Source organism: Tasmannia lanceolata, unplaced genomic scaffold, assembly GCF_043159265.1.
Source record: "Tasmannia lanceolata isolate RefF3 unplaced genomic scaffold, GAP_Taslan_0.1 ptg000023l, whole genome shotgun sequence".
Classification (NCBI taxonomy): domain Eukaryota; kingdom Viridiplantae; phylum Streptophyta; class Magnoliopsida; order Canellales; family Winteraceae; genus Tasmannia; species Tasmannia lanceolata.
Window position 1 is genome coordinate 35461608 of NW_027518700.1, and position 72089 is coordinate 35533696.

General features: G+C 38.9%; 1 long non-coding RNA gene across 1 annotated transcript; it reads left to right on the plus strand.

The window, feature by feature from the left end:
• The first annotated feature begins 2227 nt into the window (after window positions 1–2227).
• LOC143856501 (uncharacterized) lies at window positions 2228–57489 on the plus strand. The gene is made up of 2 exons (XR_013238246.1): window positions 2228–2810; window positions 57246–57489. It is a non-coding gene; the product is annotated as an uncharacterized LOC143856501 (long non-coding RNA).
• The last annotated feature ends 14600 nt before the right edge of the window (window positions 57490–72089 follow it).

Here is a 72089-nt window from a genome sequence, read left to right on the forward strand (position 1 = left end):
GTGTCCCATCAGCAGCTAGGTGCATCGTTCAATTATTAGCAGGTATTTCAAGTGGAATGGAAACCTGCTACTTTTTCTCTCTTGGATTTTTCTGAGGAAAAGCTATGCGTGTAGACTTTCTTATTTTAAGATGGATACCTTGGAAACCTGCTATTACAAAGAAAGTGACTGAATGTATAAGTGGCAATTTCTTTGTTTTTAGCAACTGCCCTCATCTCGTTGATATATGTTTGCGATTTTTTTTACCAAGAAGGAAAGAATGCTCATTGGTGATTCTTTAATTAGGAAGATGCTCATTTGAGAACTCTTTCTAACCAAGTTTTAAAACTTGTGGCCATCCAAGGAGAAGAGAACATTCGAGCATTTTTTTTCATCTCGCCCTCAAATTGGACTCCAAAAATTTATCTATTCAATCACAACCCTTGCTTCTCTTAGCTTAAATTTGGAAATTCTTTTCAACCTCTCATTCTTTTATATACCCCCTCTTACAGACTCTCTTTGGTTTTTTTTATATATACTCTCTTTCTCTCTCTCTATGCCCTCTTTTCTCTAAAAGTTCTTTTCTCTCCCATGCTCTCCTCTCTCTACACACTCTCTTTCTCTCTACTTCTCCACCACTATCAAGCTCTCTCTCTCTCTCTCTCTCTTAAGTTTTCTTGTTCTCTCTTGTTCTTTTTCTTTTTCTTTTTCTTTTCTACTCTCAACCAAGGATCATTCATCCACCGTTCAATCCAAGGTGACACTAAAGCTTGAAGAGGAGGATTTGGCCAAAGATTGGAGGAGAAAAAGAATAAGTTCTTTTTATTTTTGTTATTTATTTTCAAGTTCAAGTTGATGTATTTTTGTTTCAATTCAAATTAGTGGAGTAATTTGCTTTTGTTTCATTTCCTTTTGAAGTTCTATATGGCAATTCTTCTCTTTTCTGTCTCCTTTATTTTTGTTTTTTTTTCATTTTTCATGAATAACTAAATCCTAGTTACTTAGGGTTTAGTTGAAACCATGGGGGAGGAGAAAAATATTCAATTAATTCCATCCAAACTTTTTGTAAGAAATTATGTAGGGTTTTGCTTTTGTACAAATCCCAATCATTCATGCCATTGGCTTTCCCCTTTCGTATGGATGATTGTTGATTAACAAAGATTAAATTCTATATAATTAATATAAATTAGAGGGTTAATTCGATTAAATTCTCATAAATAATGACACATTTTTAGATCTTATTACTTATTGACTGTTTAGTTGGCTTTTTAACCTAATTCAATGGATTGTTTTAATTAATCAATTTTATCCAAACTCATGGTGGATTCTAACCCTAAATACTCTTTTATATTGAATTAATGATTTTACACTATTCCAAATTACATTTGCAATTTTTCAATTCACTTAAGCCCTTAGAATTTAGTTTTCTAATTAAATTAGATAAGTAGTTAATTGAGATCATTAAAATTTGGTATACTTTGCCTAAATTAGGATTTTAAATAAAAAATATCTTAGTTGAATTTGATTCTTAGATTGATAGAATATACACTTATATATAGTGTTGGCTCCGAGGTCTAAGTCCACGGAAATCCTGAGTCCATTCCAGGCAACATTATATCATAGCTAGTATTCTAATCGGTAAAAGAATAGGATTGACAACTAGATTTCTCTTCCCTGAGTTCGACCCGTATTTACACGATCCGTGCCGGTTACTTTAAATCACAAACACCATATTCTTTCCCAGACCACCTCCCTCTAGTGCAAAAAGACTAGCCACAATACACTTGAGTGGGCGGTCCTTGAAAAAAAGGGGATTGAAATATCACTTCCCTTCATTTAACCCCATCGAATTAGTGCATAAGGGGAATACTCATTTTCATCAAAAAATTATGGGAGACAAAGAGAGGAACTCAGCCCTAATCCCATCGCTCCTTCTCCTCTTCCATGGCCGCCACTACCTCCTTCGTTCGATTCTCTCCCCATTAGCCACAACTCACCCACTCACACCTATAAATAGAGGTGCCACTCTCATTTTGGGAGGAGGTCTTTCATTTTCTAAGTTTCAATGAACAGAGAAAGAGGGAAAGATCACTTAAACCCTAACCCTAGCCTTGTTCGTCTTCTCAGATCATCTCCCTCCGGCGAAATCACGGGAGCTTTGGTCAAATTTTCATTCCGATTATCTTGTTTTCTCCCTAACTTTAGTGGTTGTAATTTTCTTCATCATCTTAACTACAAACCCTAGCTTCAAGCTTGAGAAATCCTAATTCCTCATCATTTTCTGTTTTCTATTTTATAAACCCTAAATTTCCCCCTAAAACTTTAGATTTGTGTTATCCTCTTCACCAACCTTACATCAAAGCTCTAAAATTCTTAGATCTGAGGCTTTTGGATTAGAAACCCTCATATCTGTAGATTTTTCTCTTAAGATCCCATCTTCATCTCCACCTCCATCACTTCTATTTCCATTGATGCTTTCATATTCAACTTCTACAATCTCTAAATCTGAGATCTGAAAGAGGGAAAAAACTAGAAAAATTGCTAAGGAGAGAAAAGAAGCTCGAGCTCCATCTTCATTCTCAATCCACGACCATCATTTCATTTGATTTCGGCAATTTTGCCGGAATCCGCCCAAACCTTTTTGAAATTCGATCATCAAGAGAAGGAGATCTGAAGAGCTAGCTAGCATTAAATCGGACTATATTCTCTGTTGTGAAGCATCATCTCAAATTTTTGCTCCGATCATCTCTGGCAATTTAAGTCGAACCATCGGCCAATATCATCAATTCAAGTGATCTCACACTCATTACAACTAGCAGTTCCTCAATCAGGTAATATGCCTCATTTCTGTTCATTCTTTATGCCTGCTTGATTGCTCTCTTTAGTTGTATAATTTTCATCAGAAGGCTTGTGTCTTTTATTATACCTCTTTGACTGTTTCATGGATGTCAATAGTTGTTATTGTTGTGTAGTGTCTTGTCTTAATATGGTTTTCTATCATGAAATTTATCTCATGATTGCTGCTGCTCTATACAAGACTTGAGATGAAAGATTTTTGTGTTATCCCTTCCATGTTTTTTTAGTTAGTTATAGTGGTGCATGTTTAAACAAGGTAAAAAGAAGGTCAGAAGATGTTTCCCCTATCATTTATCTTTTATGTGTTTAATTTATACCCCAGGTTTGAATGCTCATATCATCCTACCGGGCAATTGAATAATTGGATTAATTCACCCCTGTTTCTGCCCCTGTTTTTGAATAGCAGCCCCTCCTCTGTTGCCTAGTTATGATAGTGCTCGTAGCAGTTCCCCTTTTATTACTGAGTTAAGGTAATGCATAGCAGCTCCTCTATTGTTAAGTTATGGTGATGCCTGTAGTAGTTTTGTAGTTGATAAGAGTACTGTTGTGTTTTAGAAGCTGTCCTTCAATGGTGGTAGTCTCATAATAAAAAAGATGGGCATTGTGTCCTCTGCTTTATGTCCTTTTGATGCTTCGTATTCCTTTTGGTGTAATTTTGTCTATAGTGTTAATGGACCTGTAATAATTTTTTGTTCATTTACTCTGTTGTTAACCTTATAAACAGTATAAATTCTCTCCTGATTTGAGATCCTAGCCATTACAGGCCTGTCAGTTAGTTATCTCCATTCTCTTGGATTTTTTTTATCAACATTGATTCTTATTCAGTTCATGACATGGTTCTTGTTATATATATATATATATATATATATATATATATATATATTTGTATTTAGATAGTTGGACGAGTCTTGATAACTTTGTTTCCTATTGTTTTGAAGCCATTAGAAATAAGAAGACTCTGAATTAATTTAAGTAGCATAATTTCCTCATTGGTGTCTTCATATTTCTTTCATGTGGCTGCCATGTGAAACTATGTTTTCATGTATAGGGACTACCTGTGTTGGGTAGTGCTGCCATACAGCAAGCTGCATAAATAATTTTAGTTCCTTTTAGTTTGATGTTATCACATACACGCACACATGTGTGGACCCCAATCCCGAGGAAGGTGGCTGTAAGCCCAAGGGTCTACTCTCCTATCTTATTTTGATGATTCTAAACACAATTGATTTTGTTTTTGAATACTAATCAATTTGCCTTGAAGTGTTGTGATAAGATAGGTTGATCATAGAAGGAATCATCATATCACTTGGCCGTGCTTGAAGATGTACCACACAAGAGTCAAAGGAGCTAGAGACCACATGGGACAGCTTACCTTGGAAGAACAATCAATGTGGAGCTCACCTCAACACACTCAAGCAAAGCAAGCACACAATAGAAGATCTATGAAGACCAAGACCAAAGAGGAGCGTAATTATATTTAGACTTGTACATCCTCTCTCTTTGATTTCTAAGTCAACGCAAACTTTTTAAATGTATTTTTCAAAAAACTAACACTCCCCATATTAAACTTAATTGGTTAAGTGAATGGTTATGTGGTGGACCAACATGTTGGGACCGTCATAACATTCCAAATTATCATAAGAATATGAGTTCCAAAAGCCCAAAATTAATTAGCAACAAAGACAGGTTAATTCTGCTGATTTTAGGCTTCTCAGAACTCCGAGATTTTTCTCGGAGCTCTGAGCTCGGAACTCCGAGAAATAGTCCAGGAAGTATATTTCATACTCTGGACACTTTCTTGGAACTCCGAGAAATGGTCCAGGAAGTATTTTTCCAACTTCTGGTCATTTTCTCGGAACTCCGAGAATTTTGTTCGGAACTCCGAGAATTTCTCGGAGCTCCGAGAACGTCGCGACAGCACAAAAAATAGCCGTTGGGTTTCAAATGAAAATTTTATTTTTGGGGTATTTTTGTTACCTCCACCCCCAAACGGTCATAAATCTATTGAGGGTTATAAATACACATTCAAGAGGTCTATCTATCTCTCTTGAATGATTAGAAAAACAACCTTAAGCATTCAAAGCATTTGCAAACCCTTTTAGCTGGAGCTTTTGTTTTCTTCTTCACCAAACTTGCCTTGTATTTGCAAATCATTAGTGTTTGGATTTAGGACCTTTACTTGCAACCCTTTCTTTGTGTGGAGAATATTCAAGGAGCAATCATTGTGCATCAAGCCTTCAAGAGAGGCCAAGCAATTTTCTTTCCATTTATTGTAAACGTGGCTAGGGCATCCTATTCTTAATACCCTAGGGACAAGCGCTTAGAACTCGGCGAAGAACGAGAGTCGGTGTAAAGGTTTAAGGGCACCCTCATTTAATACCCTTGGAAGTGTAATTGTCTCGGAGCCGGGCGTCGTGGAGGTCTCAGATAGTGGAAATCCTTGAGGACGATCTCAAGAAGAGTGAAATAGGGCTTTGCCCGAACCACTATACATCAGTGTGTTTTTCTTTTATTCTTGCACTTTCTTTTTTGTATTTGGTTTAGCACTTCCTTTGTATTTTGATATTACGTGAACTAACCAAAATTAAGCAAGAAAAAGAAAATTTGAATTAGGTTAAAATTGTGAATTCAAAAAGGGACAAATTTTTGTTAAAACCAATTCACCCCCCTCTTGGTCCCATAGACCCATATTTCAACTGGTATCAAAGCCTCGTCTCTACTTTGTTTAAAACCCTAACCGGTCTAGAGAAAAGATTCTAAAAATGGCAAACTACCCCCAACACCATGAAGGATACTCAAACACTAGGCCACCTTATTTTGATAGAACAAATTATGGATTTTGGAAAACCAAAATGAAAATCTTTTTAACCCAAGATTACCAAATTTGGAGAGCCATTCATAATGGATATACCTTGCCCACTAGAAATCTAAATGAATAGACCGAAGCCGAACAACAAGCCTCAAACTATAATGCCAAAGCCATGAATTCTTTAATTTGTGCTTTGTCACCCGGAGAATTCAATAGAGTTTCAAACTTAAATTCGGCTAAGAAAATTTGGGACACCTTAGAGGTTACCCATGAAGGAACTAACCAAGTTAAGGAATCTAAAATGAATCATCTATTTAGGCAATATGAACTCTTTCAAATGACACATGATGAAACCATTGCCGACATGTACACTAAATTCACTAACCTAGTAAATGGACTAAGGGGACTTGGGAAACAATTTTCAAATAGAGATTTAGTGACCAAAATTCTAATATCCCTACTTCTATCATGGGAATCCAAAACCTCCGCAATCACCGAAGCCAAGGACATGAACACATTAAATCTAGATGAAATAATAGGGTCCTTGATAACCCATGAGATGATTTTCAAAACAAAAGCACCCGAAATTGAAAATAAAATGAAAAAAGGAAAAGGTGTTACTTTTGCTTGCAATGTAGGTGATGATGAAGAGGCGAAGGGAGACATGGAAGATGAGGTAGCCCTCCTAACAAGAAGGATCAAGTTCTTGAAAAGGAATATGGGAGGCATGAGAAATAGAAGGGCCAATCCTCCATTCAAGAAGAAAGAAGAGCTCGGTGACGGATCATCTCAACCCCGATGCTACGGATGCAAGAAACTTGGACACATTCGCCCGGATTGTCTACTCAACAATGAGCCTACTCCAAACAATTGATTCAAGAGGAGAGAAGGCAAGAAAGTAATGACCGCCACATGGGATGAGAACAATGAAAGTGACTGTGAGCCGGATGATGGAGAAGATTGCATGATAGTAAAAAATGTGTGCTTCATGGCTTCAACAAATGACAATCAAGAGGTAAGCAAGTTAAATGATGTTATTATTTTAAAAGAAGTTCTTGATTCCTTGCAAAATGCACATGATTAACTTGAAATTAAACTTGATAAAAATGCATCTCTTGAAAATTCACTTTCTAGCATGACAAAAGAATTTGGTTGGTTAAAGAAAGATCATGATTTTTTAGAAGATGAAAATAAAAAATGTAAAGTTAAAATTCATAATTTAAATGCTACCATCAAGATTTTAAATGAAAATCGGCAAGAGCTATCCATTGAAAACAACAAACCAAAGCATGAAAATAGTAAACTATCTCATGAATATGATGAGTTAAAGAAACTTTTTGAAATGTTTGAAAATGGTTCACTAAAATTGGATAGGCTTGTTAATATTCAAAGATTGTCACATGATAAGAGTGGACTTGGACATAAATGGGATACTACAATTTCAAACTATAAGAACAAATTTGTGAAGGCTCCTTCTAGTGGTACTAAAACTTATTTTTATTGTGGTCTAGAAGGACATTATAAGGTTGCTTGCATGTGTGCTAAAAAAGATAAAATCAAATTGAATGCTAAAGTAAAAACAAATGGACTTAGCAAGATTTGGAAGATTTGGGTACTTAAGGAATCTCACTTGCCTATTCATATGTAGGTATGCCTTAGAAGCCACAACAAGAAGAACACATGGTACCTTGATAGTGGATGCTCTAGACACATGACCGGAGACCTCACTCAATTTTCATCCCTCTCACTCAAGGATGGTGGAGATGTTACCTTTGGAGATGATAAGAAAGGAAAAGTTAAAGGAGAAGGCACCATAGGTAACTCTACTTCTCCCATACATGATGTACTTTATGTTGATGGCTTATCTCATAATCTTATTAGCTTTAGTCAATTGTGTTACAACAGTTTTGAAGTAGTCTTCAACCCCGACAAATGCATTGTTAAGAATAAGATAGATGGAAAAGGGCAATTCATAGGTTCTAGAGACAATAACATTTACACTATTGGGCTAGATGATCTTAGACTCCAAAACGTAACTTGTCTTAATGCCATCAGTGAAGATTCTTGGTTATGGCATAGGAGGTTGGGTCATGCCGGAATGGATCTCATTTCAACCTTCTCCTCAAAAGACATTGTTAGAGGATTGCCTAAGTTCAAGTACACCAAAGATCACATTTGTAGAACTTGTCAATTAGGCAAACAATTGAAGAACTCTTTTGCCCCTAAAAATATGATCTCAACTACTTACCCCTTGCAACTACTTCATATGGATCTTTTTGGACCAATGAAGACAAGTAGCTTAGGTGGAAAGAAGTATGTGTTTGTTGTTGTGGATGACTACTCACGATTTACATGGGTTATATTTTTAGCACATAAAGATGAAACCTATGAAAATTTTCTTAAGTTATGTAATCAAGTCCAAAATAAAAAAGGTATTACCATATCTTACATTAGAAGTGACCATGGAACGAAATTTGAAAATATATACTTTGACACTTATTGTAATGATCATGGTATAAAACACAACTTCTCGGCACCTAGGACACCTCAACAAAATGAAGTTGTAGAAAGAAAGAACCGAACCCTTCAAGAAATGACTAGATCAATGTTACATGAGAATGGTCTCCCTAGATACTTTTGGGCGGAGGCAGTTAGCACCGCTTTCTATATCATAAATAAGGTGTATATGAGGCCAATTTCTAAGAAAATACCTTATGAGCTTTGGAAAAACTTCAAACCAAAAAGAAGCTATTTTATGGTGTTTGGTTGTAGATGCTACATCTTGAATATCAAAGATAACTTGTATAAATTTGATAAGAAGTCGGATGATGGCATATTCTTAGGGTATTCTACACATAGCAAGGCGTATAGAGTGTTTAATAGAAGAACCCTAGTTGTAGAAGAATCCATGCATGTTACATTTGATGAGAGAGAGCCAACACCTCAAGAAATGCTACATGATGAGGATGAACCTATTGAACACCTCTTACCTAAGACAAATGCTCCTCCCCATGCATCTACAAGTAATACATTACCTAGTGAGAAAGTTGAGAGTGTAGAGGATAACTCTTTACCTAGGGATAGAAGAATATTGGTAGATCATCCTGAATCCCAAATCTTAGGTGATGCCACATCGCCGGTAAGAACTAGATCATACTATCGAAGTGTGAGTAACAACTTGGCGTTCCTATCCGAATTAGAACCTAAGACCATCAAGGAAGCTGAAAAGGATGGATATTGGTTGATGGCTATGCAAGAAGAGTTGATGCAATTCGAAAGGAACAAGGTGTGGAGGCTAGTGCCTAGGCCTAGTGATCATCCAGTCATTGGCACAAGATGGGTGTATAGAAACAAAATGGATGAAAATGGAATAATCATTAGAAATAAAGCTAGGCTTGTAGCCCAAGGGTACAATCAGGAGGAAGGAATAGACTATGATGAGACATTTGCTCCTGTTGCCCGTATGGAAGCTATTAGGATACTTTTGGCAGATGCATCTCATAAAGGATTTAAATTATATCAAATGGATGTCAAAAGTGCCTTCCTAAATGGCTATATCTAAGAGGAAGTGTATGTTGAGCAACCTCAAGGTTTTTAGGACCACAAACATCCAAATCATGTCTTCAAGCTTGATAAGGCTATATATGGATTGAAGCAAGCTCCTAGAGCTTGGTATGAGAGGCTTTGCACATTCCTAGTAGAAAAAAATTTTGAGATGGGAAAGGTGGATAAAACATTATTTATCAAAAGAGAAAATCAAGATATCCTCCTTGTCCAGATCTATGTGGACGACACCATCTGTAGCTCGACTAATAAAAAATGTGATGAATTTGCAACTCTAATGAAAAATGAATTTAAAATGAGCATGATGGGTGAGTTAACCTACTTCTTAGGACTCCAAATCAAATAATACCAAAATGGGATATTTATAAATCAAGAAAAATATACAAATGAGTTATTAAAGAAGTATGGTACGGATAGCACTAAGACATCAAGAATTCCAATGAGTAGAACTGCTAAGTTAGAAAATGATGAATTTGGCAAATCTGTGGACCAAAAGATGTATAGGGGTATGATAGGTTGCCTACTCTATTTGACAGCCAGCAGACCAGACATTATGTTTACTGTCTGTCTCTGTGCTCAATTTCAATCGAATCCAAAGGAGTCTCACCTATCTGCAGTCAAGAAGATCTTCAAGTACTTAAGAGGAGCCCAAAGTCTGGGACTATGGTATGAAAGATCTACTGCCTTCACTCTCACTGGATATTCAGATGCAGAGTTTGCCGGCTGTAGAGTGGATAGGAAAAACACTAGTGGGACTTGTCATTTCTTGGGAAAATCACTTGTTTCATGGTTTAGTAAGAAACAAAATTCAGTGGCTCTATCCACAACAGAAGCAGAATATGTGGCAGCTGGAGCTTGCTGTGCACAACTCCTATTGATGAAAAGCACATTGATGGACTATGGAATTAAATTGGAAAATATTCCCATCCAATTTGACAATACTAGTGCTATAAACTTGACAAAGAACCCCATACAACACTCTAGAACCAAACATATTGAGATTAGGCACCACTTCATTACAGATCACTCACAAAAAGGGGACATTTGCTTAAAGTATATCAACACTGAGGAACAATTGGCTGATATCTTTACGAAACCCCTTAGTGATGAAGAATATGTTATATCCGAAGTGCCTTGAACATTTGGAGTGCGGATCAAGTCAAAGAAATTGCCAGATAAATACTTTGTGCCTTTCACCTGCCTATCTATATAGTATATATCTCATCCTTGTTTGGTAGTATCTGCATGAATGAGATGTCAAACCTTAATCTTAAAAATCACTCAATTGGTACTCTTAGCCTTCTTAGTTCTCTAAGATGGAGATGTACCTTCACCTTAATTAAAATACCTAACAATTTGGCATTATGCCAACATCTCGATCATGAACAGGTATATGTGCATTACTTGGCTATATATTTTATAGCATAAGCAATGATTTAGGGAAAGAACCTAACTCAATCATCATTTACTCCTGCTTATCATGCTATGGTTTCACACTTGTAATATCTCATGCTATGTTTTTCTTTTCAAAAAAATAAAAAAATAAAAAAAGGGGGAGTTTGAAGGCTAAATTTACTACCACATGCTTATACATCTTAGTTTTGCCTCATTCAAAAGCCTAAGGGGGAGTTTTATAACTAATCAACATGAATTACTTCTTGAATATATCCTTGTTCATGTATGTGCTTAAAACTTGATAAATTCGCCTTTTTGTCGATGATAAAAGGGGGAGAAGTTTGAAAATTGATTCCATATGCATTATATGCTTTTACTTGTTATCGTTTATCATTGTGCATATATTGAGGGGGAGTTCCTGCATTCACTTGCCTATTATGTCACTCCACACACACCTCATAATCAATTTTATTTGTCATCATAAAAAAGGGGGAGATTGTAAGCCCAATGGTCTACTCTCCTATCTTGTTCTGATGATTCTAAACACAATTGATTACGTTTTTAAATACTAATCAATTTTGCCTTGAAGTGTTGTGATAAGATAGGTTGATCATAGAAGGAATCATCACATCACTTGGCCGTGCTTGAAGATGTACCACACAAGAGTCAAAGGAGCTAGAGACCACATGGGACAGCTTACCTTGGAAGAACAATCAATGTGGAGCTCACTTCAACACACTCAAGCAAAGCAAGCACACAATAGAAGATCTATGAAGACCAACACCAAAGAGGAGTGTAATCATATTTAGACTTGTTGTACATCCCCTCTCTTTGATTTCTAGGTCAAGGTAAACTTTTCAAATGTATTTTTCAAAAAACTAACACTCCCCGTATTAAACTTAATTGGTTAAGTGAATGGTTATGTGGTGGACCAACATGTTGGGACCCTCATAACATTCCAAATTATAATAAGAATAAGAGTTCCAAAAGCCCAAAATTAATCAGCAACAAAAATAGGTTAATTCTGCTGATTTTAGGCTACTCGGAACTCCGAGAGTTCCCACGAATCTCCGAGAAATAGTCTAGGAAGTATATTTTATACTCTGGACAATTTCTCGGAACACCGAGAATTTTCTCGGAACTCTGAGAAATGGTGCAGGAAGTATTTTTCCAACTTCTGGTCATTTTCTCGGAACTCCGAGAAATGGTCTAGGAAGTATTTTTCCAACTTCTGGTCATTTTCTCGGAACTCTGAGAATTTTGCTCGGAACTCCGAGAACGTCGCGACAGCACAAAAAATAGCCGTTGGGTTTCAAATGGAAAATTAATTTTTGAGGTGTTTTTGTTACCTCCACCCCCAAACGGTCATAAATCTATTGGGGGTTATAAATACACATTCAAGAGGTCTATCTATCTCTCTTGAACGATTAGAAAAACAACCTTAAGCGCTATTTAAAAAAAAAAAACAACCTTAAGCATTCAAAGCATTTGCAAACCCTTTTAGCTTGAGCTTTTGTTTTCTTCTCCACCAAATTTGCCTTGTACTTGCAAATCATTAGTGTTTGGATTTAGGACATTCACTTGCAACCCTTTCTTTGTGTGAAGAATATTCAAGGAGCAATCATTGTACATCAAGCCTTCAAGAAAGGCCAAGCAATCTTCTTTCCATTTATTGTAAAGGTGGCTAAGGCATCCTATTCTTAATACCCTAGGGAGAAGTGCTTAGAACTCGGCGAAGAAGGAGAGTCGGTGCATAGGTTTAAGGGCACCCTCATTTAATACCCTTGGAAGTGTAATTGCCTCGGAGCCGGGCGTCGTGGAGCTCTCATATAGTAGAAATCCTTGAGGAGGATCTCAAGAAGAGTGGAGTAAGGCTTTGTCCGAACCACTATACATCGGTGTGTTTTTCTTTTATTCTTGCACTTTCTCTTTTGTATTTGGTTTAGCACTTCCTTTGTATTTTGATATTAGGTGAACTAACCAAAACTAAGCAAGAAAAAGAAAAATTGAATTAGGTTAAAATTGTGAATTAAAAAAGGGATAAATTTTTGTTAAAACTAATTCACCCCCTCTTGGTCACATAGACCCATATTTAAGTGGTGAGGACACCCCCCCGTCGATACTCTGAGACCTCCAGACGTGAAGGAGAGCTCTACCAAGGAACTCTCGAAAGAGTGCCCCTCACAGCATGAGTGGCGATGTAAAATGAGATACCTCTTGATTCGTGGACGAGCTCGGAACCGAGACGTACCTAAAATAACCGAGAGTCGCCATCCAAGGAAGTAAGCCTTGGAACCCATACTATACTCTGTCACAACAGATAACCAGAGTTAAGCGCTCCCAATTCGTCCGAGTGTAAACACCCGGTCTCTTATGCCATTAATTTATTAACTTGGAAGAATTTTGGGCGAAAATCATGTGAAATGGGAACGGATATCCCCGAGAAAATGTCTACCTAAACATGCATGACTCAGGGATAAAAATTATAAGCACACACAAAAGATAAATGAAAGAAGTGTCACCTAAACATAGCTAGGTTATGAGTGTCATACCTAATTGGTGTCTAAGTTCTGATGGACAAACACATGCAAGCTACAGCTAAAGGTATAAGGTCTGTACATGAAAGTAAGAAAACACAACAAAACACACAGCACAACTGGACTCCACACACGACTCGATACAACAAACCCTAGACTCTAATGTGATACTTTACTCGAACTAGGATGGTCATCCCGGCTGCTCTATGTATCCCAGCCTCCGGAAGAATCAGAGTCAACATAGTTCGGTGACCTATTCTAAACTACAATACCTAACCATCTAAGACAGCTATCCTAGACTCGATCAACTAGACCCAACTAGTTTTTAAAACTTTTTGTACGAGTGCTTAAGTTCAAGTGAATTGTAACTTTTTAGGACTCCCTATATGCCCTAACTAATGCAAGTTGATTAGCCTTAAGCTAATGCAGGTGGTTCCTAAATCCTCTGTGTAACTAGGCTGTGTGTCCTAAGAGAAACCATGGGCTAACTAAGTGTTTCCTAGTCTCGCAATTGGCTTGACTAAGTGTCTAATCGACCACGACTCGAGGCCTCCTAACTCGTAGGACACTCACACGACAAAACACACAAAGCATCCACATAACCAGGACAGACTCCTAACTCTAAGACACCCCAAACTTCTAAGACAAACTCCTAACTCTCGGGAAAGATCTTTTTGAAAAGGTTTTGAAGAATTCTTTATATTTTTGGAAGGTTTGAAATGTTTATCTTGAAAGGTTTGACTGGACTTGGGATAAGGATCTCAAGCTGCCTACGTACTCCCGTGAGAGGGGATCAAGCCAACGTAGTTCGGAAACAGACTCTTCTAACTAGTCTCCTAACGATTCATAACTTTTGAGAATATTATATTGGATTTTTCAGATGTTTTTATGTTTTTGAAGTGTTTTTGAGATTATTATTATTATTATTATTTTCCACCCATTTAGCCAATCGAAAACACAGAGACCAACAAGAAAGCAAAAAAAAAGAAAAAGCAACACTCCTATATGATCCACAGCCTGGAAGAGTGTCGGAAATGAGGACAAAAAAACCTTTTAGCCTAAGGGTTGTCCTAAACAAGTATATCAGTTTCTCAGATAAAGATAAAAATGGGTAAAATCCCGAGAAGGTGTGAAAACCCTAAAAGACTACGCTAGACCCAAAAAGATGAAAGAGGAACTGAACTAGAAGATAAAGCCTTGCACTGGACTCTCTGAAAGAGGGTGCAGATGAGACAAGGCCTGTCTCTTAAAGAAGATGTTTGCTAAAATATATGAGACATAGCCTGTCTCCCATGGAAGGCTCTACATAGCTCTTTCGTCACCCCTATAATGATAAGAAAGGACTACAGCCTAAAAGAATCTGAAAGACTAAGTCTACTATGTACAAGAGGGGAGTGTTATTAGGACATAGCAAAACCCCTAAGGATGGGCTTGGGATAGCTCCCTCATCGCCCAAATTCGATGGGATCCCAAGGTCAATGGTGATCTCAAAAAATATGCTAGGAATAATCCTGAAAATACAAAGTCATTCCTAGAATACCAAGGAAAATCCCTACAAATAAACAACCTAGACCTCCGAAGATAAAGCTAGTTTGACCAAAAGCATAGGGTTTTGCTCAATTCAGGTAATCAACTCGAGAACTAAAAAAAGAAAAAGGGACAATATCAAAACTAAAGAGGAATGGGATCAAATGCGGGCTAAATATAAAGTCAAACAGAGAGGTAAGAGATAATAGGCACATGAGGACTCAAATCAATTGACAAACTCTATAGGTCAACATTTGAATATCACAGGTTCGGGTAAGGATATCAAATTGAAATCTCTCAACCATAATATGCCATTAGGAATTAATATCTATGGCTCCCTACATTCGGATGAACCAGAGCAAGACTAAAAGAAACAGGGAAGGCCAAAAACAAGGTAAATGAGTTCCCCAACTATAAATTTCAAGAGACTAAAATGAAAGAGAGTCAAAACGTATCATCTCCATACCATTCTTGGATAATAATACTCAAAAGTTGAATTTAAATGTAGAAGAATTTGAGCCCTTCCACCATCACTAAATTCCTAAAACCCTCTTTCATGGATGTTATTTCTCTTCTATATCCATTGAATCCCTACTTCTATTAGCTTTCTTTACCTTAGTTTGATCCCTGCTCTAATTAACCCAATTCCATTGATTTCCTACACCTGCTAACATCAATTATATTCAAATCCATTCTCTTCCATTTCGACCTTATAGACAGAGGTGAAGAGGCTCAGAGAAAAGCTGGATTAAAACTAGAGGCCATTAATAGTGATATATTGCAGGAGATTAAATCTATCAGAGATTGAGATGGCTGAGCTTTGTGTGGGGTTTTATGAGAAATGAAGCACGTCTAATCGAGAGGACGAGTTCAGTCCTTTGATTAACTTTGTCTCACAAAAAAACAGATCTTATACACTTACCACAACCTATCAATATGCATACATGACCATAAGCATAGAATGATTGGCAAGAAAAAAAAAATTGCTTAACATCATGAAATCTCCAACACTGAAATCTTGAATTTCACTTAGGACTTTTGTTGAATAGATGTTGTGCATAAAAAAAAACAAAACTCAGAGCAAAGATTAGAGTATAAGGAAAGATCCTAGGATAATTTCATTATGCCTTCACTCAAGGAATCAAACTTTTAGCATCTAAATTGATCCAATGTTAACTGCTCAGCAAGTTCTAAATCTAAAATGAGGTTGATTAGAAAATCCGAAAAAAACTATGTTCACTCTAGATCATCTACAAATTTGACAGAAGAATAAATTAAAAAAAAAATCTATCAACTGCTTGTAAACCAACTAGCTATTTATGCATGTAATTTTACTCATATAAGGAAAATTATAGAACATACCTGAAATTTGTCTTCTTTAGTCAAGATTGCCGGATTTTGAATCAAAACTGACGAACCTCAGTAAAGCTATCGGATCTGACCAAAGGAAATAAAATATTGCCGGAAATGATCAGTTTTGGCAGCTACCGGAGATGACGAAGAAGGTGATGGCTTTCCCTCGAATTTCCTTTTCAATCGGTAGAAAAAAATGGCTTTGGATAGCAGCTGAGGATGAAGATCAATGATCTGAGGTGAAGACAAATGCCGGAAGAAATGGAATTGCAGCAGATGATTTCACCGGAAAACGGCAACCGGAGATGATCGGAGGTGAAGCTCTCAGATCCCCTTGTTTTTCTCTTCTCTCTCTGAAATTTGCAAATGAAAACCTTAGGTCCCTGAGAAATGAAGCTTGATTTGGTATTTATAGGCATTTTCTTGGGTGTTGATATTGGCACTATTAGTTTTGATGGGCGCGCGGATGACGGGAAAATTGATAAGGCGCGCGGTTCAATCGTGTCCTATTCGGATCTTGTTCTGCACTTGCCAGGATAATTCACTCCCGTCTGCATTTGCACTGTGACACTTATCTCAGCTCGTTCGCTAGGCAAACATGCTTAGATTTTGACAAAATTTTGCAGGGACTTAACTGGGACCCTAAGCTGCCATAGGGTGGAATTTTGGGGGTCCAATTCAATGATTTGATAAGGTTTTGAACAAACAAGCTATAAAAGGGATTCAGTCAAAATGGGGTGTCTACAGATGCCCCTCTTTTGCGGAGCGTGCTTGTCATGCGAAGGCCAAAGCTAACTAGACAACACATTTTGGCCGACTCGAAATGAAAAGAAAGTTAATTTTAGGATTTTTGGTTTTGAAAAAGATATTCACAAGGGTAAAATGATGAAATAGCCTTTCACCGGACTCTGACTCTGCAAAAACTTATCATATTGATGAAACTTTCATCCATTAGATTTTAACTTGGCAAACATTGGTGAGATAGCCTCTCTCCGACTCTTAACTCAGCATTCATATCATGTCAGTTAAAAATATTTTTTTAGAAAACAATCATATCCAAGAGGAAACTGCTTTTCGCTCAAACTCCGTTTCTTAGGGGAAACTGCTTTTCACCCAACCTTCATCTCCAAGAGAAACTGCCTTTCTCTGGACCTTCAACTTCACGAACTGCCTTCCTCTAGACTTTTATCTTCAGGATAAACTGCCTTTCTCCAAATCTTTACCTCCACGAGAAACTGCCTTTCTCTGGATCTTCATCTTTATAAGGAACTGCCTTCCTTTAGACCTTCTTCGCGAAAAACTGCCTTTTCCTGAATCTTTATCTCCATGAGAATCTGCCTCTCTCCGGATCCTCACTTCTACGAGGAACCGCCTTCCACTAAACCTTCTTTTATGGGAGAAACCGCCTTTCTCTAATTCTTCATCTCTGCGAGAAACCGTCTTCCTCAAGACCTGCACCTCCATGGTAATACAGTCTACTACCACTCAATGATATCAATCAAACTGTATTTTATTGATCCGCCAACCTCAAGGTGAAACTGCATTTCACCCAACTCTCTTTTTTTGGTAACACTGCATGTTACCTCTTAACGGTTTCGATAAGACAGCATTTTATTGAACTGCAGACTCAATAGTGAAACTGCATTTCACCTGCCTCTCTATTTCTGGTAACACTGCATGTTACCTCCTAACGGTATCGATAAGACAACATTTTATCGAACCGTAGACTCAACAGTGAAACTGCATTTCACCTGCCTCTCTATTTTTGGTAACACTGCATGTTACCTCATAACGATATTGATAAGACAACATTTTATCAAACCGTAGACCCAACAGTGAAACTGCATTTCACCCAATTTACTAACTCTGGTAATACAATATATTACTGACCAACGGTATCAATAAAACAACATTTTATTGAACTGCCAACTCAACGATGAAACCTCATTTCACCAGACGACATCTAGACGGGTCACAGCTTGGCATTTCACCGACTAGACACCAGAACCAAGATTTGAGAAGACTACTTATTGATGACAGCATGATAAATGAAACAACCAACTTTCAGAAAATAACTATCTCCAGCCAAGAATGACTGAGATTGCATGATGCTTACCAAAAACTGGACTCGAAGATCTTGACATGATTCTCAGGAGTTGATCTCTCCTTCCTTTATGAGAACTGCATTCTAGTGAGATTTTGGAAATTGACTCAAGATTTTACTGTAAGAAACTGATTTTCTAGAACACTAACTCTGTTGAGAGAAATGACGGAAGAGCTGAATTTAAAGAATGTGTTCATGCTCCTCTTATCTTTATTTGTTGAGAATAGCTATCTCAATCATCATTGTTGGCTTGATATCTTTTATGACCTGATTGCTTAGTTTATAAAAGATGCCCCTAGTATGATTTTACTTTCACGATAGATTCATAAGAGAGCAAAACACAATGACATGGCCAAGAGATTTTCATTTCATTGAGTGTTTGAGGTTACAAAGTTTTCTCATGTACAACATACGGACTTTGGTTGATGACTTCCTTTCGATTCTACCAGCTGCATGTGCTTCGAATGGGTCTGAGAACTTGCCATTCTTCTGAACCTACTCTGCTTTGTATCACCTTCGAGGAGACACATATTCTTCATTTTTTTACCCATCACCCCAGCTTTGGAAAGGATACCGACCACACAGGACTTTGAAACTTGACATTGACTTGACAAAGAGAGGACCTTGACTAACTTGACCTTGACTTGACAGAGAAAGGACTTTGACTAGCAACAAACAAGGATTTTGACAAACACATGTCTTAGACTCTAAGAGAGATTGAATCTGCTTCTTAGCCTGATAAGTGTTTAAAAATGGTACAGTCTACCACTCTTTGAATCTTTTGAAAACCATATTTAAATGTGTTTCATTCATTTTTTGGTATTCCCGTCATGGTTATTATCCCTTTGGATTGCTTAGCTTCAATCTCCTAACCTAGAGAGTGTCAGACGAAGCTCTGATGGCACTTACTCAGACTTTGGGATAATGCCTCAGAAGAAACAAAAGTCTTGTTGGCTTTCAGAAGTTCTTGTCCTTTATGAAGTCACTGTCATAACCAAATCGCTTTTTCAGGTTTTCGATTCAGCGGACCGCATGCCTTATATTTTGCCTGGACTGCCTGCCCTTGCAGGTTTTCCATCTAGCAGGCTCAGCACCCTGATTTTTGCCTAAGCCGCCCATTCGGGTTTTCAACTTAGCGGGTGAGTGACCCTAACTTTTGCCTAGACCGCCCTTTCGGGTTTTCATTCTAGCGGGTCTAAGACTCCATCATTTTTCTTTCTTTCTGTTTCTCTACAAACCTAAGCATAAATAAACCAGAAGGACTTTTAGGTAGGCTTGGGTTCGAACAGGTTAAACCTTTGGTTTGTTTTTATGCATTTTGACCGAATTTGGCCCTCCAGACTGCCTACGTATCCCCAAAGAGAATGGGAATCAGGTCTGCGTAGTTCGCCCATTTGGGTTTCAAGGATTGTTTGTTTTGTTTCTTTCTTTTTTAAGGATTTGAAAGATTTGACCGAACCCGAATTGATTAGGTTGCCTACGTACCCTGTAGAAAGGGATTAGGTCATAACGTAGTTCAAGTCTATTATCTTTTATGACGTAAGTCATTAAAGATGCCCCTAGGTTGTGTATGACAACGAAAGAGGTTTTTTTTTTAGCTTAAAGGGTTTGCAAACGGTTTTTGACATTTGGGTTGTTGGCTTTTAGGTTCTGATCGACCAAGGACGGCCTCCTGGTATTTCTAGGCATAATATTTCTTTAATTGGTCTAGGTTTGTAGGTTCATTTAATTTTTCTCCATTTTCGTCGAGGAGTGTTACGGCTTTCCAGGCAGGACTTCATCAACTATAAATGGAGTAGACCAATTTGGCCTGAACTTTTCTCTGGGATTAAACACTGGTGCCCGATAAGATTTCAGGACAAGATCTATTGGTTTCAAGTCTCGAATCTTGACTTTCTTGTTGAATGCCCTTTCGATTCTTCTCTGATACCTTTGGATATGATACAAGGCTCTCAGTCTCTTTTCATCGATCATCTGTAACTCATCATGTCTAGTTTCGGCCCACTCAGACTCTGGCAGATTCGCCTCCATCATGACTCTTAGAGACAGGATTCTCAATTCAACAGGGAGAACGACTTCCGTTTCGCACATCAGAGAGTACGGAGTTACACCTGTAGAGGATCTGATCGATGTCCTATAAGCCCACAAGGCATACAGGAGCTTATTCGACCAGTCCTTATAAGTCTCTGTCATCTTGCTGATAATAACGTTGATGTTCTTATTTGCAGCCTCTACAGCACCATTGGTCTGAGGCCTGTAGGGAGATGACTTGTGATGCTTTATCTTGAACTCTTCACACAGGTGCACTACCTCTTTCTTGAAATGAGACCCATTATCATAAATCAACTCATGAGGTCCTCCATATTTGCATAAAATATTTGTTCGAATAAACTTCGCAACTGTGCTGGAGGTTATGGAAGCATATGAAGCTGCCTCTATCCACTTCATGAAGTAGTCGATGGCTACCAGAATATACTCATGTCCACTTGACGACTTTGGATAAATTTTTCAAATGATGTCAATCCCCCATACTGAAAATGGCCATGGCGAGGTCAAAGAATGTAACTCTGACGGAGGCACATGAATAAGATTCGCATAGACTTGGCACTTGTGACATTTCTTCACGAATGCGAAGCAATCTGCTTCCATTGTGGGCCAATAGAAACCAAGTCTAAGGATTTTTCTTGCTAACATTTTTCCATTCATGTGAGGGCCACAAACACCTTCATGTATTTGCTCTACGAGTTCTGCAACTTGATCCTCATCAACATACAGAAGTTGTATCTCGTCAAATGACCTCCTGTACAACTCTTCACCATAGATGATGAAGTTAGCAGCTAACCTTTGAAGAGTTTTTCTCTCTTTATTGGAAGCCTCAGGCTGATGCCCCTTGCCTAAAATGAGGTTATTTATGTCTGTATACCACGATTTTCCATCTGGACACCTTGCAGATATCTCTATGGCATTCACATGCGCCGGAGCCCATTGTAACTTCACAGCTAAAGGCTGAACCTCCATTGTCACATAAATGTCTAACATTGAAGCCAAAGTAGCTAGTGCATCAGTAAAATGATTCCTGGTCCTTGACAGATGATTGAAAGTGATACTCCTGAACTTCTTGACCAAAGATTCTAAATATGTGTTATATGAGATTAACCTCGTCTCTCTTGTTCTCCATCGCCCATTAATTTGGCAGATGATCAAGATTGAATCCCCAAACACATCTATATCTGGAACTCGAAGAGCTAAAGCCGCCTCAAGTCCTGCAATGCATGCCTCATACTCTGCCATATTATTCGTGCATTCAAACTGCAACTTTATGGATATCAGAATGTATTCTTTCTTCGATGATACAAGCACTGGCCCTACTCCCTGTCCTCGGTTGTTACAGCTCCATCAAAGTACATTAACCATCTGGTACTTGGAGTCTCTTTTTCAAGCTCCATGATCTCCTTATCAGGAAACTCAGCCCTTAGAAAAGCATTCTCCTCAACAGGAGCATCAGCTAACTGCTCAGCTATAACTCGCCCTTTAACGGATTTATGAGTGACATAAGTGATGTCAAACTCTGACAACAACAATAAGCATCTAGCTGTTCTTCCAGTAAGAGCGGGTTTCTCGAATAAGTACTTCAACGGATCCATCCGTGAGAGCAGAAGTACTTTATTCAATAGCAGATAATGTCTGAGCCTCTGGGTTGCCCAAACTAATGCTAGACATGTCTTTTCCAAGATAGTGTACTTGATCTCGGACTCTAGCATTTTCTTGCGGATATAGTAGTAGGCCTATCCCTCTTAGACTCAGGATCCTGCTGAGCAAGCATACAACCCATTGCCGTGTCTGTGATTGAAATGTACAACAATAATGGTTGACCTGAAATAACTGGTGATAAGACAGGAGGCAAAGATAAACATTGTTTAACTTTCTCAAACGCCTCTTGACATTCGTCATTCCACTTTTTCGGAGAATTCTTCTTCAGAAGCTTAAAGAAAGGTTTACATGTCATAGTCAAATGAGATATAAGCCTTCTCAAATACTGCACTTTTTCAAGAAAACCCCGAATTTGCTTTTCTGTTTTTGGCGGTTCCATCTCATGGATAGCTTTGATCTTTTGAGGGTCCACTTCGATCCCTCTTTCGCTAACCATAAATCCAAGCAACTTTCCTGATGTAATCCCGAATACACATTTACTCGGATTTAGGCGAAGCTGATATTTTCTTATTCTCTCAAAGAATTTTCTCAAAGCAACCGTGTGCTCTGGTCTAGTTTTTCCTTTAACAATCATATTATCTACATAGACCTCGACCTCTTTATGAATCATCTCATGAAGAAGAGTAATCGCGGCCCTCTGATAGGTAGCTCCAGCATTCTTGAGTCCAAAAGGCATGACTCTATAACAATACGTGCCCCACTGAGTTATAAACGCTGTCTTCATCATATCTTCAGGTGCCATCTTGATTTGATTGTAACTTGAAAACCCATCCATGAAGGATAACAGTGCATGATCAGCAGTATTGTCCATCAGGAGATCGATGTTCGGAAGAGGAAAGTCATCTTTTGGACTTGCCTTGTTCAAGTCTCTGGGATCGACGCACATCCTTACCCTACCATCCTTTTTGGGCACCAGTACAATGTTTGCAAGCCATTCGGGATATTCCACCACCTGGATGAATTTTACTTCCAAAAGTTTCATTACTTCCTCATAGACTTTCAACTCCCATTCTGTCTTGAGTTTACGAAGTTTTTGCTTCTTAGGCTTAACTCCAGGGATTAGAGGTAATCTGTGTTGTACAATATCCTCACTCAATCCTGGCATGTCATTGTAAGACCATGCAAAAACTTCCCTAAACTCTTTAAGCAAGGTGATCAATTCCTCGCGCTCCTCAGGAGATAAAGTTTTGCCAATCCTTATCTCCCGAATTAAGGATTCGTCACCAATATTTACAGGTTCAATTTCTTGTTCAAGTGGTTTAGCTCTGTGACTCTCCTCTTGTTGAATCATGTGTTTGATTTTGAGGGGAGTTTCGTCGGATTCCTCATCAAAGGGGGAGTCTTGATGGTCATTATTGATTTTTTTTTCAGATTTAGAAGCAGAATCAGAAATAGAAGCAGTGACAGGAATGTACACGAAAGAGTCCTTCATTTCATTAGTAGAATCAATGATTACATCAGATGACTCACCCACATCAGGCGTTATAATGGACTTTGAAGCAGAATTGCTTACAACATCATTGGAAACATCAACAACAGACTCACTATTACTATTTATAGACTCAATGAAAACATTGACATCAACAGACTCAATATGACTACATATAGATGAAATGTTAGACTCATCAGATAACATCTCACCAGACCCTGCATCTCGTAGAAATTTTTTGTCACCGACTCCGGAAACCGACCTGACCTCTACAGTACCTACATCAAAAGAAAAGTTAGAAATGACATACTCTGGGTTAGACTCAGAAACCGACACTCGTTTTGAAACGACTGACTCTTTTATGGGAACCGGACTAATACTGGAGGACTACTTTGGGTATAACCTGTGTGGTCCAGGTATCCGGAGGTCCTGCAACTGGGGTAATGCAGTCTTTTTGGTTTATGAAAGGCGTATAACCTGTGTGGTCCAGGTATCCAGAGGTCCTGCAACTGGGGTAATGCAGTCTTTTCGGTTTATGAAAGGCGTATCTCCTCCAATCATCGCGATGATTGGTGACTCGATCTGAAATAGAGAGCCCAGGAGCTGTGGCTCAAGATTCTCAACCCAATCTGTGTCTGGTTCCTCTGTCTTTGTGAACTATTCAGTGAAAAAGTCCTCTGGCAACTCATCGGCGAAGAAGATCTCAAAACCTGGCAGTTTTATTCCAGTTTCATCATACCATGGCTTAGGAAAACTGTAATACGGGCAACCAGCTCACTGTTTTCTTAATCGGCCATTCATAACCATGCTGTATGGTCCCATCGAAAATTCTAAGCCCCAGCGGCGGCATTCGGCCTACTTCAACATGTAGGCTTTCATTTCCTGCACCTCCTTGCGAGTTGGCTTGTATCCCAACCCAAACAATCCATCACCTACTTTCATCTCTGGCCACTCAGTCAGACCCTTTAGATTTCTTCCCAGACCGGCTCCCTAGACATAACCATACCATCGCATCATTTTCACTATCTGAACATTAGTGCTTGACAAAAACATAATCTGCTCATTCATAGCGTCCTCTAAAGTGATAGAAGAGACTTCTAGTGAGAACCTTGTCAAGCTGACATCTCTAGAATTTTCTTTAACTGGCTCAAAGGTAATTTGTCCCACTTCTGGTTCAGGGTCCCCTCGAACTGTGATAACTTCGTTATTTTTGACAAACTTCAGTTTTTGACGCAACGTTGAGGGAACAACTCCGACCTTATATAGCCAAGGCCGGCCAAGTAAAAGACAGAAGGAAATTTTAATGTCCAACACTTGGAACTCGATGTTAAAGGTTTCTCCTCCAATCTCAATCTCAGTAGCCAATATTCCTATAACATCCCTTCTGGTGCCATCATATGCCAATATACCTTGCTCAGAAGGTATGAAGTTTTCAGGCACAAACCCTAAAGTAGTGGCAGTGTTCAAAGGACATACGTTCAGAGCTGACCCATTGTCTACTAGCACTTCCGACACTTTCTTCTTGTTGCAAAGTAGGGTAATTTTGAGAGGACGGGTATGGTCTTTTCCTTTTAGAGGCAAGTTCTCATATGAGAAAGATAAAGCTTTTGAAGCTCTAACCATGGCCACCAAGCTGACCAATTCGTCTGGAGTGATTTCAACTGACACTTGGGATGGATTTAACTCACGAAGCACAACCTGCCTGTGTTTTGGCGACGCCATCAATAAGCCCCAGATAGAAACATTAGCTTGCGTCTTCTTGAGCTGATTCAACAGGTTCCTCTTCATCGGGTCTCTGTTTCTGCTTCGGATTTTCTGTGGCTCTTGCAACTTCGGCAGGATTTTCAACTCTCAACTCTGCTGGTTTAAAAACGAGTCCACCACGTGTGACATGGCGGAGTTCATCACATTGATCATTTAAAAGCAGCAGACCGTCATCCTCTACCTTAAGGATGTAAGGTGTTTCAATTATTTCTTCTTCGTCATCACTTACCCTTAAGACATACAGAGTTTCACTTTCTTTCTCTTCATCCTCACACTGGAGGACATATGAAATGTTGAACGACTCAGCGAAATCAGAATCTTTCCATGACAACATATAAGGTTCTTCCTTCTCTAACCACTCATCTTCTTTTTCGAATTTCAGAATATATGTTTCCTCAGATTCAACAGCAGATATGAAAGAAGCTGGATCAATAGTAGACTCTTCAGCACTGATGACATTGATCGAAGCTGGAGGTGGTGGTGCATGTGTTGGCCAAGGATTTCTAGTTACGTTCGGTAGCTCAACAGCGAGTGTCCTATGATAAATCATGTTCTGAATTTGGTGCCTTAATGCTACACCTGTCAGTAAGATGGCCTGTACTTCGGTAATAATCACAATATTGATCCTCTCTCCAATATTTGGGTAGAGGATTTGGTACAGCTCTTGGATCAGGCAACTTGATCTTTTTATCCCTCAGAAGCTTCATTAAGACAACAGACAAGGGATAAGGAAGAGGATCAAAGTGATGAGGTGGATTCTTCTCCATTGGTCTCCTTACCTCAGTCACTGTCTTAGCTGGTGGTCTACCATAATTGACATTATGTACTTCTTTCGGCGCCACCATGGGTTTCTTCCCTTCTCTAATTTCAGAGTAGTTCCTTGTCGTTAGGCCCTTGACCAATGCATCCTCTATCTGGGTTCTAGTCTTGATTTGATGGTTGAAATCAAGGAAGTACTGGATGGCCATATGGTGATAGAATTGCGGGGACATATTCTTAACGACAATCTTGATTTGATCCCCATTTGACAATCTGTGGGTCATCTGAGCTGCTTTCCTTCTCCATCTGCGGATGAAGGAAGTGACTGTTTCATTGTGGCCTTGCTTCAACATCTTCAGATCTCTCTTGGTAACATCTATTCCTTCCTCCATGGAAAATTGCTCGACAAACTTATTAGCAATGTCTTCCAACGTCCTGATCTCCCTAGACTTTAAACACAGGAACCACTTCTTAGTAGTTCCAACTAGAGATCTAGGGAATAGTACTGCAATTTGTTCTGGAGACAATCCATGCTGCTGCAGAAGAGGGATGACCGACTTTAGATGGCTCCTAGGACAACCTGTCCCATCATATTTGTCCAGATCAGGTACCGTAAACTTGGGAGGTAAGACAACTCCCGGGGCTATCATAAAGTTTGACATATTCAATTTTTTCGGACCCTGGAATCTCATATTTCTCACTTCTTGAGTTATTTTTTCTAGTTTATCAGCTAACCCCTTTCCTTTATCAGGCCGATCAAGGTGAGGAAGACAGTTCTCTCCTGCATACTGTTCATCGTCAAAATCATCCTCAACATTCAACACAATGGGCCTATTTACCACAGGAGGTGGAGGAGGTATAATTGAAGGGTGCTAGGGTGCAGGTTCCTTGGAGGTAGATCCTTTATCACTTTTCAAACGGGCTATCTCCTCGTTCATATTACTCATCTGTAGGAGCATAGTCTTCATCATTTCGTTCATTTCAGCCAGAGTGTTTCCAGATTCAGCCATTTGTTCAGGTGTGGGTTGAACTGGTGAAAGTATTTCCTGAAAGTGTGAAAAGGGTAACACAGGAGAAGTTAAAGAAGGTGGTGATAGAGATTGTCTACTCAGCCCGAAATCAGAAGACTGACGGCACCAGGTTGGTTTTGAAATATTGGTTTTTCTAGGAGCTATGAATGCTCAGTGTCAAAATCATGTGATGGAAATATAAACACTAGGTTACAACATTAATAATTGAAATAAAATATTCTGATCAAATAGTGATAGGAGAAAATAAGAACACAATTCATTGATAAAACTAAGTGCGATTATAACTGACAGAATATCAATCTTTGATTACAACTGGATAGACAACTGATTATAAAGGGAATTGAAGAAATTAAGATGATAAATCTATGACAAAGATCTTCAAGGTTTCCTAATCCGAGCTCTTCGGCTTGCGGCCTCTTTTGGTAATTCCCCATGTCGGACTTTAGCTGCTAAAGAAAATCTCTTCTCTATAGTTTTGTTTCCCTAAGCAGCCATAATGGATCTAACGAGATCAGGAGTGAGATCTTCACAAAGAGGAGGGGTTACGGCTCTGGGAGGACATGAAATTCCTGTAACTTGATGGAGAAATCGTGCGGGTGTATAAAAAGAGGATTTCTCGATACCATGAGGTAAACAAACGGATGTGGGTGGGTACTAGTGAGAACCCGGAAGCAAGAGTGGCTCACCCAACGAAACTGGTTCTCCTCTACATGCTGCAACCAATTGCACCATTCAGTGATGAATTGAGGTTGATTAGCCATTGGTTGCCATAAACAAAAATTCTTCAAGGTGTATGGGTTGTGGTTTTGTCGCTGAAGGATACTGAGTTTTTCGCAGAACCAAACATATAGCAATTTAACACAACCAAAGAAATTGTCTTCAATCTTTTGACTAGCGATAAGGTCCAGTCCCAAGAAGGTCTCTACTAACATGGTGGGTATAGGATTCCTCCCTTCATTGATCTGATCTACTACTCCTAGTAAGGTCAAAGGAGCAACGTAGGAGTTTCTGCGAAGAACATGATGTGCGAAGACCATAAAGATTAAAGTGTTACGTCGACAATCCTGAAAACAGGAGTTGGTAGGATCGACGTTTTTGGAAAAAAGTTTAACAAGGTCTTGAACTTTCACGCATGTATCCGTTAAACACGGCAGAGCATCTACAATTTTATTTTAGAATAGTTTGCAAAAAAGGTCACGAGGGGATTCTATTCTTGAAGGTTTGATCCAGAGTCCCTCAGACGGGAGCTCTAGTAGGGTACAATAGTCCTCAAATATGGGACAGAGTTCAAAAGAGCCAAATCGGAAGACATGAAGAGCAGGATCCCATAGTCTAGCAGCTGCTTGAAGAAGCTTCCAATTTATATTACGACTATTCAAATGAGTGAATGAATTGATGAAATGATCAGCCATACTTCTCTTTGAATGCTCATACGGAAGAGCTCTAATAGCATCGGCTATCCAGTTGTCCAACAAAATGTTCGCCATGATCAGACCTAACACTCTGATAAGACATGATAATGAGGGAATGAAGATAATCTTGAAAAACAAACAATAGAGATAAACTTCGCAATCAATCTCCGAAAGGATACAATTAGCGACACATAATTTTTTATCGATGATCAAAGACGATCAGAAGCTCAGAAAGCAGACCACGGCCAATAAATGACAGAAGTAAGTCATAGACCGGATATAAATGTAGAAGATGGATGTCAAAACTGTATGATCAAGAACATCAGCAATGATAGATTATGGCCATAGAGACAGCGGACAAGCCATTGGCCATATCTAAGACAAAACAAAGAAATCGACAAGAATCTAACCTAATAAATCTATGGCACAACAACAGAATGGATAAATCAGGTTTGAATTTGAAAGATAAATATACATGTACAATTTATCATCAATGGATCAAGAAAAAAACCATGGCTATAGGTTTGACAAGTAGAAGCCACTAACCAAGTCTAAATCTGACGGATAAACTTCTCACGATTGATTGGATTAGACCAAGAATCTCTACTAAAGAGTAAGTCCCAATCTCATAATCAAGATATATATGGACAAATTTTTCATGAATATATCAAAAGATAGGCCACGACCATGAGAGGGGCAAGTAAAAGCCACTGGTCGGGTCTAGATTTGAAAAACAGACTGATATAACTGATTAGATTAGATAAGGAAACCTCACTAAAGAGTAGGCCATAATCTAATAATCAATATATATATATACACATATATATATATATCCTAACCAGGGCACCAGCCCTAAATATAATCCAGCAGAGTCATGACGCTTGACTCAAGATAGACATGTGAATGTATTAGGACCACGTTGTAGCCACATAAGGTGAGCTATCCTAGTCTATAGATAGGACAAGGCTCCTAACTCTAGGCTCCACATGTGTAAGCAACACATGTTCGTCCCTATATGAACGCAATATATATATATGTATGTATATATATATATATATAAACATGCAACTCCTAATTGGGTTTTCACTAAGTCAACAAATATATTTATATACATAATATATAAAATGAAAGTAGGGCTCCAGACTCAATATATCGGGCACTATGCGTATGATCCATACTTTAGATGTATAACACAAGTACGCCTAGTGTTATACATAGTATGCTTCATTGCTCATCGGCTGTTGTAGACACAAGTACACCTAGTGTCTACGGGGCAGCACCGGCGCATAGCTTGGAAATAAATACAACAGTACCATCAGGGTAACGACATCCCATCTGGCACGTACTGTATCTATCCCATGGAGCCAATAAATAAAATCAATAAAATAAAATAAAAACATTATGATGTATGCTGTGCAGTGTCTGAATCCCTTGTTTTACGCACCTATTCGATGCCTCTGGATTTCTAAGCAATTAAGTTCCCATTTATAATGATTTTGACCCAAATTTGTTCAAAATTAGTAAAAATGGCATTTTAACAGAGTTAGGCAATGTTCCAAGAACTCCCCAGCAGAGTCGTCAGCCTGTGGACCTCGATCCTAAGGAGGGTGGCGAGGACACGAGATCCCCGTCGATCCTCTGAGACCTCCACACGTGAAAGGACTACTGCCTAAAAGAATCTGAAAGACTAAGTCTACTATGTACAAGAGGGGAGTGCTATTAGGACATAGCAAAACCCCTAAGGATGGGCTTGGGATACCTCCTTCATCGCCCAAATTCGATGGGATCCCAAGGTCAATGGTGATCTCAAAAAATATGCTAGGAATAATCCTGAAAATATAAAATCATTCCTAGAAAACCAAGGAAAATCCCTACAAATCAACTACCTAGACCTCCGGAGATAAAGCTAGTTTGACCAAAAGCATAGGGTTTTGCTCAAAAAGGGACAATATTAAAACTAAAGAGGAATGGGACCAAATGCAGGCTAAATATAAAGTCAAACAGAGAGGTAAGAAATAATAGGCACATTAGGACCCAAATCAAGTGACAAACTCTATAGGTCAAAATTTGAATATCACAGGTTCGGGTAAGGATATCAAATTCAAATCTATCAACCATAATATGCCATTAGGAATTAATATATATGGCTCCCTACATTCTGATGAACTAGAACAAGACTAAAAGAAACAGGGAAGGCCAAAAACAAGGTAAATGAGTTCCCCAACTATAAATTTCAAGAGACTAAAATGAAAGAGAGTCAAAACGTATCATCTCCATACCTTTCTTGGATAATAATACTCAAAAGTTGAATTTAATTATAGAAGAATTTGAGCCCTTCCACCATCACTAAATTCCTAAAACCCTCTTTCATGGATGTTATTTCTCTTCTATATCCATTGAATCCCTACTTCTATTAGCTTTCTTTACCTTAGTTTGATCCCTGCTCTAATTAACCCAATTCCATTGATTTCCTACACCTGCTAACATCAATTATATTCAAACCCATTCTCTTCCATTTCGACCTTATAGACAGAGGTGAAGAGGCTCAGAGAAAAACTGGATCAAAACTAGAGGCCATTAATAGTGCTATATTGCAGGAGAGTAAATCTATTAGAGATTGAGATGGCTAAGCTTTGTGTGGGGTTTTATGAGAAATGAAGCATGTCTAATCGAGAGGATGAGTTCAGTCCTTTGATTCACTTTGTCTCACAAAAAACAAATAGCTCTTATACACTTACCACAACCTATCCGTATGTATACGTGACCATAAGCATAGAATGATTAGCAGGATAAAAAAAAATTGCTTAACATCATGAAATCTCCAACACTGAAATCTTGAATTTCACTTAGGACTTTTATCGAATAGATGTTGTGCATAAAAAAAACTCAGAGCAAAGATTAGAGTATAAGGAAAGATCCTAGGACAATTTCATTATGCCTTCACTAAAGGAATCAAACTTTTAGCATCTAAATTGATCCAATGTTAACTGCTCAGCTAGTTCTAAATCTAAAATGAGGTTGATTAGAAAATCTGGAGAAACTATGTTCACTCCAGATCATCTACAAATTTGATAGAAGAATAAATTAAAAAAATAAATCTATCAACTGCTTGTAAACGAACTAGCTATTTATGCATGTAATTTTACTCATATAAGGAAAATAATAGGACATACCTGAAATTTGTCTTCTTTACTAGAGATTGCCGGATTTTGAATAAAAACTGAGGAACCTCAGTAATGCTACCGGATCTGACCAAAGGAATAAAATATTGCCGGAAAGATGAGTTTTGACAGCTACAGGAGAGGACAAAGAAGGTGATGGCTTTCCCTTGGATTTCCTTTGCAATCGATAGAAAAAAATGGCTTTGGATAGCAGCTGAGGATGAAGATCAATGATCTGAGGTGAAGAAAAACGCCAGAAGAAATGGAATTGCAGCAGATGATTTCACCGGAAAACGGCAGCCGAAGATAATCGGAGGTGAAGCTCTCAGATCCCCTTTGTTTTTCTCCTCTCTCTCTCTCTCTCTCTCAGAAATTCTCTCTCTGAAATATGCAAATGAAAACCTTAGATCCCCAATAAATGAAGCTTGATTTGGTATTTATAGGCATTTTCTTGGGTGTTGATATTGGCACTATTAGTTTTGATGGGCGTGCGGATGACGTGAAAATTGATAAGGCGCATGGTTCAATCGTGTCCTATTCGGACCTTGTTCTGCACTTGCTAGGATAATTCACCCCCCTTCTGCATTTGCACTGCGACACTTATCTCGGCTCGTTCGCTAGGCAAACGTGCTCAGATTTTGACGAAATTTTGCAGGGACTTAATTAGGACCCTAAGCTGCCATAGGGTGGAATTTTAGGATTCCAATTCAATGATTTGATAAGGTTTTGCACAAACAAGGTATAAAAGGGATTCGGTCAAAATGGGGTGTCTACAACAGAATACAAAATTGTTATAATTATCTTGTACAATCATGAATGTCACAGCACCCATTGCATACCGGGTGTAGAGATTAAATGGTTGTTGAAAGTCAATGCAATTTCAAGTGAACTTTCATGAGTCAATGGTAGGTTTGGGTAGTTATTAGAACTCAAGGAGATAAAGTCAGTTAAGTGTCAGTTTAATTAGGGGTATTCTCTCTTGGTTGTCGATTAGCCTCATGGAAGTTAGATGAATAATTTTGTTCTTTGTGGAATCACAAATGCAGCCCTTGTGTACTGTGTGTGCATACTTTCATTTGGAAATTAGAAAATTATGACAAAGGTGCTGATAGGATGATTCATAGTCTAGTATGTTTCTTTTTCTGCTAAAGCATTTGTCAGATTAAGTTTTCTATAGGCCTTGGTGTTTTTATAGGTTTTCTGAATTCATTCAATATTTTTTTTAGAAATTCTCTGTATTGCAAGGGCGATGAAGGCGTTAGCCCATGCCCATCATTTGGGGACTTGCTCGGTCCTAGTAGCACTCCCCTCTTCTATTTAGAAGACTTTCTTTGTCTTTTAGACATCCATAGACAATAGAATCCTTCCCTCATTGCAAGGGCGATGAAGGCGCTAGCCCAAGCCCATCATTAGGGGACTTGCTCAGTCCAAGTAGCATTCCCCTCTTTTACTTAAAAGACTTGCCCAGTCTTAAATATGCTTATCTTAAGCCATTAGATTTTTTTAGCTCCCTCATTGCAAGGGCAATGAAAGAGTCATCTAGAGCCCCCTTTTAGGAGACAGGCTATGTTTCATGTAGAAAAAGTCATACCCTTTGACGACAGGCTCTGTCTCAATAGTGAGTCACCCATAGGAGACTACCTCAAGTCTCATAAGCTGCATCTCATTAGAAGACTAACTTAGTCTTTTATTTTCTAAACCCCTATTCTATCATTGCAAGGGCGATGATAAGGATACTTGGAGCCCTCCATAGGAGACATGCATTGTCTCATTAGTAATAGTGGTTTCTTCTTCCTCTAGAAAACATGTTTTGTCTAGTTAACACCTCCTTTTAGGGTTACCGGTTTAGGTGTCTGTCCATTAGCATAGGAGCCTGTCCTTAGTTAGAGAGTCGGTCTTTCAGGTGTCTGTCCTACCTTCATAGGGAGCTTGCAAGGCATAGGATTCTGTCCAACCCTTGCAGAGTCGGGATTCTGTCTCCCCCGCAAAGTATAGGATTCTGTCCAACCTTTGCGGGATATTAGAAGTTTGTCCTACCCTTATGATGATAGGAATTTGTTCTCTTGAGTAAAAAACAACAAAAACACTTGAAAACATTTCAAAACAACAAAAACACTTGGAAACTCAAAAATTCAAAAACAACAGAAACAGAAAACTTTAAAAAAATCTAAAAAGTCATGAGTGACTAGGAGTAGTTAGGAAAGTCTGTTTCGAACTACGTTAGCTTGATCCTCTTCCACGAGGTACGTAGGCAGTTTGAGATTCTTATCCCATGTCCAATCAAACCTTTCAAAATAAACATGTTCAAATTATTTAAAAACACAAAAATTCTTCAAACAAATCTTTTACACTGGTTTTTGAAAAGATCTTCCCCTAGAGTTAGGAGTCTGTCCTAAATGTTTATGGTGTCTCAGAGATAGGAGTTTCTCCTGGTTATGTTGATGCTTTGTATGTCTTGTTGTGTGGGTGTCCCTAGAGTTAAGAGGCCTCGAGTCGTGGTCGGTTAGACACTTAGTCGAGCCGATGGCTAAACTAGGAAATACTTGGTTAGCCCATGGTTTTTCTTAGGACACGCAGCCTAGTTATACATAGGATACAGGAACCACCTGCATTAGCTTAAGGCTAACCAATTTGCATTAGTTAGGACATATAGGGAGTCCTAAAACGTTACAATTCACTTGAACTTAAGCAATTGTACAAGAAGATTTAAAAACTAGTCTGGTCTAGTTGATTGAGTCTAAGATAGCGGTCTTAGAGGGTTAGGCATCGTAGTTTAGAATAGGCCACCGAACTACGTTGACTCTGATTCTTCCTGAGGCCGGGATACATAGAGCAGCCAGGAAGGTCATCTTGGTCCGAGTCAAGTTTTACATTAGAGTTTAGGGTTTGTGGTGTCAAGTCGTGTGTGGAGTCGAGTTGTGTTATGTGTTTTGTTGAGTTTTCTTACTTTCATGTACAAACCTTATATCTTTAGCTGTAGCATGCATGTGTTTGTCCATCAGAACTTAGACACCAATTAGGTATAACACTCATAATCTAGCTATATTTAGGTGATGCTTCTTTCATTTATCTTTTGTGTGTGTTTATTATTTTCATCCTTGAGTCATGCATGTTTAGGTAGACGTTTTCTCGGGGATATCTATTCACATCTCATATGATTTTCGTCCAAAATTCTTCAAAGTTAATAAATAAATGGCATAAGAGACCGGGTGTATACACTCTGGCGAATTGGGGGCACTTAACACCTTCCCCATTAACCATCAAGCACGGACTTTTGTCTCTGGTTATCCGTTGCGACAGAGTATAGTATGGGATCCAGGGCCTACTTTCCTTGGATGGCGACTCTTCTTTGTTTCAGGTACGTCTCGATTCCGGGCTAGTCCCCGAATCAAGAGGTATCTCATTTTACATCGGCAGTCATGCTGTGAGAGGCACTCTTTCGAGAGTTCCTTAGTAGAGCCCTCCTTCACGTGTGGAGATCTCAGAGGATTGACGGGGATCTCGTGTCCTCGCCAGTTTCCTTGGGATCGGGGTCCACAGGAAGCATGCGAGTTTGCATTTGGGTAAGAATCACAAGAAATATAAAGCTCCAAATAGGAATTGTTTGTATTATTATATGTATGTAACTATGCTTTAGATAGTATTCTGATTAAGTGTTTTATTGGATTTAGGAATATGACAATTCGAGGAGGACGTGGTGGTCGTGGAACTTGAGTGAACCGTACTAAAGCCCTCCATGATATTATTAGAGAGCAAAATCTACCTTAAGAAGAGCTAGAGATTCAGGAAAATCAGGACCAAGGGGTTCAGGAAGAGCAAGTTGTTTAGGACCCTTTGAATCAGGGAGGTCAAGCACCGAATGAGAATCCTGAGGCACCTTCGCCTCAAGATGATATTGAATAAGAAAGGACTGAGATGAGGAATTTCATGAGAGCCATGATTGGATTGGCAAATCAACAGCATCAACAACCTCCGCAATAACAACCGCAAGTTTAAGGACTACCAGTGGCTGGACAGCCACACCAAGTGTTTGGAATCTCCAAATTTATGAGGCTTTCACCAAAAGTTTTCAAGGAATCGACTACGGCAGTTGATGCTGAGTCCTGGTTAGAGAATGCTGAAAAGGCCTTTGAGGCAATGAACTGCAATAGATGAAGATAGGGTTAAATATGCTACCTATATGTTGGAAGGGAGAGCCCTTCATTGGTGGAAAGGAATTCAGAGGAAGTATGAGCACCATCAGGGACCTTTTACTTGGGTGACGTTTCGCACCAAGTTTCTTGCGAGATTCTTTCCTCGTAGTACTCTGTACCGCATGCATCAGGAGTTTACCCAGTTGGTGCAAGGAGATATGACTGTAGAAGATTATGAGGTGAAATTCGACAGGCTAGCTCACTTTGTACCTTCTTTGGTACCTAGCAATGAAGCAAAGAGGAACAAATTTGAATTTGGAATATCCATGTATCTGTAGAAGGGAATAGCTGGATCTACTGCCCCAGAATCGTATGACGATTTGGTGGAAAGGTCGAAGAAACTTGAAGCAGTTCATCAGGAAGCAAGAGCCTATGCTCAAGCTAATCGGAAAAGAAAAGAATAGAGAAAATGAAATCAAAGGAGGACAAGCTCCTAGGGGATCAGCCCCGAATCAGCAAGCGCCCAAACCTTCTGCTTTTAAAGAGCCTAGAGGAAAGCAAGGAAATCGTGGGGGCTATCAGAATAAGTTACCACCGAATAGATTAGTTGCCCCTAAATGTGAACGTTGTGGGAAGAACCACCCTACTGAGATTTGTAGATGGAATACTGGGGCTTGTTTTCGATGTGGAGACGTAGGCCATAGAATCGCAGAGTGTTCACATCCAGCGGGCGATGCCCAATCAGTTTAGGGGACGTCCACGGCTCAAGCTCAGACGGGTTCAGACTCAGACTATTCAGAGCAGAGTTGCACCAGCTAATTCTCAAGGACAGCAAAGGACGGATAGGCCTCGTGTTCCGGCAAGAGCTTACGCTCTCACTCATCAAGACGCTCAGGCTGCTGGTACAGTAGTATCAGGTACTCTACCTATATCATCCTCTTATGGTCATGCATTATTTGATTCTGGTGCGACACACTCGTTCATTTCATCTACTTTTGCTGCACTTCATTGTTTACCTACTTTACCCCTTGACTATGACTTGTGTGTTAGTACACCATAGGAAAGGAAATTTTGGCCAATAGAATCAGTAAGATGTGCCCTATTAGAATTGGAAATAGAGAAATGTTAGCAGATCTTATCTTGCTTGAGTTGTCTGACTTTGATGTGATTTTGGGAATGAACTGGTTGTCAACCCATTAAGCGTTGGTATATTGAAATAAGAAGGTAGTAAATTTTAAAATCCCTTGAGAGGAGAAATTTTGTTTTGAAGGGAGTGGAGCTCACTCGACTCCTATGGTTTTGTCTACAATGCAAACTTGTCAGCTTCTAAGACAAGGTTGTGAAGCCTTCTTGGCATCAGTAGTTGAAGTTAATGATAATAATTTGAATATTGAAAACATCCCCGTGGTTAGGGAGTTTGTAGATGTATTTCCTGAAGACCTTCCAGGTCTACCTCCAAGCAGAGAAATTGAATTTATTGTTGATTTAACTCCTAGAACGGCGCCTATCTCTAAAGCCCCGTATCGTATGGCTCCTTTAGAATTGAAAGAATTGAAAAGTCAGTTGGAGGAATTGTTAGAGAAGGGTTTTGTGCGACCCAGTGTTTCACCCTGGGAAGCACCAGTCTTGTTCGTTAAGAAGAAAGATGGAAGTATGAGGTTATGCATAGATTACAGAGAATTAAACAAGGTTACCATAAAGAACAAATATCCGCTTTCGCGGGTAGATTACTTGTTTGATCAATTGCAAGGGGCATGTGTGTTTCCAAAGATTGACTTTCAATCGAGTTATCATCAGTTGAGAATCAAATCAGAAGATGTTCTGAAGATGGCCTTCCGAACTCAGTATGGCCATTATGAGTTTCTTGTCATGCCGTTCGGATTAACCAATGCCCCGGCAGCTTTTATTGGCCTGATGGATAGGATATTTAGACCATTGTTAGATCAATTCGTGGTTGTATTTATTGACGACATTCTAGTATATTCTAAGAGTCGGTCTGACCACGAGCATCATCTGAGAGTTGTCCTAGAGACATTAAGAAAAGAGAAACTGTGTGGAACACTGAAGAAGTGCGAATTCTAGCTCTACTCAATCTCCTTTTTGGGCCATGTGGTTTCTAAAGATGGAGTATCTGTAGACCCAAAGAAGATTGGGGCGGTAATATTGTGGAATAGACCGAATAATGTTCCTGAAATCCGTAGTTTTCTGGGTTTGGAGGGATACTACCGCCGTTTTGTTGAGGCCTTTTCACGTATAGTGTAAGCCCAAGGGTCTACTCTCCTATTTTGTTTTGATGATTCTAAACATAATTGATTATGTTCTTGAATACTAATCAATTTGCCTTGAAGTGTTGTGATAAGGTAGGGTGATCATAGAAGGAACCATCACATCACTTGGTCATGCTTGAAGATGTACCACACAAGAGTCAAAGGAGCTAGAAAACACATGAGACAACTCACCTTGGAAGAACAATCAATGTGGAGCTCACCTCAACACACTCAAGCAATGCAAGCACACCATAGAAGATCTATGAAGACCAAGACCAAAGAGAAGCGTAACCATATTTAGACTTGTACATCCTCTCTCTTTGATTTCTAAGTCAAGGCAAAATCTTTGAAATGTATTTTTCAAAACTAACCACACTCCCCGTATTAAAATTAATTGGTTAAGTGAATGGTTATGTGGTGGACCAACATACTGGGACCCTCATAACATTCCAAAATTATCATAAGATTTGAGTTTCAAAAGCCCAAAGTCAAATAGCAACAAAACCAGAAAAGTCTGCTGATTTTAGGCTTCTCAGAACTCCGAGATTTTTCTCGGAGCTCCGAGCTCGAAACTCCGAGAGTTCCCTCTGAACTCCGAGAAAGTGTCCAGGGAGTATTTTCATACTCTGGACAATTTCTCGAAACTCCGAGAAATGGTCCAGTAGTATTTTCCAACTTCTGGCCATTCTCTTGGAACTCCGAGAATGTTTCTCGGAGCTCCGAGAACGGTTCTCGGAACTCCGAGAACGTCGCAACAGCACAAAAAAGAGCCGTTGGGTTTAAAGTTAAAAATTATTTTTTGGTGTCTTTTGATACTTACACCCCCAAACGGTCATATCTTCTCAAGGTGCTATAAATACACATTCAAGAGGATTATCTTCCTCTCTTGAACAATTTGAAAAACATCCTTAAGCATTCAAAGAGCTTGCAAATTCCTTTTAGCTTGAGACTTTATTTTTCTTCTCCTCGAAACTTGCCTTGCACTTGCAAATCATTTGAGTTTGGATTTAGGGCTTTCATTTGCAACCTATTGTGGAGAGCACTCAAGGGGACTTCATTGTGCATCAAGCTTTCAAGAGAAGCCAAGCAATCTTCATCTTCTATTCATTGTAAAGGTGGCTAGAGCATCCTATTTTTAATACCCTAAAGAGTAATGCTTAGAACTTGGCGTAGAAGGAGAGTCGGTGTAAAGGTGTCAAGGGCATCCTCATTTAATACCCCTTGGGAATGTAATTGCCTCGGAGCCGGGCATCGTGGAGGTCTCACATAGTGGAAATCCTTGAGGACGATCTCAAGAAGAGTGGAGTAGGGCTTTGCCCGAACCACTATACATCGATGTGTTCCTTCCTTATCTTGCACTTTCATTTTTTTGTGGTTTGGCATTTCCTTTTGATTTGATATTATTTGAACTAACCAAAATCTAATCAAGAGAAGAAAAAATCAAATTAGGATTAATACTTAAATTTAAATTGGTATAAATTTTTGATAAAACCAATTCACCCCCCTCTTAGTTCTAAAGACCCTTATTTCATATAGCTGCCCCTCTGACCCGTTTGACACGGAAGGGGACAAAATTTGTTTGGTCTGAGGATTGCAAAAAGAGTTTTCAGGAATTGAAACAAAGGCTAGTTTTTGCTCCCATCCTAACTCTACCTGTTAGCAGAATGGGATTTGTAATTTATAGTAATGCCTCGAAGAAAGGCTTAGGGTGTGTATTAATGCAGAATGGCAAAATGATTGCTTATGCATCACGCCAGTTGAGACCTTATGAAGAGAACCACCCGACCCATGATTTAGAATTGGTAGCTGTCGTGTTTGCTCTGAAAATATGGAGGCATTATCTGTAGGGAGAACCTTGTGAAATCTTTACTTATCATAAGGGTCTTCATTATATTTTTACTCAGAAAGAAGTCAACATGAGACAGAGACGTTGGTTAGAACTGTTGAAGGACTACGATCTAACCATAAGTTGTCACCCCGGAAAGGCTAACATGGTAGCTGATGCTCTAAGTCGGAAGTCGTCTGTGAATTTACTTTGATTACTCCTCAGAAGCATATTTTGGAAGACCTCCGAAGAGCAGAAATAAAAATTCGTGGTCCCGACTTTGGGCTACTGATGGCAGCAGTCCAAGTTTAGTCCACATTGCAAGAAAGAATCAGAATAGCTCAGCATTCCAACCTAGAACTTTGTAAAATCATAAATAAGTTAGAAGAATGATCTGAATCTAAATTTCGAATTCACAATTATGGTACCTTAATGTTTGGTAACCACAGTTGTGTTCCAAATAACTCCATTTTGAAAAATAAAATTTTGAAATAAGCTCATAGTTCTGGTTATTCACTGCACCCTGGAGGTACGAAAATGTATAAGGACTTGAAAGGACATTTCTGGTGGAATAATATGAAAAGAGAAATAGCACAATATGTATCTCAGAGCTTAACGTGTCAAGTTATTAAGGCAAAACTTCAGAAACCACCCGGAACACTGCAATCACTTCCCATCCCAGAATGGAAGTGGGAGGAGATTACGATGGACTTTGTGTCGGCTTTACCTCGTACTTCCTCAGGCAATGATTCTATGTGGGTAATTGTTGACAGATTGACACAGACAGCTCATTTTATACCCATAAGAACCGGCTTGACACCCAAAAGCTTGGCCAGATTGTATGTTGATCAGATAGTTAAGAATCATGGTGTGCCTAAAGTCATTGTATCTGATAGAGACATCCGGTTTATATCTCAGTTCTGGAATAGCTTACATTCAGCAATGGGATCTTCCCTTAAGTTCAGTACTGCCTTTCATCCTCAAACAGATGGACAATCTGAAAGGACCATTCAGATTTTAGAAGATATGCTCAGGGCTTGTGTTATGGATTTGAAAGGATCTTGGGATGATCATCTTCCCTTGATTGAATTTTCTTACAATAATAGTTATCAGGCCAGTATTCAGATGGCACCTTTTGAGGCATTCTATGGGAAGAGTTGTAGATCACCTATTTGTTGGGATGATGTAGGTGAGGGAAGACTCTTAGGACCAGATTTGGTTCAGCAAGCTATGGATAAAATTCGATTAATTAGAGAGCATCTTCGCGCGGCACAAAGCCGACAGAAGAGCTATGCAGATGTCAGACGAAGAGAATTGGATTTTCAGATCGGTGATAAAGTACTTTTGAAAGTATCACCCACCAAGGGAGTGATACGGTTTGGGATTAAAATAAAACTCAGCTCAAGGTTTGTGGGACCTTATGAAATATTAGAAAAGATTGGAAAAGTGGCTTATCGACTGGCCTTACCTCCATCGTTGTTTGGAGTGCACAATGTGTTTCTGTAGACACCCCATTTTGACCGGACCCGAGTTCGCGTTGCTTGGGCGAAGCCTCGTCAAATAAGTGAGCTGATGCTCCAAATTTAACCCCGACATAGCTTAAGGTCCCCAGTATATCCCCATAAAATTTCGTTGAAATTCGAGCTTGTTTGCTTAGTAAACAGGTCAAGATAGTAGGTGCAATGCAGACTAAAAGGAGGGTGATTCATCTAAAAATGGGGCTGTCCATAGGAAAAAAGGAGGAATATATATCATTTATATGTAAAGGGGGGTGAATTAGCTCGTCTGAGACGAAGCCGATTCGTGCGCTCATCAATAATTGTGCGCTCATCAATGGGCGGTGCCGTTATCAACCTTCATTTGATATATAAAAAAAATTCGAGAAAATGAGAGGGGGACACTGTTCATTTTCTCGTAAAAGCAGAGAGAGCAAGAGAGAGAGAGAGATTTGGGGTTTTTCTCTTCGTCTTCTTCCTCCGCCGATCGCTTCCTCCGATCATTCGTCGGAAACCTTACCTCCGATCCGAGGTTGTGAGAGGCGGAAAAGGGGAGAGAGATTTTCATTCTCTTAAGAAAGCAGAGAGAGAGGGAGAGGGAGAGAGAGATTGGAAAAAGGGGTTTCCAGATCTGCTTCTCCGGTTAAGCTCGCTGGAGCTCCGGCCGAGAGTTTTTGTCCTTTTCTTTTTATATTCTCCATCGAAATTACTTTTTCTTCATTTTAAACCCAAAATCCGAATTTCTCTTGTGCAAATCTGATTTTTGTTCTTTTACTTGCCAAAGACCTCAGATCCGTTGGTTTTGCTTTGAAAATTTAGTTTTACCTCTTCATAGCTAACATTTGTCTTTCATAAGCCTTAGATCCAAGTTAGAAACCCTAGTTCTTCTCTCTATTTCTTCTCTAATTCTCTGTTTCCGGCAGATTTGTCAGAGATTTGGCAAGCTTTGCCTGATTTCAATCAGGATACATCCCCTATCTTCATCACCAATTCTATAATTCTCATCTCTTTTGTAATCTCTTAGATCTCTCTCTCGGCTCCCTTCCAAATCTCAAATCTAAGTTCCAAATCTCAGATCCGAGGTCCAAATCTCAGATCTATTTTCCCTTTATGTCTAAAACCCTAGATCTACTATTCTTCTCTTCTGATCTTAGATCTGAAATTCTCTGGCTGGTGCGGATTTAACTCTTGTAGGTGCAAATCTCATTCTCGATCATTTGCTTTTAAGTATATTTGCAAGGGGAATTTGGATTGTCGTATCTTAAAGGATCTGCAGTATTTGTGGATCTCCGGTGTGGAATTCATCCGAAGAAGAAGATCAGGTTGGAATTCACCTCAAATTTTCTTTTGATTGCAAATTTTCTCAAATATTCATTTGATTGTGTGAGGTTATGGATTGGTCGGGAATTTATAGTGGTCTCTTATAATCAGTGATAATTCCTTCTTGGTGAGCATTCAGTGATGCATATTCATGTGTTTGTCTGTGGAAATTTATTGAAATTTAGTTGCTCCCTTTTATTAATCATTTGATGTCACATGGTTATTGGAAGGAGATGAGAAGCAGATACTAAGCTATTGATTTACCTTTTCTGGAATCCTTGTCTTTAAGTGTTGTTTTGTAAAAAAAAAAATGATGAAATATATAATACTTGGTTGCCCTCAGTACATACTTTGTTAAATTTTGAAATCATGAGTTACCTTCAGCATGCTTTATTGCATTTTTAATGTTTTGCGAATTCATTACAGGTTCAGTAGTTCCATCACTTCTCTGAACTTGTGGGAAAAGATTGTACAAGTCATGAGTTTATTATTCCAACTTGATTACTTTTTTTTTTTTTTAGCTGATTTTCCTTGTAAAAACCATTGTGGCAAATGTAAATTGGATGTGGTATTACTTCTATGGATTACATTTTATTTATTTATTTATTCTCCATTGATCTGGGTGTTTTAAAAAAAAAAATTGCTTTAAAGCTGTAATAATTTCAAGGATCCTGTTGGCCATAAAAGATGGGGTCGGGGAATATCAATATTATCACTTGCATGTCTTTTTCATCCTTCAAGATGAATTAGACATTTCTATCTCATGCATCTCCATGATTGGAGTGGAGTCTTTGCAGCAAATTTCAGCAGCTCTTCCAGTTCTTGTCGTAAGTGCTTCTATATTCTCAGATTTTTTTGGCTGGGTCGCACCTCCGGCCTAGTAGACGAAGCTGAAAATCCATCTGGAGGTCTGTTTGGGACTGCTGTAGCAGCGATGGGGGATGCTTAGAGCTGTGGCCTATGTTCTTACTATGGAAAGGATATGTTTGGCCCAATAGCTGATAATGTTGGTGGAATTGTTGAGATGACTCAGCAGCCTGAAAGTGTTCAGAAGATCATAGATGTCTAAGATGCAGTTGGGAATAATACAGAGGCTACCACCAAAGGATTTGCGATTGGATCTGCCGCATTTTGTTTTTTTTAATGCATATATGGATGAAGTAGTGTCATTTGCTCGCACCTCTTTTAAGGAGATTGATATTTCAATTCCAGAGGGTTTTTATTGGTAGCTTATTGGGCTCTATGCTTATCTTGGCTGTTCTGTCGTTGGTCGAACCGCCCAAGAGCTTGTTAATGAAGTCTGGAGACAGTTCATTGAGAGACCTGGTATCATGAACTATCAAGAGAAATTAGGTTATGGGCGCTGTGTTTCTATTGTGGCGTTTGCATCTTTGCGGTAGATGATAAAGCCTGATGCTTTGACAATTATATAGCCCATGGTGATAGGGATTCTCTTTCGAATATTGGGGTGCTTCACAAGTCATCCTTTACTGGGAGCTAAGGTTGTGGCTGCTATGCTTATGTTTGTGATTATGTCTGGTATCCTTATGGCTCTCTTCCTAAATACATCCGGTGGCGCTTGGTAAAAAAAAAAATTATTATAGAGATTGACGCTTTTGGGGGCGATGAAGGCGCTAGCCCAAGCCCATCCTTAGGGGACTTGCTCAGTCCAAGTAGCATACCCCTCCTTTGTATATAAGAGACTTGCCCAGTCTCATCAGATGTTTACGTCATTTGTGTCTCAGAGACATGCCTTGTCTCATATAGAGAGTTTCCCCTTTAGGAGGCTTACCTAGCCTCATGTTAGAGTGGCCTCCTCTTTTAGAGCGAGTCTTTGACTTGGTAGTGTTATTAGAGAGTCTCTGACTCATTTGTACTCCCTTCCTAGTGTTATTAGTTAGGAGTTTTTCCATTAGAGACTAACTCAGTCATATAGAGCCTTCCCTGCTTGGGATCTTAGATTGTTTTCTCTGTTCTTGGGGCAATTCTTTATGTGTTGTGGTTCGTCTCTTTGAGACGCTTGTTGTTTGTTCGGGGTTTCCCCTTTTGATTTAGGGCTTTGCCCTAGTTTTTTGTTATGCTTGCGTGTCCCCTTGAAGGGTGAAAGTGTTTAAGAATCCAAAAGCATTGGAATATTTTAAAATCCCAAAAAACATCAGAAATTTAAAACTCAAAAACATTAGAAATTCAAAGCATCAAAAATACTTGAAAAACCTCTAAAAAGCCAAAAGTGGCGAGTATTTTTAGAAATAGTAATTAGGAGAGTTCGTTTCGAACTACGTTGGCTTGATCCTCTTCCGAGGTACGTAGTGCAGCTTGGGATTTATATCCCAAGTCCAGCCAAACTTTTGTAAATAGCGTTTTAAACGTTTTTGAATAAACAGCATTTGACTTCGAAAACCTCTTCCTTTAGAGTTAGGACTTTGTCCTAGATAGTGAGTTTTAGAGTTAGGAGTTTGTCTTTGATTTGTTGTGTGCTTGTTTGTGTTTGTTTTAAAGTTAGGGGTTTATCCTAGAGTTATAGGAGCGCCTCCGTCCGGTCAGTGGGCGATTCACATCGCCGACTGATGACTAGAATAGGATGCGTTAGCCAACCCTTTGTTTTTCTTAGGAAATACAGCCTAGTTAGACATAGGTTGTAGGAACCACCTGCATTAGCTTAGGGCTAATCTGCATTTAGTTAGGGCATATAAGGTGTCCTAAAATCCACAATTCACTGAGATTTAAATAATCGTACAATAAACTTTAATAATTGGTCCGGTCTTTAGATCGAGTTTAGGATAGAGGGCTAGGTGTCTTAGGCATCATAGCTTAGAATATGCGTGAAGAACTACGCTGCCTTGATTCTCGTGTAGGCGGGGATACGTAGGCTTCTTTAGATGAATACCAGACCATCCGAGGACTCGGGCTAATAATTTAGAGTCTTAGGATTTGTTGTATAGTCATTATATGTTTTGATGTGTTTTTCTTACTTTATCGTACTGATCCTATACCTTTAGCTATAGCTTGCATGTGTTTGCACATCAGAATTTAGACACCCATTAGGCATGTCACTCATAACGTAGCTATGCTTAGGTGACACATCTTTTATTTTATTTTATGTGTGCTTATTATTTTATCCTCAGGAAATGCATGCTTAGGTAGACAACTCCTGAGGATTGTTCCCATTTCACATGATTTTTACCCAAACTTCTTTGGAGTTAATAATAAATGGCATAAGAGACCAAGTGCTTGCACTCGGACGAATCGGGGGTGTTCTCAGACCTTCTCCATTCGTAACCAGGCACGAACCCATATATATTTCTGGTTATCCATTGCAAAGATGATTTGATTTTAGGGTTCCATGGCATATCCATGGATGGCGACTCTGAGTTATTTTTAGATATATCTTGGTTTCGAGCCCTGGCTCCGGATCAGGATGTATCTCCGTCGTTTTATATCGCCACTCATGCTATGCTGTGAGGGTGGCATCCGTTTCGAGAGTTCCTTGGTAGAGCTCTCCTTCACATTGTGGAGATCTAGAGGATTGCAGGAGGGATCTCGCGTCCCTCGGCACTGTCCTCGGATCAGGGTCCACAGGCTGGCGACTCTGCTGGGGAGTTCTTGAAACGTTGCATAACTCTATAAAAATGCCATTTTTACTAACTGTGGAGAAATTTGGGTTAAAATCATTTTAAATGGGAACTTTTTCGCTTAGAATCCAGGGGCACCAGATAGGTACGTAATTAAAATAAGGGATTCACACACTACACATCATGCATTATCATATTTGTTATTTCTTTCATTGTTTTTCCTTGTTTTTTATTTCTTGGCTCCACGGGATAGATTCAATGCGTGCCCGACTGGAATGTCTTTACCCTGATGGTACTGTTGAATCTATTTCCAAGCTATGCGCCAGCGCTGCAGTCGTAAACACTCGGTGCACTTGTGTTTACAGCAGCCGATGAGCAATGAAGCATATTATGTATAACACTCGGTGCACTTGAGTTATATATATTAAGTATGTTTCATACGCATAGTACCCTTTAGATTGAGTCCGGAGCTCTACTTTGTTTTATATATTATGTATATACTTACTGACCTAGTGAAACCCACTTAGGAAGTATCCGTGTTTATATAAGTATATTGCATTCATATAAAGGTCGAATGTGTGTTGCTTACACATGTGGAGCTTAGAGTTAGGAGCTTTGTCCCTCTTGTAGACTAGGGTAGCTCATTTTATATGGCTACAACACGGTCCTAGTACACTTATCAGTTTGTCTTGAGTCGAGATTTTCTTGACTCGGCTATATTAGAATTAGGGCTGGTGCCCCTGGTTAGGATTTGTGTGTATGTGTATATACCTATATATACTGATTATATATATTAGGGTTCTTCTCTTAGTTAGAGTTCCTTATTCATTTCAATCAGTTGTATCCATTTGTTACTCAGATCTAGATCTAATCAGTGGCTTCTTTATCGCCATTACTTCGGCCTTGTTTAGTCCTTGATCTGTTGATTATAGGGTTTGACCCATTGTTGTATATTCTTACCTTTGGTTAGTCCATCTGTTGATCACCTTTCTCTAGTAACCGTTATTCAGGTACTTTCGATTGAGCTAGGGTGATCCCTTGTATAGCCGTTATGCTGCCGGATTTTATCCAGAACATTTAGCATAACCGTTATTTCTTAAGAGTTAGGAAAACCATGAGTTTACCTTTCCCTGACTTTCTTGTTTAGCCGTTATGCTGCCGAATTTTTTGCAACACATTTTGAGCATGACGGCTACTCTTTAGAGTCAGTTTACTTAGTTGGGATCTTGACCTCCTCGTATAGCCGTTGTGCTGCCGAATTTTTCGCAACACATGTTGAGCATGATTGCTATCCTTTGGAGACAGTTTGCCTTGTCTTGATTTCCATGTACAGCTTTGATTAGTTTGGAACCCACTTTTTAGTGAGAGCTTCTGATTTGATCAGTTATATTTATATCCTTTCAGTTTCACTAGGATAGTGGCCCGTACATATCGTTCTCGTGGTCGCAATTTATTTGTTACCCTGTGATTATGTATCCACCTTTTTGTTGTATCATAAATTCATCTTATGTATACATTGCTCAGTAGGATTAGATCCTTACCTGTTTTGTCTTGAGATCTGGCCGATAGCTCATTCGCTGTCCCTATGACCATGGTCTATCATTTTGATCCTCTTGATCGCATAGTTGATGATATTCATCGCCAGATTTGGATCCGGTTTGCGACCTACTTTTGTCATTTCATGGCCGTGGTCTATTGTCTGATCTCTTGGTGATCTCTCATCTTTGATGAAAAATTCAATGTCCCAGATAGTATCCTTCCTGTATATTTGATTGTCAAGTTTATTCTTATTGATTACTTAAAGGTTATCTTCATTTTCTGATAATCTTATCTTATCTCTATGAAGGTTTAACCATGTCGAATAATGTATTGAAGGATTGGATTAGTGAGGCTATCAAAGCTCTCCCGCGGGAGCATGAGAGGAGTATGGTTGATCGATTTATAAGCACATTCAATCATTTGAGCGTATCTGATGTGAATTGGAAATTTCTCCAAGCAGCTGCAAAATTCTGGGATCCTATCCTTCATGTTTTTCGATTTGGTCCTTTCGAATTCTGTCCAATCTTTGAAGATTGGTGCGCCCTGTTAGAAATCCCACCTGAAGGACTCTGGATTCGACCTTCAAGCATGGACTCCCCTTCCCTCTTCTGTGAGCTATTCAAAAATGATACTGTCGATGCTCTACCTTGTTTCAAGGGCACATACGTGGAAGTTTATGATCTCATTAAACTTTTTTCCAAGAACATTGACCCTGCTAACTCCCATTTCCAGAATTGTCGGCGTAGCGCCTTAATCTTTGGAGTTTTTGCATGTCATGTCATTCGTGGAGACTCCCGTGTCGCCCCGTTGGCTTTGCTCGGGGTAGTAGACCAAATTAACAAAGGAAGGAATCCGGTTCCTGTTATGCTGGCAAAAACTTTTTTTGGACTAGACCGTATTGACCATCAAAAGGTTCAGAATAGTTTCTATGGGTGTGCTAAATTGTTATACATATGGCTTTGTGAAAAACTCACTATCCTTCAGCCAAAAAGTCGCGGCAAGTACTACCTGAAAAATTTCCCGTCCTGGCAACCGATGGCCAATCAACCGCAATCCATTGATGAATGGTGTAATTGGTTACAGCACGTGGAGAAAAGTCAGTTTTGTTGTGTGAGTCATCCGTGTTTACACGTTATCACCAGTACTTACCCATATCCATTTGTGTATCTCATGGGTTTAGAAAAGTCAACCTTTTATGCACCAATCCGTTTACTTCATCAGATCACAGGACATCCATGTTCTCCTGGGACTGTAACACCTCCTCTTTGTGAAAAATTGTCTCCTGATCTCATCAGAACCATTATAGCTGCTTGGAGAAATAAGGTTGTAGAGAAGAGATTTGGTTTATCATCTAAGGTCTGATGTGAGGAATTACCGGGAAAGCTTGCGGCCAAAAGAGCTCGGATCGCCGAATCTTGAAGATCTTCGGCTCGAGATTGTCATTTCTTTTATTGTTTTCATTAGTTTTACTTGAATATAATCAGAGTCAAAAATTGTAAATCTGATTTCATTATAGATGAAAATTTAAAGAAAGAAATTTTACTTGATACATGTTATAGACAGTCCGTAATTCAGGGTTCATCATTTTTCATGTAACCAATTGTTGGCGTTGTAACCTGTCAAAATGATCAATACAAAGGATATTTGTTTTTTCTTTTCTCTCTATTGGTGCAAACTATCTTATTTCATTTGTCAATCATTTAATCTAGTTTGTTAACTTCCAATCAGGATTCTGAAAGATAGCAACCATCGCTCCCAAAAAGGACTCCCAAGCTAAACCCGCCTGGTCTAGACCTACTTCAGTGTCTAGACTCGTTCGTCATTTTGATTCCCCTGTGTCATCCACAGTACATTTACCTTCTTCACCAGAGTCTTCCGGTTCCTTTGAAGTGAACCAAATGGCCGACCCAACTGACCTTCTGCTCAGTATGCAAGAGATGATGAAGAATCTCACCCGAGATATGGCGGGTATGAAAGAAGAGATGGCAAACATGAAGACCCAGATAAGTGATAAGACTTCCACCTCTAGACCTATACTTCAGCCTACTCGTGCTACATCTCCGGAAGCGCGTAGACCTGCTATCTCGCCCTTTGAGGTTGATATAGATGATGCCCAATATGCTGCAGAGTATTGTGCTCCGGGAGTTGATAGAGAAAAAGAAAAGTTTGAAAATTTTGAAAAAGAAATGTCTGAGAAATTTAGCAAGATGGCTCATGAAATGGAGCAGATGAAGGTACAGGGGCCAAAGAAATTTGATGTTTCTGAATTAATACTGTATTCGACAGTATCTTTGCCGCCTAACTTCAAAGCCCCTGATTATGATAAATATAACGGAACCGGGTGTTGTAGACACCCCATTTTGACCGTGCCCTAAATCCTCCAAGTTTGAGCAAACCCCCATCAAATGAATGAATTAGGGTCCCAAATTTCACCCTAAGTTAGGGTAGGATCCCATCTAGCTCCCTGTACAATTTCGTCAAAATCCGAGTGCATTTGCCTAGTAAACGAGTCATGCAATGTCGTGGTGCAAGTTCGCAGAAGGGGGGCAAATTATCCTTGAGAGGGCCGATCCTAGGCCGGATAAGACACGATTCGTTCGTGCGCTTATCATTTTCTGCACAACCGCGCGCTCATCCATAATGGTAGTGCCATTATCAGCCCCATTTTTCTATATAAAAGTGAAAAAATCTGTAAAAAAAAAAAAAAAGAGGGAGGGAGAGAGAGAAAGAAACCCATTTTCCTTCGTTCTTCTTCTCCGATCATCTTGATTGGAGATCCGGCCTAATTCCGATCCGATCCAAATCTCAGATCTGCAAATCGAGCGAGTGAGAGAGAGAGAGAGGAGATCTTACCTTACCTCTTCTTCTCCGATCGATTCGATCATCTCCTCCTGTAGATCTCCGGCCAGTGCGCTTTTCTTTTTCTCCTTTTCATTGTTTTTCTTTATTCTCTTACAAGAAACCATAGGCTAAAGTTTTCTCAATCTTAGATTCCTTTTTCTAGATCCTAATTTTAGATCCTAGCTCTCATTCTCCTTTTCTCCGGTCGAATTCCGATCATCTTCTCCGGCAAGGATCCGACGAATCCGAAACCGATTGCTACTGGTTGTTGTCTCTAATCTAAAGATCTGCAAAGAGGATTTGTAATTAGAGAGAGGAGATCCCCAATTTTTCAGATCCAAACCCTTACCCTCTGTGTCATCTTCTCCGGCTACATCGTCGGAGCTCCGGCCAACTAATTCATTCTGATCTCATCATTTCTTAATTTCTTTTGTTGATTGAGTGTTTAGATTTTTTTTAAACCCTAATTCGTTTTGTTTTCCATCTTCTCCGATCAATTCTAGCTATTTCCGACCAAAATTTCGTTCAGAATCTCAGCCAATTTCTATCTTCCATTTGTGCTAGCCTTTGATGTGATTTTCATCTTTCTAAGTCTACAAATCTTAAATTGAGAAGAAAAGCAATTTTTAGAAGAAAGATAAGGATCTGTGAAGAAAAGTAAATGAAGATTTGTGCTTGCTGGTCATGAATTTCTTCAATTCGATCTATAGCTTTGTGAAATTTCTGAGCAAGAAAAGGGGTGGAACTCAAGACGAAATTCATCTATACTAGAATTTTCTTGATAATCGCTGGATCTTCTTCTTCTTCTCTAATTTTCCCTTCCAACAGCAGCTCAGGAAGTGAGGTTCATTATCTTATAAATACTCACTAGAAATGCCTTAGTTCAGCTTGAACCCATCTCACTGATGCTCATTTCTAGCACAAAGAGCAATAGCTCGTGATATTTGTTGATTATGCTGGTTCAATTCTTCCATCTATTTCTCATTCACCATGGAATGGGGTACACTTAACGGATTTTGTGATGCCTTTCTTTCTTTTCATCGTTGGTGTTTCTCTAGCACTTGTCTACAAGGTACCTAAATTCTTATTCCTAGAACTGTGATACTTTACATGTATGGACATCTCAGGATTATACTTCTAGAACTGATTAGTCATTTTGATGTTTGTTCGAGGGAAATGTTAAATGGATGAGACCCTCTAATAAATTTAGGTTGACTTGGATTATGACTTGTAGCTTGAATTTATAAATGCTTTTACGGATTGTTGTGCTTGCCCTTGACAAATTTTGATGTTTTGGAAAAGAAACTCATTAGATGTATGTGTGCATATAATTTTCCATTAATGACATAATTTCAAGCATTCCCTTTATTTCTGGTGGTTTATGTGTTAAGATAATTTGTATATTTTTTCCTTATTCTTTGGTAATGTATGAGAGAATCCATTATGTCATATCATTGAAACATCTAAGTTCTTATGCTAACATAGCAGTCTTGGGAAGTGATTTTGTATGTTTTCTTGTCAACACCATCCTTTAAGCCCTTGCCCTTATCAAGGCAAGGGCGATGAAAGAGTCATTTAGAGCCCCAATTTAGGGAGACAAGCTATGTCTCAGGTGAGCAAAGTCACATTCTTTTAGAGAGACATGCTTTGTCTCGTAGAAAAGCTTATCCTCAGGGAGACAGGCTATGTCTCATGTGATAAAATTCAACCCCTTTGGAGACAGGCTTTATCTCATTGGTCATAATTGTCCTCCCTTTCTTTTAGGAGACATGCTTTGTCTCATTAGCATCCAAGTCATTCCACTATTATTGGAGTCTGTCCTTAGCTAGAGAGTCAGTCCTTCTATCAGGAGTCAGTCCTATCATCATAGGGGTTAGGATTCTGCCCAACCTCTCATCAAATCATGCGATTTTTATCCACTCTTGCAAGGTATAGGATGTTGTCCAACCCTTGCATAGCTGTGTTTCTGTTCTTTTCCCCCGCAAAGCATAGGATGCTGTCCAACCTTTGCGGGATATCAGGAGTCAGTCCTGCCCTTATGATGATAAGATTCTGTCCTCTTGTGTCAAAAATTCCAAAAACATAAAAAACATTTCAAAAACCAAAAATCTTAAAAATCTTGAGTCATTAGGAGTAGTTAGGAATTCTGTTTCGAACTACGTTGGCTTGATCCCTTTCAACAGGGTACGTAGTGCAGCTTGGGATCCACATCCCAGGTCCAGCCAAACCTTTAAAAATAAATATTTCAAATCTTTCCCAAGATACAAAAACTCTTCAAAACCTTTTCAAAAAGATCTTCCCCTAGAGTTAGGATTCTGTCCTAGATATTTGGGGTGTTTTAGAGTTAGGAGGCTGTCCTGATTTGTATTGATATGGTGTGTCCTGTCGTGTGAGTGTCCCTAGAGTTAGGAGGCCTCAAATTGATTGGTTAGACACTTAGTCGAACCGATGGCTAGACTAGGAAGCATATAGTCAGCCCATAGTTTTCTTTAGGATGCACAGCCTAGTTACACATAGGATATAGGGCCCACCTGCATTAGGTTAAGGCTAATCAACTTGCATTAGTTAGGGCATATAGAGAGTCCTGAAAATTACAATTCACCTGAACTTAAGCAATCGTACAAAAAAGCTTTAAAAATCAGTCGAGTCTAGTGGAATCGAGTCTAGGATAGCAGTTCTAGATGGTTAGGCATTGTAGTTTAGAATAGGTCATCGAACTACGTTGACTCCGATTCTTCCCGAGGCCGGGATACGTAGAGCAGCTGGGATGGACGGCTATCTTGGTCCGAGTCAATGCATTAGAGTTTTAGGATTCATTTTATCCAGTTATGTTTAAAATTGAATTGTGCTGTGTGTTTTGCTGTGTTTTCTTACTTTCATGTGCAGATCCTATACCTTTAGCTGTAGCATGCATGTGTTTGCACACCAGAACTCAGACACCAATTAGGTATGACACTCATAACCTAGCTCTTTAGGCTTGTCACTCAGAATCTAGCTACTCCTAGGTGACACTTATTTTATTTCTTTTATGTGTGATTATTATTCATCTCCGAGACATGCATGATTAGATAGACGTCTTCTCGGAGATATTGATTCTCATTTCATATGACTTTTGCCCAAAACTCTTCAAAATTATTAAATAAATGGCATAAGAGACCAGGTGTTTGCACTTGGGCGGATGAGGTGCTCTTTCGACCTTCCGAATTCGTAACCAGGCACGAACCCTCTTTTTATAATCTCTGGTTATCCGTTGCAACAGAGCATAGTATGGGATCCTTGGCCCACTTCCTTGGATGGCGACTCTTCTTTGTTTAAGGTACGCCTCGAATCTGGGCTAGTCCCCGAATCGAGAGGTATCTCACCTTTTATATCCCCACTCATGCTGTGAGAGGCACTTCTTTCGAGAGTTCCTTGGTAGAGCTCTCCATTCACGTGGATGATCCATAGAGACCCAGCGCGTGGGGCACGTCCCCGGCCGCCGCTCTCGGATCGGGGTCCACAGGTGTCCTCGCAATCACATGAGATGGTTTATCATTCTTTCACAACAGTATGGTCTGAGCCGCGAGCAGATGGCCCAGCTGTTCCCGATTTCTCTGACGGGAATTGCGAAGAAGTGGTTCCTAAGGCTGAAGCCGGAAGAGGTAAGAACCCTAGAAGACATCTCTGAGAAACTGATAGAGCAGTTCTCGATGGAAGAAGGCATAGAGGTCATGAAGAAAGACCTGAAACAGCTGAAGCAATGTCCTCAGGAGACCTTTACTTTCTTTATCAGGCGTTGGAAACGCAAATCTGCTCAGCTGAGCCAGAGAATGTCTGAAGCAGAACAGATAAAGCTGGTTTTGAAAAGTTTGTCTCCTCAGTACTTTCATTTTCTTCCTCCTCAGTGTTATCCAAGCTTTGACCACTTAATCAAGACGGGTACTCAGACGGGAGATGCCATAGCAAAGGGTCTGAGAGCAAAAGTTTCTACAGAGATCCGAGAAGGAAAAAGACCTATGGTCCAACCCAAAGAAATTCATGCTGTCAGTTACACCAGGCCTGTGGCCAGAGTTGTTACAGAAGCTGCCAGAGCACCCAGGAGAGGTACATTTGACAGAAAGTTTGATCCTCTTCCATATCCTATAATAATGATATTCAAGAGGCTTATGAAAGATAGGAAGATCCGGCTCCCGGATATCAAACCTCAACCCAATCCCTTACCCGCATTCTGGAAGATGGACCAATATTGTGAATATCATAGAGGTCCAGGACATTTGACTGAGAATTGTTTGGCCTTGAAGCATGCCATTCAAAATATGATTGACAAAAATGAATTGGCAGTGGAGAGACCAAACATCACTCATAACCTAGCTATGCTTAGGTGACACATCTTTCATTTTATTTTATGTGTGCTTATTATTTTATCCTCAGGAAATGCATGCTTAGGTAGACGACTCCTGAGGATTGTTCCCATTTCACATGATTTTTACCCAAACTTCTTTGGAGTTAATAATAAATGGCATAAGAGACCAAGTGCTTGCACTCGGACGAATCGGGGGTGTTCTCAGACCTTCTCCATTCGTAACCAGGCACGAACCCATATATATTTCTGGTTATCCATTGCACAGAGGATTTGATTTTAGGGTTCCATGGCATATCCATGGATGGCGACTCTGAGTTATTTTTAGATATATCTTGGTTTCGAGCCCTGGCTCCGGATCAGGATGTATCTCCGTCTTTTTATATCGCCACTCATGCTATGTTGTGAGGGTGGCATCCGTTTCGAGAGTTTCTTGGTAGAGCTCTCCTTCACATTGTGGAGATCTAGAGGATTGCAGGAGGGATCTCGCGTCCCTCAGCACCGTCCTCGGATCGGGGTCCACAGTTTCATGTGTCTAAGTTACAAAAGTTTATATTAGATCTGAATCATGTGATTGAATTAGAACCTCTGAATCTGAGAGAAGATCTGTCATTTGAAGAACAACCTATCCGTATTATGCATCATAAGGACCAAGTTCTAATGGAATGGACTATTCTATATGTGAAAGTCCAGTGGCGGAATTACTCAGAATGTGAAGCCACCTGGGAGCTGGAGGACAAAATGAGATCGAAATATCCATTCCTATTTGAAAATTCAGGTACGTGATAAGTAAATTTCGAGGATGAAATTTTTGTGAGGGTAGAATGTAAATACCCAAAATACCCCTTTTCAAATCTTCGCCCCTGTTTAAAAAGGGGCTTTTTTGTCTGTCAGAATTTGGTTTTTATTAGGGCTTCTTAAGAAAGCCTATAAATTCATCGCTTTGTGGCTAAAACAAACCCTAAACGTTTTGTTCATCCCTAAACAAAGAAATCAGAGAAGAGAAGGAGAAGAGCAAGGAGATCACGATTTCGGAGTCAAAGCCACGAATCAAGGTAAGAACTATGAACTACAAAGAACTTGGATATTTAGAAACCCTAAAACAAGGGTTTGATAAGTAAAAGAAGGGAATTGTGTCTAATATGGGTTAGAAATAAGAATCTTTGGGTTGATCTTGAACTTCTTGGATCCGATATTGTTCTTCGAGTCCAACGAACTCAAAATCAATTGTTAAGAAATCGAATTCAGAAATTAGCGACTTTGACCTAGATTTTGATTATTCTATCAGTTATCGTTCGTTTGAATTCAGGGCATGGAATCGGGTTTGGCAAATTCCTCTCGTCGATACGAATCCATCGGATCCAACCTCGTGCAATTTGGAGTCCGATTGAACCAGATATGAATTTTTGAAATCTTGAGAAAATCGGAATAAAATATGGAATTTCGTCAGAAAAACCCAGCCCGCACTTCGGACGCTCGACTTAGGGTGTTCGGGCGCCCGAAGGGGCTATTCGGGCATCCGAATGTGAAGGGATTTGAAACCCGAGAGTTGAATTTTGGAAAAAGTTTCAGAGACGCCCGAAGGGGGCGTCCGAATGGAGTGTCCGAGCGTCCGAAGATTTTGGTCAGGAATCCGAACCCACCTGAATTTGAAAATTTTGTTTTGAATTTTGAACTTCGATCCATTGGCTTTTGGGTTACTTTTTGGGGCCCTTATTTGTTACTTATGTTCTGTTCAGATGAGACTATTGAAATCTAAAAGGATTCAAGGAAGGAAAAGAACATCATTGGGGTACGTAATAACGTACTACTTTGGGTATTTTGTAAACCCTATACATTTTGAATTGATATTAACTTTAGAAACCTGTATTGATGCCTTGAACTTCTGAAATGGGCTTGGGTCTAACATACCTAATTTTGTTCTTACATATTCAATACCGTACCATTATGAATCTGAACAGTTGAAATAACGGTTATGAAATTTAGTTTTGAAAATTGAACCTTTCAATATGAACCTTGGACACTTTCTAAACACTTCTGTGGAGGCTTGGGTATTTCTGAAACCCTGCCGTATGGGGGTAGTACAATTGGCGATGTCTGAAACCCACCGTGGGGGTAGTACACTGGAACTTCTCGCCCGTTAGTGCGATAAAATGCTGGCCCTGTCAACTTGTATCTGAACTTTGAGGAACTAGTTCCAACACTGTGGACTGTCGGTGTAAGCAATAACATATCTTCTGGACCATGTTGATGATTCTGAAGTGTATTTGAATTATGAAAATCTTTGACTTGGACCAGAACTTAGATATTGAATTGCTTTATTGCACCTTTAATTCAGAATCATATTTGACATGCACTTATATCTACTTTGTGCCTATTATTTCTCTTGAGATCTCAGTATTCAGCTTTAACTCTGTTATCTGGTCCCTATTGAGCCTCGGCATGCTTAGATCTGTACTTAGAGTAGTGCTTTATTATGCACTGAGCTTTTCAGCTGACTGTGGTTATATAACATTTTTCAGGTCATGACCCTCGTGAGGTTAACGAGGAATAGGACGCTTAGCTTTGGAACTGGACTTTGGCCTAGAGAGTAGTTAGTTATTTTCTATTCATTAGGAAGTGGGAACTTTAAATAAGATGTAAAGATATTATTATATTATTTTGTTTTGACTCAGGGGAGAACTGAGCTTTGATTTGTCTGTGTTGGGTCCGTAATTATTGAGACTTTAATATTTGAGTTACGGAATGCCAGGTTTACTTCTGTTATTGCTTTTAGCCTAGTACATTTGTGGGACTTGTCTTGCAGGTGTATAGCGTTGTCATGTCCTACGCCCAGGGTGGGGGTTTGGGGCATGACAATATGGTTCCAATGTCTTTCTTTGCTCAAGAATATCCTTTTGTTATGTTCCTTCCAAATGAGCCAAGTAATGGCGTATGGTAGCGACATCCGTAGGGTGCTTCCCATGAAACCGTGATAAGCGCCGCACCAATCCAATAACACCTTCGATATGCTTCTTTGAGATACCCACATCATACTGAAGAAACGGAAAGGTGATCCAGTGTATCCTCCACTTGACGACAAAGGACACACTAGCTTGCAAAATGGCCCCCACCAAATGATGACCAAGTTTCACACGAGCAGAACTACTCAAGCCTTCCTTTCCAGTGCCAATACAAGACCCTTTGTTTCTATAATAATAAAATAATTAGGACAAACCCCATCCCTCTGTTGACCGAAACTACTCTTCATGAATCACAACCTTTAGTGGGTCCCACTTCTATTTTGTAACATACATGTAAACATATTCAAATTGCTGGCCCCATTCCAAGATTGACTGAATTCAAGATTTAATGTTTCTAACTCCGTGAAAATGGTGGGAATGATGCGATGGGTCCACACCATGTTGGGCGCATGGTGGCCCCCCACCAAATGGTCGAAACACACAGTGGACCCCTCCTTTCAGATTAAGTTTGATATGCGGGCCCCACAGGCATTGGCCGAATATCTTTGCAAATTCCAACTCGAGAATTAATGTGGTAGGCCCAACTTGTATTGGACGAAATCCCATATTAGAATAAAATTCCATGATTTTCAATAATTAAAACTCAAAGAAAACAGGTGGGCCCCACTCTTTGAACGAACTTTCTTTCCTCCATAAAAAAAAATGTGGTGTACATTTCAATCCATTAGACGCCCAAAATATTTTCCATAGGATGATCCTAACTGTTCAATTGACCGGTTACACCGCAAATATGTTGTACCCCATAAATCATGTTCATAGGGCGATCTAAACTGTTCAATTTGCAAGTCACTAATATAAATTAGCCACGCCCCCTAAATCCTTGCATTGTTCTCTAAAACCGACTCTTGGTAGACCGTATTGCATATTGATCGAAATATATATGGAACCCCGTGGAAAGCGATTTTAATTATTTGATCCAAATAAGTTCAAAACAACTTGGGGCACACTTGCTTAATCCAAATCTAATCAAAATGTTCAATGAGGGCCCACCAAACGGGTCCAAATTCTCTCTTGTTTGGATTCTTGTGAACAACCCTTCTCAACACTTGGCAGGAAAATGTGAAACGTGACGGGAATGACCAAAAAGATTGAGAAAATGTAAGAGACGGACACAAAAATGAAAAACACTGGAAAAAACAGATAAACACTAACTTCTTTATTGATTAAAGTGGAGCAAAATGGGGGTGTCTACAAGATCGTGCCAGAATCTCACATTTTCACCCCTTCCCGCTTTGAACCGGATCAATGGTAAGACTTCAGGCCGCACAGAGTTAATGGATTTCCCTGCCCTCGATCCCTTTCCTCTAGGCAGTTCTCAACTTATCCAGTCACCCCATCCGTTGCCATATTTAGTTTCCATAATATTTCTCGATAGTGCATCTTTCTCGGATTCGAAGCGACATAACCACTTACCCAAAAGTGATTTATTTCGCTTTCTAATCTTTGCAATGCCAATTCTCCCCCTTTATTTATCTGCACACCTTTCCCCATTTTAGCAAATGCTTTAATGTTTTTCCTTCCTCCGGGCCTTCCCATAGGAAGTTCCTTTGCAGCCACTCTATGCGATTGGCGACTGAAGCCGGGATTTCGAATAGGGACATGAAGTATACCTGCATGTTAGACAATGCCGCTTGATCAGAGTTATCCTTCCACCGAACAATAAGTATTTCTTCTTCCAAGATGCGAGTTTCCTCTCTACTCTTCCACCACCGGGTCCCATTGGGACTTCTTGGAGCCCCAAACCCCAACGACGGCCCAAGATAAGTGATGGGGGAGCTTCAAGGCCTTACACCCTAACGACGCAACCTGCACATCAATAGATCTGTCCTCTATGTTAATCCCAACAATTAGGCTTTTGTATAAATTGATTTTTAGTCCCTGTGGATCCCGGATCTGTAGGGTGAGCCTCTCCGTGATCTCCCCACATGCCCCGGCATGTGTGCTGCTGCTGTTGCCCATTGGTTTATTGTCTTTTTTGGTTCCTTTGCTCAGGGAGTGTTTGTACATGTTTGCATTTCTTGGGAATTTGGGATAAAGATTCAAAATTCACAGAAAAGAGATTCTCTGAGTCGCCACCTAGGTTAACGCCTACCCATGTCTGCGTTTCTGGTGAACTAGGGATAAAGATCTGAGCTTCATAAGAAAGGTAGTGACCAAAGTTACCATTTAGGTTAGGGCCTAGAACCTGTAATTAACTCTGTTTTTTTAGGTATGGTCTCGATACAAATCTGTGCAATGGATATGGTTACATTCGGGGAGGGTATTAGGCACCCCTCATGCCCGGGTAAATCCGATCTCTTGACTTGACTTGGCGGTTTTGGAAAAACTTAGCAGAATTAGTTTTAAAACCTTTATTACGATTAAGCTTATTCTCCGATTGGATTTCAAACAGAAGAGAGGGTGAAGCTAGTAAGGAAAGTAGGTCTTTTTTATTTATTGAATAAAGAAAAAGTAAACGATTTTCTTTAGTTCAATCTTTGACAAATGGTAATGCTCACAAGATTGAGATTGCCCCTAAATCTACTTCCTAGGAATAAGCCCTCTGGAACAAGTCAAATGAGCACCTAGAAGCGGAGGCGATCTTAAGCTAGTTGATTAATGATGGCTAAGAGTAAGAACTTGAGAAAATCTTTACGAAGGATGAAAAGCTTTTAATGAAGAGAATTTCTTTAATCTAGTGTATTTATAAACAACAATAATAAATAATTGTGATAGACATTATTTCAGATGCAGGACATCGGAGAGGGGGGGGTCGAAGCCCATATTTCCTCGTATCACTGATGAATACTGAGAAGAATTGTCTATGGTTAATCAGATTGCTTGTTATATATAAATAACATGAATTAATAAAATAGCCTTCGTTTGAAAAATAGGGAGAAGGAGGGGATTTCTGTTAAGGGTTTGCGTCAAAGGATCCCCAAACCTTATAGCCACCCACTTCTGAGTATTGTAATTGAAATATAGAAAGCTGGTTAACATACCTAGCAAGCAAGTGGTGTTGCTCTCAGAATTTCGACGGAGTGCCAGCATCCTAGAGCTCACAGTAGTTAGTGTCACTTTGAGTCCTCAGAATTTTGGGAGAGTGCCGACGTCCAGGGTTTGTAAGGAATTTTGGGAGAAACTGAATAGTCGGTATGGCGAGATACTAGTTTCTAGGGAAATTTTAGAAGCTTTTCTAATATTTCTCTCTCTCGTTTCAAAAGGAAACTAGAAATTTTGAAGGAACCTAATTTATGGGGAAACAAAGGATGGAATTCAAAATCTAGATGATCTTGATCTGAAAATTAAAAACCAAATGATTCTGATATAGTTATGATCTCTAATTTTGATATGGTTTTCAACTCTATATAGAGAAAAAAAAATTGAAATCGTAGGTTTCGATTTGAAATCACAACCTGCGATTTACCTTTGACACAATGCCAGCTCGGAAGGAAAATCGCCGGTTGGGATTCGAAATAGCAACCTGCGATTTAGAAGTGGAAATTGCAAGTTACGATTTCCAAATCCCAAATTGCGATTCTGTCAAAATCACAGAGGGTTTTTTTCTTTAAAAAAGTGATTTTTTATTCCTAGAATTGATTCTTGGGTCCCGAGAGTGATTCTTAGTTCCCGAGAAGCTGTTTTTTGCTTTGAGAGTTAGTTTCTAGTTCAGTACCGTGTAAAAATGGGCTTTTTGGTGGTGTTGTAAAAGGCGGGTGTCTTGCGAAGACGGGCTTCGGTTTAACTTCGAAACAAATTCATTTTAAGGAAATATTTTCATTCTGAAAACTAGAGAGAGATCGAGAGAAAGACCAGAGAAGCTCTGGGACTCATCATAGGAAACGTCCTCACGACAACCTATCATTAGCAGGTGTAGACATCCCCATTTTGCTACCCTTTAAAAAGTAAAATATTCGGTAGTTTGTCATGTCTTGAGTCCATATTCCGCAATAGATTAGGCATCCATACATTCTATGGTAGATTTCATCTCATTTTAGGTGTTTGGAAGTTGATTCGCAATCCTAAAGGTTTCTAGGGTGTTCCAATGGTATCTAGAAGATGAAAGTTCAAGTTTCCAAGCAAGTGAACAAACCAGCTATTTTTAGAATTTTCAGGGTTTTCCTCATTTTTGCCTATTTTTGCACTATAGGGGTATTTTGGTCATTCCCGATGTGTCCCGTTTGACCCCCGAGTTGTGTCTGAGAAATCTTGAGAGATTCCGTGAATTTTGAAAAAGCTGCTATTTTTAAAATCTCTCAAGATTTTTCCCATTTTGTGTAACTTGGGGTTGTGTTGGTCATTTATGGTGTGCCTAAAGATTATCTCTAAGGTATGACTGAAGAATCCTCGAAAATTTCAAGTATTTTAAGGAGCCTGCTATTTTTAGAAACTTATAGGGCATCCATATTTTCATCATCTTGTAGATATTTCGACCATTTCCTATATATCCAAAATCATCTTGAGGGTATGGCTGAGAAATCATGAGTAATTTCATGAGTTTTGGAAGACCTGCTAAATTTAGATTTCTCAAGGTTTCCCTTATTCTTCCACTCCAGAGGTATTTTGGTCTTTTCCTGTGTATTTCATTTGATCCTTCGACCGTGTCTGAAAAATCCCAGGTCGTTTCTTGAATTTTGAAAAACCTGCTATTTTTGGAATTTCTCAGGGTTTTCCCTAGTTTCACCAAATTTTGTTCCTCAGGGGTAATTTGGTCATTTCCAATATGTTTCATTTGACCTCTAGGGCGTGTCTAAGAAATCTTAGATCATTTCATGAATTTTGGAAAGCCTGATAAATTTAGAGTTTCTCAGGGGTTTCGCTTGACATGGAAATTTTATGTGTCAAGGGCATTTTGGGTATTTTCAGGGTTACCAAATGATCCTATTTGATATTGCCCACCAAAAGGACCTGATTTTAAAAGTTTCTATTTTTGAAGTTTGACCACAAAAAGACTTTCCATTTTTAACTTTCCCCTTTAAGGGGTGAACCAATTTGAGGGTATTTTGGTCGCATTTGGATGTGTAATGGTCGAATAGGGGTATTTTGGTCCGAAAAATTATTTTTTCTAAAGGAGATGGTTCGACCATATGTCGATGGTGCACCATAATGTCATATGGGTTGGGTTCATCAATAAAAATTTTAAATTTAAAGGATTTTATTGAATTTTCATTGAAAAAACCCAAAATACATGTCATAAGGCCCACTGTGCTAAAGCCCACAAGGTGGGGGTCCATGTGGACCCACCCATGTGGGTTGGCCACATAACTGGGCGCCCCACATGAGGAGGCCACATGCAAAAAAGTCCAACATGAGATGAGGTGGTTGGTGACATCATATTTGTTTTGAAAAACTAATAAAGAAAGGAAGAGTTATAATTAGAAAGGGCTTGTATGACCAGGTCACTAAAACGATAATAACTTTTTACCTTCTAGTCCAGAAAATTTACTATTATACTTGTTTCGAACGTCCTGAAAAGATCTACAACTTTTCAGTTTATGACTTTTTCTGAACTAACCTCTAAATAGGTCAAAAATGAGCTCAAATATCAGACAACCCTTTTTAGACGAAAATCATTTATAGTTTCCTATGTAAGAAGGCTTCTAGATTGATCTTCAAGGATCTCCATTGTGTAATTTAGCATTGCTTAGCTTACAAGAAACAAGGTTTAGAAATAAGTTCAATATGGAAATCAAAGAATGAGAAAGTCAAAGCACAAATTGGAAACAAGCCAAAGGGAAGAGTGCTCACAATGGAAATTTCCAAAATCATTCAACCAAAGTCTTTTACCTATAAAATCAAACCTTCCCGAAGCAATTCTTTCTCTTGGAAATTCGTCCAACCCTAGGAGGTAAGGCTGGAAAATTTGTCCCTCTCTCTCTCTCTCTCTCTCTCTCTCTCTCCCCTTGGAATTCATTCCATCCTTTTTGTGCTTTGGTGCTCATCTCTTCCACTTGGTTCTACACAAAGTACTTTCACATATTCCACATATTCAACATATTGGAGGCTAGATTATTATTCTTTGGGGTTTTCTTTTACGATTAAAATGGTAAGTCAAAGTGTATATCTAAGGATCACTTACCCTAGAGACAAAGAGAGCTAGCAAGGTTGGTTTTCTAAACCCTCTTTCATGTAGTTTAAACTAGAAGTAGGCTAGGAGTATAATTAGGATTTTCCTTGAAAAGTTATCAAAACGAAAGTGTTTACATGTGAAATTTTGAGGAGATGAGATCAGGTTTAAGTTATTTTATAATCTGAATTTTTTTTTGAAAAATCTATTTTTTTAATATTAAAATCTGATTGTTGAAAATAAAATGGTTTAAACCCACTTTACAAAGCAACTATAATAAGCCCTTAAAATTTCTTGAATTGTTTAATTCCTGAGTCTTTTGTGTATTAAAAGTATAGAAATATGGAATTTTCAGGAATTTTGATTTCGTTTTGACCGCGTTTTGACCTTTTGAACTTCACCCTTAAAGGGGTAAAATTCCAAAGATCGAATTTAAAAAGGCATCAAAACAGATCCAAAATCAATGAAAATTTAAACATAACAGAATTTTAGGGTTTTGAAGCAATAAATTTTTTTGCAGAAACTTGGACTTTAATTAAGGGGTTTAAAAAATTGTTTAATTTTAGGGGTATTTTTGTAAAAACGCAAATTTTGAAACGTATATAGGGTTTACAGAAGTAAAATTTGGAGGAGATGTAACTAAACCCTGATCTGATCTCGAGTGAATTTTTTAAGATTTTTTGTTACTGTTAGATATGTCTTATCATTTTTATGCCAAATCAAGCATGCTATATGAAATCTAAAAAAAATTGCAAATTGAAATAAAAAATTCTAGACATATTTTATTAAAATTTACTGCTGGAATGACATGTTCTCACAAAGTTTATAATAATTTGGACTAATTTTACTATTTGTTTCGTTGTAATTTCATAATCTGGACAGATATCTTTAAAATCACAAATTGATAGTAAATCATCTTTAAAATCCGTGAAACATTTACAATAATCTTCTCTGGTAAAGAGAAAGCTACTGTAAAACTTTCAGCTTATTTTGATTAGATTTGCTATATGTTTGTGTGTACATTTATAATCTGAACAGATATCTTCAACATTAGAAAACTGATAGCAAGACACATTTAAAATCAATGAAAATTTTACAGTAATCTTCTATGGTAAAGAGAAACCTACTGTAAACATTTCAGCTTCTTTAGATTAGATTTGCTATAAGTTGATGTGTAAATCTATAATCTGAACTGAAATTTTTTAAAATCCTTAAGAAAATCGAAATAAATTCAAATTGTTATAAAACTTTTCAGTGAATTCTAGTGCTACATCATGTATTCAATCTTTAAACTATTAAAACAGAAACCTTAGGAATCATTGATTTTCTTTGTAAATTTGCAATACTATGATAGTTTAACCGCCAAGATCGCATTCATAATCGTATATTAATTGTGATCAATCCTTGATAATTTGAGCATGTAACTTATAGTACGTTATTGGCTCCAAGGTCTATTGTCTAAGGAAATCTTGAGAAACATGCCAGGCAATAACATACTATAACTTACGTGCTAAATTATGCAAGGGTGGAAAGCATGATTTCCTTCCATGGATGCAATTCAAGGTTGAAACTTGCCAGTATTAAAGCCATTGGTATTCCGTAGGTTTTAGGATTCGAAAACCTTTAAAGAACTAAAAAATCATTAATTTCAGATAACTGAATTAATTTAATCCGTGTCTTTGGAACTGTTGGATTGCGGTCTCCCATCGTAAGAACCTTTAGGGCCCTTAGGAACACTTACGTCACGTTTAGGTTTTAGGGTGTCCTAGAGTTAGGAGTTCACCCTCATCATGATCGATTGCTATTATTAGTAATCGAGTCATAGGTCTAGCTACACTAGTTAACCCATTTCTCTATAGGACAAGCCTAGTTAACCTAGGATATAGGTTCACCTGCATTAGTTTAGGGAATGTCTTTCACTTAGTTATGACCATAGAGCATCTTAGATGAAGTCCTAGGATAATAAAATCCACTCAACTTGAATTAAATGAATTCTCTTAAACTATTGAAACAGTTGGTCCAATTTAGATCGGTGTCCTAGATGTTTAGGCATATAGCTTTGTTTGGGCACTGAACTACGATCGACTCTGATTCCAGTGAGGCTTGGATATGTTGGCAGCTTTGGATGCTTTGAATGGCATACCAAGCACGAGTCGGCCCACCACAAATGGTGGGGTTTTATAGGTTAATTTTAATTAATTTAATTAATTAAAATATATAGGATTTTCCACAAATTAGAATTTTAGGAGAACAATCACTTAGATTGAATCCAAACAAATTAAGAAAATCAAGATATACATTAGGGATTATATTGAAATTAGATTTTAGGATGCATGTCACATAAATCGCACATTAAGATAGAGTTAAATGAGCCATTTAAAAGAAATTAAAGAGAATTAACTTTTGAAATTGAAGACCGGATTATAGGGTAAGAATGGTGCATGTAGTGGTAATTGCCCATACCTTTCATTCTCGTAATTAGGTAATGAATCTAGATTTCGGTCACTTATGGGTCATAGATCTCTCATCTAGGTGGCAACTCTGTCATTCTCTTTTGCACGAAATTCAGATTGCTTTAGTGTAAGCCCAATGGTTCCCACCTTGGCATTCTTATCTTCTTTTGATGATTCCAAACTCAAGTGATTTTATATCACTAATGTGTTTGATTGTCTTAGTTGTAGATCGTGATAGTTTAACATCAAGGTTGCTCGGATCAAGTCCAAGAAGCGCTCTTATTGGACCATATTCGGAAGGCCAAAGTCCTTAGAGATCCAAGAAGCAAGAAGACTCGAAGCAATGCAAAGTGAAGATCATATCTTTGAAGTCTTATTAGTTTGTAAAGATCCAATCCTAGTTTAGATTTTGAGAAGCATAAATGAAGTAATAACACACCCCTAAATGTCTAAGTGATTGTCCTTGTGGTGTTCCAAGACTTTGGAACCCTCATAACAATCCCAACTAGGTACAAATTGAAAGTCCATGAAGCCCAAAACAAATCAGCATTTTATATTTGAAAACCTGCTGGAAATAGGCTTCTCGGAACTCCGAGAGAATTCTCAGAGCTCCGAGAAATGGTCTAGGGAATAAATTTCAAATCTCTGTTTGTATTCCCAGAACTCCGAGAGAAATTCTCGGAACTCCGAGAACACTATGTCGGGAAAAAATTATATCTGTTGGGGTTTTTCACAGAATTACAACTATGCCCTCAAACGGTCATATTTGGGTTTTTTCTATATATATTTAAGATAAAAACTTCACCATTATCAATTCTAACACTCTAAACCATCTTGGAACATCCTAAGAGTGAATTAAGCTTGTTTTATACCTCTCATCCTCTAGATTTAGGATTTGGATCATAGGCTCTCATTTGTACATCCTCTTCAAGATTGTAACCCTTTGGAAGGGATTTTTCTTTGTTCTTTCTTTCTTGATAAACCATTGTATTTGGGCGAGTGTTCGGAGAAGTGAAGCCCTCTCTCTATGATGAGGATTGCCACCAAGGTTAAAGCTATTGGAGATTGTAATTGGTACCGATCTTTGCCAAGGTTAAGAAGATCAACATAGTGAAGCCATCAACGTGTTTGGTTGGTGGAGTGGAGTAGGCCTCGTGTTTAAGGACCAAACCACTTTAAATCTCGGGTGCACTCTTTCTTGACTCTTGCCCTTTTCATTTGCATTGTACTTTAGATTTAACTTACTTGTTTAAATTGTTTTTGATTTCTTAATCTTTAAATTGGGTTAAAAGGTTTTCAAAAGATTAGACATTATTTTTATAAATAACCTAATCTCCCTCCTCCTAAGTTGTCAATTATAATACTCGGGCCTATAATTGGATTTTCACTTGGTATTGGAGCCTTGGCTCTTAGAAGAGATTTTTTGAACTTTGGTAAGGTTTTTCAAATCTAACAAGGGAAAGATCATTGGCAACTTTTCTATTGTGAAATGGCAAACACGATTGGAACCGGACTTCCGGAAGGCCATTCCACAACTAGACCTCCTTTCTTTGATGGGTCCAACTATGGACATTGGAAGACAAGGATGCGCATCTATCTTCTTTCGATAGATGTGGAGCTTTGGCATATTGTTAACAATGGATATACTTTGCCTTCCAAGCCATTTGAAGAATGGAATGTTGTAGAGAAAAGGCAAGCAAACTTGAATTACAAAGCTATTAATTATGTATTTTGTGCCTTACGTACTGAAGAGTTTAATAGGGTAGCTCTTTTTTATTCCGCCAAGGTTATTTGGGATACCCTTGCCATTACCCATGAGGGAACATCTCAAGTCAAAGATTCTAAAGTAAACTTGTTAAAGAGCAAATATGAAATGTTTACCCGATTTTCTAAAATTACAAATGAATTGGCTAATCTTGGTAAATCTTATCCTAATGATGAGCTTGTGGGTAAGTTGCTTAAGTCACTTCCTCCACATTGGGCTCCAAAGGTTACCTCCGTACAAGAATCGAAGGATCTCTCTAAACTCACTATGGAGGAGCTTTTATGATCTCTTATCACTCATGAGATGCTCCTCACTAGCCGTCAAGAGGAGAAGAAGTCAAAAGAGAAAGAAAAAGATAGTAGGTCCCTAGCACTCAAAGCCTTCAAGGAAAAATTATCTTCCTCAAGTGAAGCGGATAGTGATGAAGAAGAAATATTGAGAAAATTCAAAAGCTTATGAAGAAAGAAGCACAAGAAAGATAAAAAAAAGAAAAAAGAAGAAAAATAAAGTGACTTAGAGGGTGGAATTAGATGTTACAATTGTAAGAAGACGAGACATAAAAGACCGGAGTGTCCACTTCTCAAGTCTTCATCCTCGAAGTACAAAGGAAAAAAGAATGATTGGAAGAAGAACAAAGGTCTTGTAGCCGCTTGGGATGCATCAAGCACGTCAAGCAAGAGCTCAAGTGAAAGGGAAACAAATAAAGATGATTTATGCTTCATGGCACTCACCTATGAAGATGAGGTAAATTCAAACCTTTCTCATAGTTCATCTAGTAGTGATAGTGGAAGCATATCTTATGATAAATTGTGTAATACTTTGCATTCCCAAATTTTAAAAAATAAAGTTCTTAAGAATCTACTTCCAATTAGAAAATAAACTTGATATGTTGAAAAATGAATCATCTTCTTCCAAATCTCTAGCTCAAGTGCAAGTTGAAAATCTTAAACTTGAGCTTGAAACCCTTAAGGGTAATTTGGACGAGAAATCTTGCCAATTAGTTAAATTTCAATATGTGACAAGCTCTTCCAAATGTTATGAATATGACAATAATGATTTCTTATATCAAATAACCCATCTTCATAATGAAAATGAAAGATTAAGATTATGTCTTCATGGATTTTTAAATGGTGATAAAATCATTGACATAATCTTATAGAAAGCTAGTCATAGACCTAAGCATGAGTTTTATGATAAGACTAGTCTATCTAACTCTCCTGTTAGATGCCATTATTGTGGAATTTATGGTCACTATCAATTCCAATGTGCATCTAAGATTAGGGATTGTGGTGGGACCAAGAAAGCTTGGGTTCCTAAAGCCTCCACATGATTCTATTCATATTCATTTTTAGATTAGGGGCTAGCACTTAAATTTGAATATCATTCAATTATGGTTTTTAAAATCCCCTCTTGTGTTGTATTAGTATTCCAAATAGGGGAAGTTCAATGTTTGATTTTTTCTTTGAAAAAGAGGGAGCTTAAAATTGAAAATTTTATCTCTTTGATTTTTTTGACCCATCTTTTTTGTTGATGACAAAGAGGGAGAAAAATCAAGAGTAAGAAAAATATGTTTGCTTTTATTAGAAAATCTCTTGTGCTTGTCATCATAAAAAAAAAGGGGAGATTGTAAGCCCAATGGTTCTCACATTGGCATTCCTATCTCCTTTTTATGATTCCAAACTCAAGTGATTTTATATCACTAATGTGTTTGATTGTCTTAGTTGTAGATCATGATAGTTTAACATCAAGGTTGCTCGGATCAAGTCCAAGAAGCGCTCTTATTGGACCATATTCGGAAGGCCAAAGTCCTTAGAGATCTAAGAAGCTAGAAGACTTGAAGCAATGCAAAGTGAAGACCATATCTTTGAAGTCTTATTAGTTTCTAAAGATCCAATCATAGTTTAGGTTTTGAGAAGCATAAATGAAGTAATAACACACCCATAAATGTCTAAGTGATTGTCCTTGTGGTGTTCCAAGACTTTGGAACCCTCATAACAATCCCAACTAGGTACAAATTGGAAGTCCATGAAGCCCAAAACTAATCAGCATTTTATATTTGAAAACCTGCTGGAAATAAGCTTCTCGGAACTTCGAGAGAATTCTTGGAACTCCGAGAAAGTTCTTGGAGCTCCAAGAAATGGTCCCGGGACTAAATTTCAAATCTCTGTTTGTATTCTCGGTACTCCGAGAGAAATTCTTGAAACTTCGAGAAAGTCTGTCGAAACTCCGAGAACACTATGTCGGGAAAAAATTATATCCGTTGGGGTTTTCCACAGAATTATGACTATGCCCTCAAACGGTCATATTTGGGTTTTTCTATATATATTTGAGATAAAAACTTCACCATTATCAATTCTAATACTCTAAACCATATTAGAACATCCTAAGAGTGAATTAAGCTTGTTTTATGCCTCTCATCCTCTAGATTTAGGATTTGGATCATAGGCTCTCATTTGTACATCCTCTTCAAGATTGTAACCCTTTGGAAGGGATATTTCTTTGTTCTTTCTTGATAAACCATTGTATTTGGGTGAGTGTTCGAAGAAGCGAAGCCCTCTCTCCGTGGTGAGGATTGCCACCAAGGTTAAAGCTATTGGAGATTGTGATTGGCACCGGTCTTCGCCAAGGTTAAGAAGATCAACATAGTGAAGCCATCAACGTGTTTGGTTGGTGGAGTGGAGTAGGCCTCGTGTTTGAGGACCAAACCACTTTAAATATCGGGTGCACTCTTTCTTGACTCTTACTCTTTTCGCTTGCATTGCACTTTAGATTTAACTTACTTGTTTAAATTGTTTTTGATCTCTTAATCTTTAAATTGGGTTAAAAGTTTTTCAAAAGATTAAACATTGTTTTTATAAATAACCTAATCTCCATCCTCCTAAGTTGTCAATCATAATACTCGGGTTTATAATTGGATTTTCATTTAGTGATCCCAAGTTCACGGAAAAGATTAATTGAATCAATAATAAAAGGCACACGCCAACCGCGTGGGTACAAGAGACCAAGAGAGGGGGAGGCCGGTCGCGCCGCCCCTCTAGCGGGATGGGGTCCTAAAGCACAACCTTGACAGAATGGGGTGTCTATAGTCCCGTGGTTATCTCGAACCACATGAACAAACGTCTTAAGTTAATCATCTGTGACATCCCATCTTCTAGGAAGACCAGAGTATCGTCCGCAAACTGAAGGTGTGTTACCGGGTTGAAATTTGCTGATACTCATCCCGTGATAAAACCCTTCTCTCCTAGGGCTGGCAATTTCACCCGAAAAAATGGGGATTTGCCCCGTCCCCCCCGAATGGGGCGGGGATTCCTCGATCTCAGCGGGGACAAGGAGGGGATTTAGAAAATTCCCCGCAGCAGGGACAGGGAGGGGATGGGCCCGCCCTGCCCCGTTTCATTATGCAAGATATTATCAATATCCTCTTTATTTTAGTATTGTTTTAGTGTTTTTTTTTGTGAACAGTAAACATTTCTTTTATGGTAGTGATATTGGCACTACTATATTTTGATAAGTGCACAATCATGCTTGTCTTTTCTTCTTCATGGGCGGCGGGTTTTTTTTTTGTACTGGGCAGGGACGGGGTGGGGATTAGAATCTCCCCGTGGGGCGGGGACGGGGATTCCTTACCATCCCCGAAGCGGGGACGGGGCGAGGATGGGGAATTTTCCTTCTGGCGGGGATGGGGACGGGGAATGGAACATCCGGCCCCGCCCCGCCCCGTTGCCAACCCTATTCTCTCCAACCTTTATGAATAGGTAACTGAGGGCCTCTGCCATGATTATAAACAAGTATGGTGATAGTGGGTCTCCTTGTCGTAGCCCCCTAGTCGATCCAAAGAAGCCTTCTAGCGTTCCCCATTGATAATGATTGAGAAAGAGGCAGTAGAAATGCATGCTTGTATCCACTTATGCCATTTTGTGCCAAAGCCCATCCAATCAAGTAAATAATCGGAGCAATTCCAATCTACATGGTCATATGCCTTTTCCAAGTCCACTTTTGATATGATTCCACTCTCCCCATTTCTCTTAAGAGTATCAAGGACTTCTTTAGCGAGTAGGATTCCATCGAGGATCTATTGA